We start from the raw sequence: 72,089 nt of genomic DNA, 5'->3' as shown, positions 1-72,089 counted from the left end.
TATCATTCCTTTTCTCCTCTCCCACCTTCTCATCCATACTGTCCTTGTGCAGCGAACACCACTATGACAATCACATTATGTCTCTTTTTCTCCGGGTTTGTGTGTGAATAATATTATATATATATATGTATATATATATATATATATGTATATATATATATGTATATATATATGTATATACACAAATATATAATATCCACATACAATTTACATATGTGCATGTATACATTTGTTTATATATACATACACACATAATTTTTTAGGTATACATTTACTTTTAAGGACTACCTTCTACATATTAGCGAAAACATGTAACATTTGTTCTTCTGAGCCACTTAAAGCATGAACATGAAAAAAGCATAATTTCATTCTTCATATTCCTGAGTATTATTGCATTTTGTATATATACCACACTTTTAAATTCATTCATTGCTTGCATGGCATCAGGTTTGTTTCTAAGCTTGGATATTGTGAACAGTGCTGCAATAAACGTATGTGTGCAAGTCGTCCTACCTTCTGGCTAACATTCCCTTGGATATATGCCTACAAGTGGGATCAATATGTCACATTTTTTAGCTTCTTGAGGAAATTCCATACAGCTTTACGTAGACTTTGCACTAATATTCATTCCCAGCAACCATGGAAAATGGTTCCTTTCTCCCCACACCGTAACAAGTTTATGTTGTTCTTTCTGTTATTGGTTACAGCCAATTTGCTTGGGATGTGTTAAAATACTATAAAACATAGTGCAACAGCTCACTTAGATATGGAGCCTAAAAAAGTCCACCTCAGTACAAAAGAAGGGTGGTTGCAAGGGACTGAGGTAGGGATGGGAGGATATAGAGTATTTTTCATAGAATTTCAGGTGTATAAGATTAATGGCTTCTGGAGATTTAGGGTACATTATGGTCACTGCAGGAACAGTGATATATATGTGAAATTTGGTAAGTCAACATATGTTAAGTTTCTTAAACCCTCTTGTAAAAGAGAAAAAACTGGTAATATCTATAATGTGATGAATATGTGCCCTAGATTGATTGGGGTTATCTAAAAATGTATCTTTATTCCAAACTCCAAGTTGAACACAACAATTACATTTGTGCTTTCTAAGTGAAATGTACATGAAAATTTCTGTGTGGTTGTTAGGAGGCAGTCTTTCTAGGACTCGTGTGCAGGACACTATTGCTATGTGGGTAAATGACAAAGAAATGGGAATAACAACCCAAACATCAGAGAAGCTGAGCATCATAGAATTCCCAGGAGAATGGGGGTAATCCTGAATTACAAGCAATTCTGAAGGCAATTCAGGAGTTCTGTGAAAAAAGAATGTGAGCCTTGGGAAGAGGCTGAGTGAGAGGGGCTCTTGGTGATCTCAAAGTTGACTCTGTGTGAAATTGTGTAGAGTGCAATACTGAACCCTGGGTATTTACAGGAATGGGGAGATGACTCCACAAAGTGTGGGCTAACAGAACACATTGTTTGTTGACAAAACAATCCCACAGCAAGTATCTTATAGGAGAGGAGGGGAGAACCTGTGTGAGAAACTGTGTGAGAATGAGACTCATGTGTACTGAGATTGAGAAAGTCTCTGACAGAAATATGTTCAGTGCACTTGGAGAATTTAAGAACCCATATTAGAACCAGTACATCTGTTAACCATAAAAGAACAAATCCAGGTCAGCTACTGCAATGTCTCTCTTATATGGGAACGAGAAGAATCTTAAATCAGATAATTGCATCTCTAACATTCCATTCCTTCTTAGCACAAACCACCTGAAAAAGATCCCCTCAAATCCTTTCACTGTTGAACTCTGCTGTCTAAACTCGGTCAAAAACAAAATAGTTCAGTGACTCTTTGGGGTCTTGTGGATAAATTTGGTCATGCCAGGAACACTGGCCCACAACCTTTCCACGATTCCCATATAACATGACCTGCAAAAAGTCTATATGTGGCACCTGATTCCTTTGACAAATTTTTATGTAAGGGGCAAAGTGAGTCAAATATTACTGCGAGAAAAACATTAGTCATTAATATATTCACTCAACTGAAATGTCAGTTATTATTGAGAATCCAAAGCCAAGAATAATCTGGAAGGACATTAAGTACAGAAACCTCGAGTTTGGTAGTTTTGCGAGTTTCTATTATGTGTGAGGAAAGAGAAAAGGATGTAGGGGAAATAGTCTTATATCAGTCAAACCCTTATTTTTGGAGTTTCTTGTGTTTTGAGTGATATAGTTGTAATATATAACAAATTATGAATGAGTAGAAAATTTTAACTAAAAATGTCGTTACATATGAAGTAAAACCATAGAGGTCCACCATTAGTTTCATGTTTTTATCTCTGTATAGCTTATCTCTGAAATCACATACTACACATTTTTTTATTTATAGTCTGGGGATTCATTCAAGGGGATGTTGCATCATGTGAACATATTTACCAATGAGCTATGTCCCCTGACCATCAGCAATAGTTAATAGTTTTATGCCTTTAACCACAACTCATTCTGTTTCACATATTGGGACAGTAGTAAGTGCTTACAGCAGAATTGGTAACAATCTCCTATTCTCATGCAAGTGGAGGGCAGGGATTCTGGTAGTTATAGGAAAGTGTAAATAGGTTATAGGGAAAGCCAGGAAGTTGACTGAAAAGTTTGGTTGTGAGAGATGATTGGTGATCAAGGGCTGACATTTGGATTTTGAGGCTTTCTGTGGTAAACTCTGCAGCTGAGGGTCCTACCATAGTGTAGAACTTCATGGCCAAACATCCAGAAACACCAGGCTGAGTGAAGGGAGAGGAGAGGGCTCATGGATGCTGTCTGTTGGAGGGTGGCATTTTCATCACAAGGGGTCCCTGGCATAAGCACGCCTACCTTCCTGAACCTGCATCAGTCATCATCACCACACTGGGGAGCCATGGGAACAGGTATGAGACAGGAAGCTGGCTTACTGTTCCAGAAGTAGACGTGGCCACTCCCACCCTCTGCTCCTGATTGGGTGGAACAGGCCTGAGGGAGGACCTGAGTGGGGGGCAGGAATGACAACTTCCGGTGCTCTTCTCTCCAGCTCTCTCTCTTCAGGACAGCATCGGCTTCTCAGCCAGGACTTCTGTGAGGTGGGGTCGCTTCAGACACCTCAGCCTGGTGAGTGGAGGTCTGGGGACATCTGCGGAGGGGCTGTCCTGTCAGTCGAGGAACTAAAAGACTCTTCCTCAGGATTCTGTCCTTTGATCACTGACTGACTAGATGGAGAGCGTCCTGGCCCAGGTCCTCCCTGAGGAGGAGGCGGCGTTTTTCCGCAGTGGACTCGGGGTTCAGGCCCAGCCTCAGAGGAGTCCAGGGCAGGTCTCGGTCACGTGAGTGACTCCTGGAGCCCAGGGGATCCACAGCCTTGTCACCATTTGACTTGAGAAGGTGACAAGAGTGACATCAAGTTCATGTCGGGACAAAATTTCTTGCTTTACTAACTAAAATTTTCAGCTCTACCTTTAGACATAAATATTTTGTCTCTTTTAAGAACCACAAGGTCTAAATATTGACCATTCTGTGACATGTTTTGAAAGTTAATAAGGAACCAATGCAAAAAATATACTAATGTACCCGAAGACCTTGACTAAATGAATGCTCAGGTCTAAAACACAAAATCATCTGGCAGAACACTAAAACTCTGCCTATTTTCATTCATTTAAAACGGTCCTCCAAATTTTCTCATGAAAAAAAATCTAATTAAGTCCAAATCTCAATCAGAAACCAAATCTTTAATACTATATTTATGACATTTGCATTACAGTTCCCAAGCCACTGCCCTCATATCCACCTTTTGTCCCTAAACTAAAATCAAATAACAAATAAAAACTTGTACAAAACTTTAAAATTGCTATATGGTCCATTCCTCTGCAGTTGCTGCTTCCCATATTTTGGCTCAAGCACCTTCAAACCATTCTCATTTTAGTGTTATTCTTAAAATACATTCTAAATTTCTCCAGATTCAAAGTCCCAATTTTGTTTATTATTAAATAAATATATCCAAGAAATTTAAAAACAACATGGCACACATAAACTATATTGCCTGAAGTGTATGAAAACCATGCCTATCTATTTAAATATACTATGAATAAAAATTACAAACTCTCTCTTAGTCAATAAACTTCACTCCAAAATGTAATTACTTAACGTATAACCCCACAAAGCAAAAATTAAAATAATTAACATGCTAAGACACAACTAATCAATATTACTAAATACAACTTTACAAAAATGGTCTATTAACAACACTATGTACTTCCTAAATGAAAGATAAAAATTTGGCATCAAAAAAGGTTAATCATGGCTCAAAACATACTTGATTTCAGTTTTAAAAGACATTAAAATCTCTGCAACAATCTAAGGTAAACACTAAGTCCATGAATACTTAAAAATATTATAAAACTAAAAATTATTATATCTAGTTAATTCCCACTGTAGATGAACTAAGTGAGAGTACCACTTTGCATTGAAAAGAACAAAATCACACTTACAATAAATAAAAAATATGCCACTAAATGACGTTAAACTATTTTCCAATAATTATACAATTGTATTAATACACAAGTGTAATTATTTGTAGGCCTCTAATAAGCACACACAATATATCTTTTTCATTTAACAGGTCTTTCATAATGTACATGAATCAAAGGGGACATATTGACTCTGGTGAATGCATACCTTTCCAAATGTACATTTGATGCATTCATCATGTTTTGCCTATTCTGCATACAACTGGTCAATACACATACACTTAATTCACATTCCTAAGCTAGAGTTAGACTTTATTGCATCCTTCCAGAGAGATACTGCCTGTTTACACCTATAGTACTGGAGACTTAAGCAGGGATCCTCGTAACTTTCATAATAACAATCCCTGTCATCTTAACTGAGGAAAATTTATAAGTACTCTCTCTGCAGAGTAACAGGTCTCATTAAAACCACTATCAGAGACATAGTCCATAATCGAGATGGCATTAATGGATCCTAAAATGATATGATGACCTTAAATATTACCACAAGCACATTTACCATCAGGAATGTTCCAAATCAGTTTGAAGTAGTGTCTCCTTCAGAGATAGACTAAAGCACCATAGCAAGCCAATGAAGATTTACATAGATAATGGTTGGTGCTCAGGACATGCTGATGTGGGCCTCAGTCACAACACAAAACTTCTGCCCCCCAATAATACAGGTAAGTGGTGATTGCGGACCTTCTTGTCACTGTATTTTGATTGTAGTGTCTGAGGTCTAATCTAAAATCTTCTTATGGAACGTTATTGTCTAATAATTTAAACATTTTATTGTTAAACGTGTGAATGTTGAGGGAAAATTATATCATGGTCCTTATCATTGCTGTGGTCCTCTCAGCCCAAAAGTAAGCACAAGGATTTTTTGCAGGTATCTAGACAAAGAAAAAAAGGTGCACTCTCATTGTGAAAACATCAATCCCAAATTAATCAAAGTGTCCAAGTAGCATTCAAATGCACTTAAAATTGGTTGTGGGATTGCAATGAGCAGATGTCTTAGCAGAGGAAGTGCTTCCTGAGACATGTTTGTGTGTGTGTTTTTTTCTGGTTGCCTACAAGAGAACTCAAAAACCTAGAAAAAATTCTTGATGGAAGCTTGCTTATTACTAGGTATGTGATAAATTCATCTTACTGTAACAGGCATAAATAGGTATAGGTTTCTTGACAACCAAAGAAAAGGCTTAATCTGGGGCTAGGATTTTAAAATTAAACATTGTAGATAATAAACTTTAGGAAAAAATCCACATGCATTCATTCAGCACACCCCTTTCCATTAATTTAATTATTCAGTAAAAGTCATCTAACGATTCTCTCACATGATCTATATTATTCATGTACCTTACACCAATCCTTTTGATTTAAACAATATCCATAATACAGAAAAACATAGAAACACAATCCACAAGGCCATAGTTTTGATCAGATCATGCTTGAGTAATTCGGATTCAGCATTTAAATTTCAACATGACTAAAAGTTGCAAGGTGGCTAACCCAAATAATCCATTCATATAAAAACGGTTAAAGCCCAACTCCCTAAACTAACTTAACTCATGGAAAGACTGTTGGTGGCAGAACTGCTCTTTGTCTCTAATTCCTATACACAAGTTGGGTTGGCATACTTTTTCTTCTTTTCCTACTGTTTCCACCCTTGTCTAAATTGTGTCATAAAATCTTTGCCAGGCTTCTACTTTGTAAATCATGTGAAAATTCCTTTCTCTGATGCATTCAAGACCATGAATACCATGAGCAATTATTTGAAGATGTTCCTATATCGAAAATTTCCTCCACCCATCTCTAGTGACAGAAGTTTGGCAAACCAGCCAGAAGGTTAAATTGCTCCTGCATCATCAGGGAAGATCAGCAGGTAGTAGGTAGGGCATTACTTTCAAATTAACTTGCTTTTCCTCTTTTCTCTGTTTATTCTTGTGTCTCTTTCCCACTGTATCTTATTTGGTCTTTTGATGCAATTTGAGATCTCTTAATCTTTATTTCTGGTTTGACAATTTGCCTTTTCAAAAAGAGAGAGTCACATTAAACCTCCAATTCTAAGTTCCCATTTAGATGGTAAAGATTTTGTGCTGGGTGAGATGGGATGAATGAAGACAGCTAGAACAGATGGTTGCTCAGGTCCCCAGTTGCTGATATTTCATGTAAAACTGAAAGATTTCCTTCTGAGAACCAGTGGGTCTGTAGCACTTGGTGTAATGCCCAGGAAACTTTGAATGAACCACCCTTATAGCATATGCCTCAAACCTAGGATGGGAAGAACACACCCAACTTGTCCAGAAAGTGTAAATAAATGAACGGGTTCATCATACCTGAGCCACTCTGCTCCCCGTGGTCTGAGATAATATGACACACATAAGGTGGGATATCTATTTTTTTGGAAAAATAAATCCCTAGGCAACAAACTTTATAGATGCCAAACATCAAACTCTTTGCTAGCTCTCCCATTATATGCCTTACACTTTTGCCACTATTCACAGTAAGATGTTAAATTGTAACACCTTCTTTATCTCCAACTTCCTCTTGTATTCTTATTTTGTTTGTTATCACTGGGGTTTCATCTCAGGCCTCATGCTTGCTAGTATGTCTCTTATGACTTGAGCCACTATGCCAGTTCTTTTCTCCTGATTGCTGTTTCAATATGGGGTCTTGATGATATGTGTCCAGGACTGACTTTTGCTTCCTGAGTAGCAAGAATTTCAGGGTAAGCCACCAGTGTCTGGCCCTCCCCTTATGTTCTGAGACCACATCACCAAATGTCAAGCTTTTAAGTCTAGCAATGTTTTGGCCACTCACTGCCTTTGTTCTTTTTACTACATGAGAGGATTCTTGAGTTCACTTTTTTGCCTTACTGTGTTCTTTTATTAGGATTACTAAGGAATATTATTGCCTTAGATTTTCTTAATTTAGGAAACACTGTAAAACATTTTTATTAGTATATGATAGGTATACAGAGCATTCCAGTGTGATATTTCCAAATATGCATTTATTATACTTCAATGTGTTTCATCCCTTCTGTTATTTCCCTCCTACTCCATTCTCCTTCTTTAAGTAACTTCAACACATTTCAAATTTGCATATTCACATTTTATAGAAAATATATGAACTATAGTCATCGGTCTTTACTTTCTTTTTTACCCTTACCAGAATTAGAACAGTACACTTAACATGACATGTTTTTCATTCCTCTCCTTGATTGTTTAAGTGTCTGTTCCTGGTTCATTGGGGATTTTGTCTGATTATACCTGTAAATAGATTTGGCTTAAATGAGACTAACCTCTGCACTACTCTTCCTCACACTTTTCCTCCCACCCTGTATTTTTCAATGGTTTTCCGTGTCTTTAGTTGTGTCTTGTTCTTGGGAAACACTTTTAACATGTTTTTTGTATCCCAAACTATAATTACTGGGTGTAACACGAGATTGTTGGCTCTTGGTATATTTATCTCCCTTCTGTTTTATCGCTTATAGTACGAGAGTGTTTATGTTCAAGCTAACTGTAAAAAATAACGCATCTAATGTATATGTGCACATGATTATATTATCATACATTTGTAAATGAAAACAATGCTTGAATTTTCCACAAAGACAAGTCAACTTACCTATGCATTCAGATTTCCCTTCTTATGTATCCTGTAATGAAGAATAGTATTCAGAAAGTTTTTTGCAAGAACTAGGTAAAACGAGAATGACTAAGTACACTGGAGGTTTTGCTCATGGATTATTCAAGAGCAGGGCATGAGGTGGACATGAGGCACATGTATAAGACAAAGGAGAAGATGAGGAATGAAATGTGAAGCAGAACCTTTGACTTATCAGGTAAAGGAAACCTAATCAGTATAAATTAGTCCATCTATAAAGGCATAAACACTGATTTTCATGTTGTCCTTCAGTGAACAAGCCCATGCCCCTTTCTGTGCATTCATGAGTTCAGGTAAATCAGTGTTGTCCTCTTAATAAATTTCAAGGTCTTTTCTTCCCTGAAGATCCACATATGAGGCTATAAGTTTGACCTTTTTAGATGATTTGTATTGAGTGAAATCAAAGGTTTGTAGAGGAATGGGTTTAATTTTTTGATAATACATTCTTATGATATTTTATAAGTAAAATTATATAGGAAACACTGAAATGCTAATATTTGAAAATAACTGCTACTAACCATGTACCTCTGTTCCCCTGTCTTTCTGTCCTACACTGTGTTTGTGTGCATTAGTGACATCAGGGGCAGCCCAACTCAAACTAGCCCAAATCAGTGTGATAGTTCGTCCTGGAGATCAGCATGAGGTGAGTGATGACACTCCCTAAGCAAGCTGTTCTGGAAATGGGCTAAAAAGTGTGTTTTGAGATACTTATCATGGTCTCTTGGGTGTTTGTGGTAATGAATTTGAGTAGTTCTATGACTTGACTTGAACATGTTAAATAAAATAAATATGAATTGATGTTTCTCTGCAATGATCAAGGACATACAAAGGACACCATTATTGGCAAATGTTCTCCTATACTGCTCCACCAGGTTACTCACAGCACTCTAATCTGTGAGCTGAACTCAATATTATGAGTTACATGAGATTTATGATAATGACTCAAAACCTTTGTTGATTAGTGTATCTATTTCTGACCAGTGTTTTGCGACCACTCAAAATGTACACACACTTTTGACCTTCTTAGGCTTTAATACTGTAAGTCATATTCATAGGTGCTGAATGTCTCTGCCATGGTAACTACTGATCACATGGCTGAATGATGAATACAAGTCGTTGACGCTCAGAGCATCAACCTTAAGTCCCATGCCTGGCTTCACCTTTACCTCTTGCAGAGTCAAGAACCTGGGTCATTTGTCTATGTAGCTTGTCTATGTAAGGAGTGGGATATATAAACCAATCTTCTGATTCCATTATTGTGGATTTTGAAGCAATTAATTTTTCTACTATGTACAAGGGTTGTAGATTTCTTTTGAAAATTGACACTTCTATTGCATAGTCAAGTGGGAACATGTTTTTTGAGGAAGTAGAAAAGACTTGTAGAATGACTATACATGAATGCACTGCCTGCCACCTCTTGCCTTTTATGCACACAAATGCACACCAGATAATGACACAGTAGCTTGCAGCAAGAGAAGTAGATGGTCCAAATTCTTCCTTGAATCACCAGGAATGCACAAGAAACCCCTTTCCTATTTTCTATTAGGAAACTGGAATTAGGTCAGATATCTTTTTTTTAAAAAGGCAGCAAATTCCAACCTTTCTTAGTCTCAAGTTTTTCCTTAGCTTTTGAATGACTTGGGAATATGTACTGTTTTCATGGGCTGTGGAGTCCACCTTCACATAGGGAAAGAAAGCCATATTTTGTGGATAATATTATGCTCAGTCCTGTTTATACAGTTCCATAAATTACATTGTTTGGCTTATAAACCTGGATGGCCAGATATGCTGACATACTCTAGTCATTTTGCTTCTATGGATGTCACTGTAGGAAGATGAAATTCTGAGCACAACAGGACAGAAGAAAGAGATGCGCATTAAAAAGCACTTAGTACAAAAGTGATTTGGATGTGGCTTATTCACTAAATATTTGTCTACCAAATATTTGGCCCTAAGGTCAAACTCCACTATAATCAGCATAATAAGAGAAGTATAAAGAGAGAAGCACATGGAATAGATTGATTTAGGCAGTGGCCCATAAGTAACCTAAAGTGCATTTGTGGAAAAGGCATACATTTTCCTTAAGGTCTCTCAAATGCATATGATTTGGCACATACAATATGCATATCATAGGAAGATAATTATGGCGCAGAGCTGAGGGATGCTTGGACACTGAGAATCTAAGCCTAACAATATCATAATCATATTTCAGATTCCTGGTAGTAAGTATATTCCTGGTAGTAAGTATCATGTAAATTAGCCTTTTTGTCAACTAAGATAGCGCCAACACTTAGGGTGCACATAGTGTTCAATGACAAACCATTAAATTAACTTTTCATAGCACATAACAGCATGCGAATCCCTGGTGATGGGACCTGAAGCAGCTGCTGCCCACCTGCTACAAGTGGATATATATTCCCCCCTTTCTTTTTCATTTTCCTTTGGAGGTTTTTTTTCCTTTACCAGAAATTCAAAACTGCTATAACAGGGAAATGCAGAATGAATCTTGCAAGCATCTGGGACTTCCAGGATCTGCCATACTTTATGTACAGGGAACCTGTGTTTCCTGCGTCTGCCATCTTAGAGCTGAGTGAAACTGCAACCCTGCCAGGTGAGTGTATCACATCATCTACTCAGGATGGAACCACATACTCCAGTGCATCTGGTCTGCAGATCGCACACCTTTCTCCTGACAAAACTGGTGTCCAAGTAACCTGAGGGAACATTTCACTTCTGCCTGGTGTGGAATTGGCAGAATGCTGAACTGATCTAGTTTGTGTAGGGGTGAGTGGCCCAGCCACAGAGAGTGAAAACAACATTCCTCCACCTTGGAAAAACCAATAGTGAGCTGAAACTGACAGTTTTTCAAGAGAAAAGCAGTGAACCAAAGCTCAATTCTAATTCCTACACTTGTCCTGCAGACTGTAGCAAATTGACTCTTCATGGGATCCAAACTCACAGAGCTGATCCCTTACCCAAAAGCTGTCTTACAAGGAGCTGAAACTTCCACTGCCACTCAGGCAAACATACAAACCTTAATAAGGGAGAGAGGCATAGAGAAAGCCCTTGTCAAAAGTCTCAGCAGCTGGAAGTGAAAACAGAAGAACAAGTCTAGAGCATTCATTGAACTGATATTTTAATTTAGTATTTTTTTAATTTTTGATTTTTATTTCTCTCATTTTTTCAATATATTTTTACCTATCTCCTTCTTCCATTCTGCCAATATACCAATTTCTTTAGCACTCTTTTGCTCTACTTTCATTTATCTTCCATATTTTTATTTTTATTTTATTTCTTCTCTTGTCATATTTTGTGTCTTTTGACTCTGTGTTTACCCTATTCCTTCTCACAATACACACCCCAGACATAGGTAGACTGATAGAGGGGGTAAGTCTAACTAATATACATAATAGCACATATGTAAATTTCACAATGCAAACACTCAGTACAAGTAATATATGCTTTAAAAATGACTTCACATAAGCTAGAAAAAAAGAGTGTGAAAATGAAAAAATGAGCCTTGTAGAAATTATTACAGGAACGGGGGAGGGGGCTAAAGGAGAATGGTGGAAGGGTTGTATTCAACTATAATATGGCATAAAAATTTGTTAAATTTCACAATACACCTACATTACACCAATTATATATATATATATATATATATATATATATATATATATATATATAAAGAAAATAACTAATGAAACATTTACACCCACTCACAATATCATTGGGTATTAGTGTCAGTCACATTGGAAGATCCTCCTAAAGATTTTCTGACTGAGATGTTTTGCTGTCCTGGTGTTAAAAAGTCACACCCAAAGTTGATATGTAACTACCTTGAAAATTGTCTCTTTAAGAGTCCTGAGACATGCATGCACTTGTGTCACAATTGTGCAATACAACATCAGAATGTGTTCCTAATTTCCTCCTCTTGCAACATGCTCACCAGTCTGTGCTATCTACTGTACCTCTCATACCTTCTCTGAGATCCACACTGAGGTTCCACCTAAGAGGGAGATCCTGCTTTATTTGTTCTGCAGCTGGCTTACATCACTCAAGAAAATTTCCTCCAGACTCATCCACACTGTTGCAATGGAAACAATTGTTCTCATCACGAGAAAAAAAGAACTGTTTTCCTGTTGAAAGTGGTTATCATGCCCAATGCATACTGAACTATAGCTTCATGTTGTACAGCAAATGAGTACAAATACTTTGTGTAAATAGAAACAGCTTTTGAGCTGTGAATAAATTATTACCTGTTAGCCTGTCATTTCTGCCAGTCAGAGGTCACCACCTTTATTTACTATAATACTGTTCCCAGGTTATGGACTGCCAGAAGAAATACCTCCTCTAAGGCCAAGAGCAAGTCCGTCCTGGCCCAGCAGTGTGGCAGAAGAATCCACTTCTGGCAACCAAACAATGGGAGCCTGCAGAAGAATCAAACAAAGGTACTGTGGAAAATTAACCCATCTTTAACAACAATTCTTCTTAGCTCAGTTTCTTGTATTGCACAGAAAACTATACCGTTTAAGCCATACACTCATATTCAATTGGGCCAACTTAAGTTCCTTCAGCTAACCTCTAGTGCTACAACCTATTAAGTTATATCCATTTACCTTGAACTTTAATCTCCAAAGATTCCTGGATTTCCAGTTCTCCCTCTCTGGTTTAGTTTAATTTCACAATATTTGGGACAGTAGTTTTATGATTTCTTTTCTGTTTTTATTTGACAGGACTGGGTTTTAAACTCTGGGTCTCAAACTTGCTAGGGAGGTGCTCTGCCAGTAGAGAGAGCCTTCTTTTTGTATTGGGTATTTTTGAGATAGGTTCTCATGAAACTTCAAATCACAGTCCTCCTGATCTCAGCTTCCTGAGTAGCTTGGGTTGCAAAAGATATACTCTGTTACTTTGGGTTCCTTTGAATTTATCCATTTTCCTTATGGTTTCTAATGTAATGAAGTGAACATGAGACCACTCTGGGGGACACAGAATGACTTGATTCTCACAGAAAGTCCTTTCTTGTAATTTTAGCTGGATACAACACAAACAACCAATGGAATAGTCTCTGGAATCAGATTCTTCTTTTTTTTTATTTTTTTATTTTTTTATTTTTTCATTTTTCTTTTATTATTCATATATGCATACAAGGCTTGGTCCATTTCTCGCCCCTGCCCCCACCCCCTCCCTTACCACCCGCTCCGCCCCCTCCCTCTCCCCCCCACTCAATACCCAGCAGAAACTATTTTGCCCTTATTTCTAATTTTGTTGTAGAGAGAGTATAAGCAGTAATAGGAAGGAACAAGGGTTTTTGCTGGTTGAGATAAGGATAGCTATACAGGGCATTGACTCACATTGATTTCCTTTGTGTGGGTGTTACCTTCTAGGTTAATTCTTTTTGATCTAACCTTTTCTCTAGTGCTTGTTCCCCTTTTCCTATTGGCCTCAGTTGCTTTAAGGTATGGAATCAGATTCTTCTGAATAACTTTGTGATGTTGAGGAGATTGAAAGAGTTATGTCACTTTTCTGGGAACCACAAACCTGATTGGAACATCCTAAAGTAAATGGGTTTTGGAGTAGGGTGGTAGAAATTGATTTTGCAGATAAAGACCAATGTCCATTTTCACTTTCTGGCAGCAACATTTCTCCTTATGTGAGGTGGGGTTGGGTACATGGTGTGTAGTGGGGTCAGTTATGAACTTGTATGTTGTGGTTCTGGGTATGACATGAGCCCATGTGTGACTTAATTTTTTATATTTCCCTATTTGACAGTGTCACCTTTCCCAATCAAACTACTATCACCATTTAGCCATGACTTATCAATATATGTAATTTAATCAAATTGTTAATACTATTAACAATTAGTTAATATTGTTATGTGCAATATTAGTGTGCAGGTTCTTGCATGCTAAGTACATCTCAAAGAACTGAAAAATATCCCTTATGAACCAACACTAGGTTTACAGGGTTGTAAAAAACATAAGGTATGTTTCACAATTTCTGTTATTGGCCAGTAACAATTTCCTTTGGCAGTAAACCTCAATTCTTACTAAATCTCAAAATATGCTCATCACATCTGATTGGTTGCCATTATACACTCTCTATGATTTTCTTATTCTCCCGCCTTTTTTATGAAAGGTCTCAGTATTCATCTCCCACAATCCATTTTTGCCATGGAGTTCTGGCCAAGGAAGCTCTTTGGAAGTGAGGCCCTGCTTTACCCACAGGCTGCACACAGATCTGTTTCCTCCACAGATTTTCCAGCACAATGTGCCCTCCATGCACCAGGGGTCCAATCACACTTTCTCATCTAGGTGCACTAGTGATTGAGATGCTGTCTTTAAACAAATGACCACTTCAGGCTGCAAACGTCTCTGGAAGGGCACACCAACAGAATGAGGTCCATGACACCTCTTCTTTGGTCTCTAGATCATTGCCATCCAAATAACTTTTACTCCAAGTAAATCTGCATTCATGTTTAAATTTACCTAAATGAAATTCAACCTCCTTATCCAAAACTAGCTACACTTCATGTTTCCAGGAGGCAAAAACTTCTAATGCAGAGGGCTCCATCACAACTCATTGTCAGCAGATATGAGCCTGAGAAATGCCATGGTAAGGAAGAAGCCTGAGGAATTCAATGAACTGATAAGTGTTTAGAACACATCCTCCTCTGTGCAGTTTCAGAAAATGACATGTAACCATTTTTGTGGGAATGCTTATTGTTGGGATAATTCCCTAACACTTGTACCCACTTCTGAAACGTTTACCCAACTCACAGAACTGCGATACAGCAGATATTCATATGGTATATGAATATCTGGGCTCGAACCACTTCTAAATTGTAATTCCCACTCACAACTTCCTCAATAGATGAAGAAGGAAAGGATGAGGCATTATCCGTATAAATTTCTTTCCAACAGTGTGTGTCCAGATTTTTTATGTGAACAACAGTGGGATTCCAGTAGTGATAGGAAAGAGTCTAAAGATACAGGAAACTTTTCAGATGAGAATGAAAGGAGAGCTGTAGGAAGGAATCATGCACACTTGCTGTTGTGGATAAAAAGGAATTTTAAGGACAACATGAATAAGAAATATGTGTTATTTGCATACTCTGGTGACATAGGAATAAGTTTAGTATCACCACTGGCATTGACCTTGTGGTCCCATTTACTTTCATAGTTAAAATCAGTGCTCTCCACAGCCCTGCATATCCTTGTCTGGTGTCTCCAAAACATCACAGCTTTTGATTTCAATGGCTTGACATTTTTGGGAACTCTATACAAGAGATTTGGATTTGGATTGATCTAACATAATAGGCCTTGCCCTCTATGTTACATAAACATGGAGACAGATTTATTACCACTGCCATGAGGTGTATGAGGTGTCAACTTCCCTTCTACATTTTCAGTCCTCAGAGCCACACTTTCTGTTCTGTCCTCCCTGTGCAGAACTGGTTGAAATCATACTGCCAGAGTGGGCAAATTATAGAGAACATTCCTAAGGTTTTCTTGCACACTTATAGGCCAGATTTGGTGGTGTTCTTAGAAAGATCATGATTATTAACAGAAAAAATGGTGCCACAGTCAGCTGTCAATGTTTAGCATGTTTGTTCACAAAGGATAAATTAGAGAATTGGGTGGAGAATCGTGGACATGGTTTCACACTGTGTCATTGAACATCCTGATCATAAGGGGAGCAAGTTTTTTGGCCTCACCCTCAGCATTACATGGTCCTTTTACTCTTCTATGGTCAGTGCCAAGGGAAGCCTATGGTTCTTGGCTCCTGGACAATAAGTATAGACACTCTCTGCCCACAGACATCATTCTCAACAGAGGGTCTCAGTCATCTTGATGTGCACCCTGGGCCTGAAACCTGTGGACATTAAGGCCAAAAGTGGTGGGACCTTTTGGTCTTGTACACCATCCACATTTAACCTCTCTTCTCTGGTCTTTGTGTTCCTATGAACTTTGCATCTATGTGGAATTAACAGATTCATCTGGGAAGACAGACACCTGCGGTCCTGGGGCTCAGGTCTGTCTCACTGCATATCTGTCCTTCTTCCATTGTAGAGAGTTGTACATCTTAAATTGCTTACATTGAGTTTGTGTTTTCAACATATTTCTTTTCTTTTTCATGTCAATATGTTCACTATATTTTACATTAAATAATAGTTTATTAATACCAGTTACCATTACATCCTTTTATAATATAAAACACGTCATAGGACAAACATCAAAATAGAGATAGAACTTCATGCATTACAAAGCCGTCACCCTCTTGACCCCCAATATCACTCATTCTCTCCTATATCTCTTAATTCATCTTCATTGAACATTGTCAGGTTGTTTTTAGCACTTGCCATTTGTTCTTACTTCAGTATCTCTCTATGTGGTAAATCCTTGTCTAGTATTAGTAGTCCATTGAGAAACAATCCCAAAGCATTGCTTTACTTCCAGAAAAAATTCTGAGTTGTAGATTTTATTGTTTTCTTTTTACCTTTGCTTTTCTTTCTGGAAACTCAAAGATTTGGCTTCAGACCTCCTCTGGGATAGACAACTTGCAGCTCTGGTGTCATCATGGGACAGCAGAGTGTCTATTCAGTACACACCAGATACCATTAGTTGATTTATAGGAGCAAATTATAGGAAATTTTGGGGTCCCTCCAAAAATGTCCAGAAAATGTAAAAATACTGGATCATTCTATTACATGGAGAATGAAAATGTGTCCCAGCCTGTTTTAGTGGAAGATCCACATCTTGTTTACCTTGGACTCCAGGGAGGTCTATCATAGGCTGAGTAGTATTGCACAGAAAAGTCACAACATATAAGTGTTATATTGTAGAAGGAAAATCTTTTGACGCCTGAATTCACAACTGTGTAGGATCTGATCCTCTGCACAGTCCCTGGTCCCATTTAGCTGGTTTCCATGTCAAAATCAGAAACTGTGGAGGAAGGCAAGCAAGGGACACCCAGGATATGAACTGCATAGTGAGATCTCTCAGTCACCAGTGAATCATGCTGTTCTATTCACCCAAACTGGATGCTTTTGAGTCCATGATATGATGAAGCTGTATCAACATCTAACATCTTATCCAAGGTTAAAAGAAACAAGCAAGTCACAGGTGACAATTATAGTCCTATTCTTTACTTCTACTTACAGAACAAAATTTCTCATTTTCTGACTTTCATTGTGTTTTACACTTTGAATCAGGAATTTCATGAAGCAATGTTTCTGGCCTTCTTGACCAGCTAAATTTGTAATAGACATATATTGTAAAAATGTGTGATGCTGAGTGACAGTAACAGTTTTTTCCTTCGGTCTTCCTTTGCTGTTCTTCTTTTTTTGTTTGCTTCTTTCCTTCCTTCTAACTTTTTAAGACATTCTCTATATGTATCAGAAACAGGCTTCTACCTACAATGCTCCTGGTGAGTGTCCTTACCTCTGGAATTACAAGCATGTGACTTCACCCATTTCACCATTCCTATTTTAAAGTGTGTCATCTGTTGAGGTCAGTGGACATTACTTCTATGGGGACTGCAGACCTCTAACACCATCACTGTGTTTCTCCCTTGTTGATAAGTAGTGAAAGCACATGACACTTAGGACAGTGCCAGGTAGAAATGTTAAATTAGTTCTCCTTTTGCATTTAATGATCCAAATCCAATGTTACCAAGGGAATGAAGCCACACTTCACTTTTCCATATTTATTATCACATTAATATTATTTTCAACCTCAACAGAAAATGGGGTGTATCTGCAGATCACATAAGGTAGCAGAGGTGCCATTACTGTACATTAAGCAGTCCAAGACAGAAGGATCTTGCCCTTGATGAAGAAAAAGCAAACAATAATGGATTCAACTTAGAGGACACAAAAGGTACTTAAATCTTGTTCTCATGTGACTAAGTACAGGGAATGAGGGCAACTATGAAGATAATGATCATTTTAAGGAACTGGGTATGGGGATGAAGGCATTAATACCAATTTTAATAGAAGAGGCAAAAGTAAATTGAAAGAGAAATCGAATATCCTGGAGAATTCTGAACATGAACTCTATAGACCTTATTCACCTGCAAGATGGATGAGATTGATCCCCAATGTCAGTTTTGTAGATTTAAACAAGATGTCTTATGTCTGATCTCTATCTGATCATGAAGTACTAGTTGAAATAAGTGGAATGGATTGGACAAGTAGGATCAGGAGCATTTGAAATTGACCAGGCCATGGGATCCAGTGTCCACATGCCATGTATTGGGCAGACATTGGTTGGTAGATGAGTAGATATAAAGGAATTTCAATATTATGTATAAGTTGAAGCAGCAGTGTCAGGACAGAAAATGAACCCCATAGATTACCTTATTTGTCCATACTAATCATAATCTCATTAATCCCATATAGATTCACTTTATAGTTATAGGGTGTGAGAATCTGTACAGATGTAAGACCTATGTAGGTACATAGACCAGGAGTCGATTGTTGGCAATTAACCTGACACCTAGAAGAAGAACCACCACCAGCTCTACCCCAAATTTTACAAACCTGTGATATGGTCATGTACCAAAATTACAGCTGGTGAGCAATGCATTTTAGAATTACCTGGTGTATGTTAACATTAGACTGCTGGACATCTCAGCCAGACAGATGTTCAGATCCACTGACTCTAAATATTTACTTTCCTGAATGTAGTCCCAAAGTAGCAAAAACATTAATTTTGAAAATTCCCAGGCCACAATCTGCTATCCAGCAAGATCGACTAGAGAGAGATCACTAAATTTTAAGAATCCCTTTTCTAAGCCATGACATACACATCACTATTTTGGGTTAAAAAGCACCAGGTCATTCTATATGCTGTTAGGACAGAACCATCCGTGCCAGAGGAACCTCACCATTTCAGGTGCCAAACCTAAGCATATCCCCATAAAGAAAGAGTCAGAGGCCCAGTTGATTTTTTATCTTGCTGTAGAGGCATAGAACAGGTTTTGCAGAAAGCTTACTTATCAACTTACATATTGTTGGTCTCAGCTCTCAAATGGAGCACCAGTTCCCTGAATTTCAAAACCATCTTCAAAAGTGCTGATGGAACCTGATATTCTTACAAACCACGTTCCGTAAGAAGCACCACACACTTTCCTGATAGACTTCCTATGAGGGAACTGATGTAGTTAAAGATGCATCCACAGTGTAAGTAAATTGGACTCAGATTGGCTTGGCATAGGGTCCCAGGAGGTTTCCATAACATAGACTATCTAGAAGATAATGTACATTGGAGAGAATTTTCATGATTGAATGACTATTACTTGTGACAGATGACAACTGTTAATTTATGTCATTGTTTCCAGTAACTCAGGATCAGTATAAACATACAGGAGTGATATTTCACATCAAGACTGGGACCACTTTTATATCACCATGTTAGCTTACTTCCTCTTTCACCCTGAAATTTTAATAATATAGCAAGATGTTTGGAGGCATATCCCTTTTTTCTAATTTAAGCTGATTACATAAATAGAAAATAGACATGTGTAGATTTAGAATCCACAGAAATACTCCCAATGGACACATTTTGATGGCAAAATTACTGGTATGGAGACCAGTACAGTAACACGCCATGTGTGGCAGGTGCTCACTCTGAACATTCTATGATGTCATGCTGCTGTGGTAATGTGTAGATTCAAATCTCACCTTCCATTCCAACTGTCACTCAGTGACCTGAGTGGTCATAGCAGACAGCAGTTGGGACATACTCAGATTGATCCAAATCGTTCACAGACATGGGTAACTTGATTTGCTGTGGCAGAGGTATGTTCATATTGATATTTTCAATGTCCCCTCTCCAAATAGACTTCTTCACTTTTATTCAATATATTACCCTAGTGTGTTGTCATTTCCTGAACTGTAAGTTCTCTACTGATTTTGAAATATTTCATAGTTTTGTTTTAGTAATTAATTTGTAAATTGATCAAACTAGTCACCTTACAGATTGTTATAAATTTAGAAAATATGTATTTTTAATGAAAATTTTGAACATAATATTTCACATATTAAATACAGGGGCGCAAACTCATACTGATGTTTTTAGATCATGAGACTCTTAAATTTAAGATATCAGTTACATTCCATGAAAGGAGAGTGACAGGCCAAACTCTTCTGAATGCCAATGCCAAAATCAAAGTCATTGAAAGACATGATAAGTTCTGGGAGTATTAATAAGGAAAAAAACTGTGTATGGGGGATGAGCTATCCATTGAGTTTCTGAAGACAGAATCCTCACTCTGTAGAGGATGTCAGGAGAGTGGTGACAAGGAAGATATTGATGATGGAAGTACAGAAGACCTAGGTGGCCCTTCTGGTGTGGACTGAGGCTGTGGCTACATCAGTTCACTCTAAAAAAGATAAGAATCTTCCCATTGAATCTCAGAAACTAGAAAATGGTGAGTGTAAATGCGGCAGAGTTTTGGTGTGGAAGATAAGGGTCGAGAAGAGCCCTCTTAGAGCAAGATTGTTTTCCAGATGGTCACATATTGATTCAGATCAGTCAGTCATTGATGTGGGTACTTATGAAATTCATGCACTGACATGTGAAGCACGAGGCCAGAGAGCCACTTGGATCAACGAAGCAGCAATAACTCTTCATCCAGACATGGTCAAGACAATGAGATTTAATTCTTATTTCATATCTTACCCCTGGAAATACACCTAAAGATCATCTCACTGAGGTGATTTGCTGTCCTAGTCTTGAAAAGTGACATCATAATTCATATAGTAATCACTTTCAAACTCCTGTTTTCTAAGTTTATTGAGACATGCATACAATTTTGTTAACTGTGGCACAGATTGTGCACAAGAACTTATTTCTCATGTGCTCTTGAGCTATGCTCAGCTGCTTCATGTTTCTACTCTTTTACTTTCATCTTCTTTAAGATCTCCATTAATATTCCTTCTGTGAGTAAGGTCCTGTAGTATTTTTTTTTATATTTGGCTTGTTTCATACATCATAATGTCCCCTGGTTCCATCCTTGTTGTTGCAACTGACATGAATATTCCAGTGAAAAAAGAACAGAATTGTTTGTGGCATTATAAATGCTATCCATGAACAATACATGCATGTTTGAAAACATCACATGGTACCTTTAAAATACAAACAACTACATGTGTCAATGAAAACAGTATTTGAACTGCAAATCCATTACTGTTAATTAGACTATCTCTCTGCCAGGAAGAAGTCAAAACCTTTATCTCCTGTCATGCATTCCCAGGTTGTTGCCTCACTGACAGCACACCACCTCGGAGGTCACGATGTATTCCAGACTGGCCTGAGTGGTATGGCCAAAGAATTCAACTGTGGCCACCCACCAGAGGGAAGCCTGAGGACCAGGCAAATGAAGGTACTGGGGAAATTTAGCCATAGAATTCATTATTCAGCAATGACTCTATTAACTGTCATATTTTGCAGAGAAAGCAGTAAATATGGAGGCCATACTCATATATATTGAAGGTTTCCAAATTTTAATTCATTCAGTCCTGCTTTAATACCATAAATACATCACACCTAATGGTTTTACATACTTTTTAGTGTAATATCTCAAGTGATTATTTACACATTAACTGAAGTGATGAACATTGGCAGAAACAGATGTACTCATGCAACTTTTTGTCATTTGTATCATTTTAATGCACTTTATTTGTGACAGATTTGAAAACCATCAATCTTGAAAGTATACTGTAGAACTCTTTCAAATTCCATCCCTTGTTCAAGTCCTTTTTAAAGAAGCATCTTAATTTAGAGTGGTGCAATACTTATGAAAACCTAATACATGTTATTATTAACTATAGTCCAAATTTGCATTAAATTACACTTATTGCTACCAGTTATATGGGGGTGTTCCTAAAATGGTTAATAACCAATGAAAAATAGTTTCCATATGCTAAACATTCCCTTAGCTTCATCCACTAATCCTTCTCTCCTATTCCCAGAACCTTGGCAACTTGTGCAATTAAACGCACTCCATAGTTTTCCTGTGCAAGAGTTTCAACCGTTTAGAGTCACCACGTACACTGTTTTTCTTCAGTTTGACTAAGTTAATGTATCTGTGCACATACAAGTTGTGCTTCCTATTTCTCCTTAGCTTGTCAGCTCAGTGTAGGTAAGTTTCATAGCATCTGTCTTGTAGAATTTGTCCATTTCCATCAGGTTATAATTTTATGTGCAGAATGTTTATGAAAGTATTTAGTTACCCTCAATTAAATGTCCATTGAATCAGTAATCATAATTCCTGTTTAATTGGTGGCAATGGTGCATCCTGTCCAGTACATTTCCTTTATAGGTATCCAGGCTAGAGCCTGGTAATTTTTTTCTTTTCAGAGAATTCATTATGTGTTTCTGGTTTTCTTCTTCAGATTTTACCACTTTCCAACACATTGGTTTCTGCAATAGCTGCTGTTTTTCTCCTTGCTGTTTTTAGTTACATTACATTGCTCCTATTTGACTAGCATCTTATTGAAGTTAGGTCTTTTGTTTTCTGTGATATTGCATGTAGTGTATAGATTTATGTTTCAGTAGTGCCTTGAAGTCATGTCACAGTTCTCACAGGTTTATATTCATTTTTATTTTTCATTGAAATCCTTTTTCAAAACATTGAAAAATTTCAATGAAATCTTGTGCTTTGGACCGTGTGCTTTGTGTGTGTGTGTGTGCTTTGGCATTTCTTGACTTTCCTGGATTGTAATAGTAGCACTGCACCAATTCCTTCCAGCTGCAAATGGCATTTTCTCACCTAGATCTGTCACTTTCCTTTATAAAAGAACAGGTGTCATGCTGGATAAGGGGGCACACCCTGAAACACTTTCAACTCTCCATACCTGATGGTATCTGCAATTGCCCCATCTCCACATGATGCAAAAATTGTGGAAAATGTTGTTCAGACTTCAGCATAACATGTAACTTAGGGGACCAACCTCAGAGCACTGTAGTTCTGCATCAGCCAGCTGTGTGTGCTTTGTGTGTGTGTGTGTCTGTGTGTGTGTGTGTGTGTGTGTGTGTGTGTGTGTGTGTACGCAACAGCAGTCTCCTTGCACTCGAGCCCCCTGTTCACACAATAATGCTTCTTTAGGTTTTTGGTATCAAAACCAACGTGCTGACAACATTGTGTTTCCTTCTAGAGTCACATAAGGTGATTATGGAGGTAGTTCCATGTGTGTGTGATGAGGAAGATGTGGAAAATGTCATGAAGATAAGGTTGCCCATCTTCATCTATGACACAAGTATTGTTTATTTGTCTTCATTTTTCAATCAGCTTTAGACACCCAACTGTTTCTAGGTACATTATACATGGTTTCTAAAATTTTCTTTGTGGAGAAATGTCAAGCAAATATATAACTACAGCAAATGTCTGCTTCAATCTGGCACTCATGCTTAACTGTCTCAATTTGCAAGTACAGGGGAGTAAATGTTTTCCTCACTCACCTTTTCCAGAATAATAATACCTTGATATGTGCTGTATAATATTAATTTGAAAAACATTCAAGGAAAAGTTTATGCCTTTTCCAAATGCACATTATGGTGATTCCCATGAAATAGTTCCTTTTTTTTTTTTCCTTTTTTTCATTTTTTGAATCTTGTTTTTCAGGACTGATATTTTAACTAACAGAATCACTTTACTAGGCAAATAAATCCAAAATAAATTTGTCTTTGGTTGTGTTCTAAGAGGATCTTTTATCTTTTTCCTGGGTATCTTCAAATGTTGTCCTCTGATCTCCACGACATTAAGATGTTAAAAATCACTAGCAGGAGCCAGTGACTTCACATCAAGTCATCTGATCTAATCATAGTGATCTACATAATTTTGTAAACAGGACTGGACATGACCTTGTTCTCATATATCTTCTTTTACCTTACAGGAGGACTCCACAGGCCACAAGAACTGTAAGTATTCCAAAATCTCACATAGTCCTAGGAAATACTTAGGGGCTCAGAAAGATTAGCATTATGGACTGCTTTTGTTAAAAGATATCCTCATTCCAGGCTTCTGCTGGAGAAGAAGACTGGGGGTGTTTTTGGAAAGGGATTGGTGATGGAGAAAAGATTTATAACCATTTTCTGTTCGTGGAAAAACCTATGTCATTTGTGTAAATGTTCTGTAAATGTTCAAAAAATTTCCACCACCATGTTACATACCACATAAACCAATTCCTTCAGTCCTTCCATAGCTGAACTAGAAGGTTAGATTAATATCCCAGCTCTTTGCAAGAGGAAGATGCAGAGACAAATGCCCAGGCTCTTCATGCTGAAGTAAAAGAGAGAAAGATCAAGTCAAGCATGAGGCACAATGTTGATGTTTTGAGTACAGATCTGACATCTTCATTCAGCCAAGGGATCCCTACTTTCAAATCAGGGACTTCCAGCTCATATGCTTATGCCTTAGAATATTAAGCTTACAGGATTCCCAAGTGCTGCCTAGATTTTGGGGTGTCCAATGTGGTCACAAAAATCAGGATGAGAAAAGGTCCAATAATCAGTAGAGATTCCTAATTATTGTTGTGAAACTCACATAGCGCACAAGGTTTTGGTCAGTGCCCAGATTATACTTCCAAGACCCCATGTAAACCACGGTAGGTAAACATTTGCCTGTGTTGCTGTCTTTTGTCAGACCTCGCTCCCAGAGACATATCAGTGAGTACTTTGTTGCATTTAACATTACCATCAGAATTCTTAGAAAAAATTAAATTCATTACCACCACCCCTGATAGAGTGACAGGAACCTCCAAGTACAATTTGGTTGTTAGCCTGGGCTCCATCAACCTCGCTGGCCACTTCCAAATCAGGTGTAAGTGAGAGTGTTGGGTTTCAATGATCCCCATGGTAAAAATTCACACTAATTTGGGCTAATGTGAGCTGGGCATTCGTGGCCACCATGGACACACAGAAACTCCGTGTAGAAAAGGAAGACAAGTAGGAACATAATCACAGGATTAGTAGCAGTTATTTGCAAACGTAACAAATTATTTCCTAATTTTTATTTATGAATGATCATTTAAATGGTATTAGTGAATAAATAGAACAGAATATCTTGTGTTCTATTGATCCTGTTCTAATACCAATGTTTGATTTTACACAATGAAAATCCTTAGAAAGACATATGTAGAGCAACCTATGGTGATCTTGTAATGAAAAGATCATTTAAAATGATATTAGCAGATAAATAGAACAGAATATCTTGTTTTCTGTTGACTTCCTCAGAAAGACCATATATAGAGCAAACAGTGTGGCTCTTGGAAAGAACAGAAATTGAATGTTGTTAAGAAGGTACTTGTAAATTCAGCTCTGGTTATGCATTGGATGGAGGAGGTGTGGACTTGGACATTAATCACACCCTGAAACTTAGTGTTCACCCGTTTGCTGATGGACTAATATGTAATGATTATTTCCTTTCATTGAGAAACCAGAAGCTCTCCATCTCATTTCTTTCTTTCTCTTTTCTTGTGCTTTATGTACCTACCCCATGTCTATATCACTTATTGCTCTTTAAAATCCACATGCAACACTACTTGCATAGTGACAGTCATTCTTTATATTCCTAGTTCCTGCCAAGATACTGCCAAATATTCTTCCTCATCACAAGACACATGAAGAGGAAGCATCAAATACCTTGGTAAGCAGACTTGCCTTTGTGCAAAATCAAAGCATTATTTTTGATTGTTAACTCTTTCAAATGTATTACAATGTGAATGTGTAACCATGTAAATATTTTGTGATCTCCACAAATTCCATGGTTTGGTATGTTTAAGGGAGACGTTTTATGCAACTGAGATATGATTTCAGGCTAAAAACTGGCTGCAGTGTCTACTTCACTCTCAGCAGAACAGTTTTTTTCCTTGGGAAAAACATTGTAACTGCCAAAAGATAGACATGTAGGCATGAATCAGGATGGCCACATATTAACAATCATTTCTTGATGCTGTTATAGATACAGACAATTGCAAAAGAAAGTGGAGGAGACTGTGATATCCATCACCAGAGTGTGGCGAATCAGGATGGTGAGTATGGTGGATATATCCTTAATTTGGTGTTGACAGACAGCCTGATTCAGGTACCAGGCTATGGATGAGGATTATGTGTCATCCTAGAAATTTGTATAACAGTTAAAGAACAATGTTCTTTAAGAACAACCATGGTATGATTGGGGTCTTGGTGGGTAATAGAACCAAGTATGAATCCATGTGTTGTAGGTCTGGATGTGCTTGTGCCCAACTTGTCTTGGATGTTGGCCAGAGTGAATTAGCATCCCAAACATCTGAGACAGTGCCTGGCTCTTGTGTATGTCCAGGAAGGATGTATAAGAGAGACATCAGATCACGGTGCAAGTCAATTATGTTCCCTGATGGACTCTAGATCATTGCTACTCATTTTGATATTCACTGCAGAAATCTGTGTTTCATGGTAAAGTTTATATAACCCTATAACATTGAAGATTGTGAACCATGGTCCTCTATGCACATTTCATGTCAGCAGGATATGAATATTTATAATGTGAGAGAATGATCCCATCCACCATGGACGGCAGTTGTGAGCCTGGCCTAGTTTAGATCTTCCATCCTATAGACTTTAATACACTACCATCAGAGTTGGGATTCCCACTTCATATGTTTCAAGGTGAAGCTGCAGTGGGTCAGTGGAAATGGTATCAAAAGTAGAACTTGTAAGGTCCTATATCTCACTTGATTACATGAAATTGCACGTAAAATGTTGTGAAGTCTCCAGGTACACACACTCCTGAGAAAAGCCTAGATTGGAAAGGACAGAGTGGTGTATAATGCACTGTGATGATGTGTGACACTGCTTCTGGTTTGTCACTTTTTAATGCATAGGTATATTAACTCACAGGTCTACCAATTAAGAGCATAGCATCAGCATATGCTTAGTTTGAGGATGACGTCTACTTGCTCATACCAATATTATGTCAGGGGAATTCAGAGATCTGATATGCACTTAGAAAACATACATTTCAAAAATCAAGACCCTAAGCAAACTACATAACCTCATCCTAGAGTGATGCCACATTGTTCTAGTTATCTTCCACTACGCCCCATATTTGAAAGTTTTCACAATATCTCAACATATGCTACATCATGCCTCTAGCACATGAAGGTATGGATTTAAACCAAGTGCAACTTGTACGCCATACTCACCATAAACTCAACTAATGTAGAATGAGTGTATGAAATTCTATAACAATTTCTTCCTATTGTTTTTGTCTCCAAAGGTTGGAATATATATTATGATTCCAGCAGTGATGAGGAAGATTCTGCAGGTAGGTGATCCACTCGAGGTAGGTTCTAAAAGGATGTTTCCCTGTGAGGAGCCTTGTACACAAATACTCTAGAGAAATAAGGAAGGACTATCAAATAAAAATGAACTATGTGTTCTTTGCATACTATAGTCATAAGAAATAAGTGTGGTATCTTTACTGGCATTGAGCCTATTGTTCCATTTGTTTGGATAGTTTAAAACAATGCCCTTGAGAAGCCCTGCTCTTCCTCATTCTGCCTCTGCCAAATGTCATAGAATTCTTGGTAGTTTTTGACATGTGTCAGGAATTGTTTACATGAGATTTCGAATTGATAGGAAACTATTAAAAGACCCTACTCTCTGATACTGCTTGAACTTGGAAGCAGAGGTTTTATGACCACTTACACAGTGTAGGAAAAAGCAAACACACTCCTCTCATTTAAAGGCTTTATAGTTGCACTTCCTCTTCTTCAACCACTATCCTCTCTTGGTTGGAAGGACACCACAGCAAGTTATAGAATATTCCTATGGAATTCGTGTACATGTGTGGGTCTTGTGGAGAAGATTGGTGAAATATCGGCCCTCAATACCGTTGCTCACCTCAACACTTCATCACTTCCAGCCTTCTCAGAGTAGGAGTATTCTGAATAGACTTCCTACAGAGATCTGTGTCCACCTGAACTTCAGGCCCACACTAGCAGGGAGAGACAATGAGGATGTATGAGATGGGGCTGCACACCTATTTCCTCACATTTTGAATAAACTGCTCACCTGGATAAACAGTCTAAGAAGGGTCTCTTATGGTAGCAAGTTGAAAGAGACCTATTCCTTTCAGTCGCAGTGACCAAGCCAGAAATTACTGCCTCCCTACTCTTCCCTATCATCAGAACTGTGAGGTGCCTCCAGTCTCACTCCTTCCATGACACTGTTTGAACCTTGCCATGTTCTCCCTACCTTAGGCATGGTAAATCAACCTTGTAAAGGATTAACTTGTGGAGAATATGGATGATTTCTTTTTCTTCTAACCTTGTGATCATCCTCTCCAGTCAGTTGTGGAATTGCGAAGATGCAATGTTTCTCATGTCCCTGCTCTTCACTGGCCATGAAACTCACTCAATATGTAGGTGGACTTTAATTCTCCCTCAAAGGATAGGGAAGAACTCCAGGTCCATGGCAGCTGCTCTTGGGATTGGTTTGAATGTTTATTTGAGTAATTCTGTAATGAGGAAATGTGACAATATATCCTTGATCTTTCCATCAATGTTCCCATTCTGGAGAAAACTATCAGGTTTACAGGTGATGAAGTAAAAGAAAATTGGAGAAAACAAGAGGAGGGAAAGTGACAGGTAGTAGGAGGAACAATGAAAGGGAGGAAATGAAGTATCAAACTGAGAAATTCATGGATATAGGGGCTGCCTCTTGGATGAAATGTAACCGATAGGAACCCTACCTCTTGGAATCATGGATAAACTCTGCTAGAGAAAAGCCATGGACACCCTAGATCCTTTCTTCATTGCGGTAGTGAGGAAGCTCATGCAGTGATGCAGGACCAGAGAGATGAGCAGTAATTGAGTTCCAGGTTGGGCTGTATGTTACTGAAAGTAAGAGAGATCCAGGTTTTCATGTAGACTTTTCTCTTTTTCAAGGCCACTCCATCACGGTCACTGCCCTGGTGCATGCAGAAGCGCCTACAGTGATGTCGAGGAGTTAGAGAAAGGGACCAAAAATCTGAATGTAATTTACTCCTTAATTCTTTCTGGTTTTTCTCTATTTCGCATCTATCAACTCGTTCTTTGTATTTCTTTTCTCTTCCTGTTTTCCCACATTTTATGAGTTTTCCTGAATGTCCATGTCTCATGTAGATACTTGAGGTCTAACCTTCTTCACTGTCTGCAAACTCTCATTGTCGATCTACTGAGTGTTTCTTATCCTCGCATTTGGTTACTTTCTTTTTCATTCATCCATGATGGAGAATGAACTCAAGGCCTCCTGTATGCATTTGCTCTGCTAGTGAAAGCCACATCTACTTGTAATGATTTTTTTTAATTGCAATGCAATGGGCAGATTCATTGGTTGTAGAGAAATAATTATTTCCTAGAACACAATGCCCTGGTTAAGTGTCTGTGTTTATCATGTATGTCTCAAATGGATGGTTTAGTTTAGAAAAGCATTAGAGATTTAGAGCTATGGTTTTACCCTTTGCCATCAGATAACCTGGCTTTCTTAGGTTTCATGTAAGTGGGTTTTGGCATCAGTATCCCATGATCCTAAAGCCCGCTTTTTTCTCCTCAGTGGTTACTCAGTGGACCTGATACTGAAGATCTCAGTTAAATCCAGAGTATTGGTTCATGGAGGATTTTAGGCTCAAAGTCACAACTCTAATAGAGAGGAGCCCACAGACTTGAGTGAACTCTTGTCCTGTTCTCTGTGGATGTCAGGGCAAAAGAACACTGCCCAAAGTTATGGGGTCTTCTGTAAGATCAGAACCTTTCCTGCAACCTTTTCTTCACTGATCTCTCTGTTTCCATACTGACATTGTATCTGTGTCTCTGTTGCAGATTTGTCTGGTACAATGGCCAGCTGCAGTCCTGGGCTCAGAGCTGCCTCACTGATTGTCCCCTCCCCCTTGTAAATAGTTTTCATTTTTAATATAGCTTATTTATAAATGTTTATTTTCTTTTCACTATAGTAGATGTGTTTATGTTTTTATATTAAATAATATCCTGTCTCTTTTCTGTACCTCTAATGTCATTTTTATTGAACACTACATCTAAAGTTATAGCATTTGCCAGACATACTTATGTCAGAGTATTGTGGACAGTATTCAGGGTGTGAAAGATTTCACAAACGTCAGGGTTAAAGCACAGAAAATTTTTATTTACTTTTCAAAGGAAGAAAGAGTCAGATACCATAGATACAGCCATGTGGTAGGAGAATCAATGGGAGGTTTTAAGGGCTGTATATTGAGGCTGGAGTGGGGAAGGAAATGGGTGGCTGTTGGTTCCTTTGATAGATGATGGGGTGTGTATCCTGATTAAATCAGCACATGGATCAGGGTGTAGTTTGGCCTAGAGACATACCTTCTTCTGAGTACTATGGTTTCTTAGAATAGAACAGAGAAGTTTCTAGCTGGGTGTGGCCTGAAATACATAAGCAAGGTTAGGTGTGAGCCTATACAAAATCAAGTTTAATTACAAAATACGGATTCTTAGGCCTATTTGTTGTGGGTTATACATCCCACCTCTGACAGAGGGATGAATATTTGGAAGATGAGGGCAAGCAACCTCACTCTAGGGTTGGTGAGGGAGGATGTTTGATCTTCTCTAGTTGGGTTGTGCTGAGAAGTGACTTAGACAGGTCATGAGGACTTATGGTTTGCTTTGGAGTAGAGGTTGAAATCAAATGGCTTGGTAGGGCATTTGCCCCTGGGGATTGTGTAAGTTTTAATTAATGAGATTATTTGGGCCTGAAGAAAGGACTTTATAAAGCAGAAAAAGGAAGTTAGGACTCAGTTTGGTTTAAAACGACACAAGGGGAATTGAGGGAGGATCTGAGATGCCAATGACCTGCAGTATATGATAGACAGCCCCAAGTTATTGAGCAGCAATTATGGTAGATGACTACTATCAGTAATAATATTATCTATATAATGAAGGAGATGGTCAGCAGGTAGAAAGGTAGAAAGGTAAGTTTTTGTAATTAAGCATAGGAAACCTACAGGAATGAGAATAATGAGACCAAGTGACGTGGTCCATAAAGTTGTGGGCCTCTGTGGGTGTCACCTGGATTGCATTTGAGGATCAGGCAAAGGTCTTCTGCAGTCTCACACAGGTATTTGGTATTGGGTGGGTTTTTGGAAGTAACAGAAGAGGTAGGTCTGATGGGTGAGTATCTGGTTGGTGGAGGGGGAGCAATCCTAAGCCCAGATAAATGAATACAGAAAGGCAAACCCAAGAGTTTTGCAGCTATGGAGTAGTTAGTTGACTTAAATGGGACCCTTTTAAGGAGGCTGATGCATTGTTGTTTGTCCTGGGAGGTCCTTTAGGAGGACCTGGTCTCTGGGTTATAAAGAGGGTATTTTAAAAGTAGAATCTACAGGCCACAGGAGGATATGCTCTGTATATTTTATCTGCAATCTGACCATTTTTAGCTTTAGTCTAAGCCTGAGAGTTAATTTTTGAATTTCGGCATTTTAATTACACCAGATAGGGATAAGAACTTTAGACATTTTGGAGCAGATTTTACATATTAACTATATAATAGCAGTTTAAAAACCATCATAAAGATGTTTATAAGTACACACACAAATGTTTCAGATAAGGCAAGCCAAAAATATTGTTAATTTATGCTTGAATAAAATGGAAAAAACCCTGAAATTTGCATGCAGTAATAGTCATTTGTTTTCTGGAAATCCAAAAGCAAAAGATGTTTTGTCCAATGTTTCATAGATTGATGCTTAAAAACCACTCATATAAACAATTATATTAATTAAGAGAACTCTTGGACCATTAAGCCATAAATATTATTTGCCCTAAGGGGTAATAAGGAATTGTGGGTTTTCCTATACGCTTATGTACATCAAAGATTTTCTGAAATTTTAAAATTTTTCTTTTCATAATTGCATGACCTGGAGGGTTTGAGCTAGGACCTTTGCCCTTTATTTTTCTTGTCCTTGCCTAAGGTCAAAAGGTGGTATAAAGAGTCGGCAGTGTGTCAGCTTTACCACCCCAAATGCAGATCCCATACTTGAGTTCCTGGAAGACTTGACACCTGCAGAAATGGTCTTTCCATAAGGACACTGGACACAGAGCAGAGCATTACTTTCCTCCTCCATGTTGTGGTTTTCACTGCCCTGGGAGGAGCAGAAGCCTGAAGCAGGAGAGGAAGTGTGGCCCACCTAAGCCAGGGTCATAGTGCTCCACCTAGTGACAGGAGCGTCAAGGCTCAGGGGTGTAATGTTCCAAGGCACTTGGACTCCCTCCCCAAGGGTCTTGCACCTCTCATCCATGCTATGTTCTCCTATCCTCCCTGAATGCTCTCCTTTTCCCTTCTAATCTTAACCCCTGTTTGGGAAAACCCCTAGGTCCTGGGACCTGTTCCTTCCTGTGATGAGGACCCTCTTTGTGGGGTCACCCCTGCAACTGAAGGGTCCTGGTTCCCTTTCTTCTCTCTCCTGCTGTGTCCTAGAGACCTCTGATGAGATCAGCACACTGGCTGACTTAGAGGCAGGAACTTGATGCTTTTCATTTTTCCCTGTGGGACTCACAAGATTTTTCCAAAGGCTTTCAGATGGAATAGAAAGACATTATACAAGACAAGCAGAATGGACAAAATGAACCAGCAGAATTTTCTTTTCTCTCTCTCGGCCCAAAAAGAGACATTTTGATTGCTGGGGAGTGTCACCCAACTGATAACTGGACAAAGGAATCAGTGTGGTCTGTAATCAGCATCACAGAAATGTCTCAGGAGGGGAGCAGAAGGTAGAATGGCAAAATCTAAAGCAGAAGAGGCACAGAATTTGAAAGAAAAGAGCAAGAAAGAGTCATTAGAGTGTTGCCCATAATGACAACTAAAAGGAGGAAGAGGGAAGGGAATTGGAATGGGGTATAAAATTTTACCTCAGAGCTCAGAGGGAGCATCCTCCATTCTCCCAAACCCCCCAAAGGACCTGGAGGAAATTCCCAGGGTTTCAGAATCTTGAAAGTCACTTGGTAAGTCCTGATCCAAAAGCAAAAAGGACTGGCAAGAGAAGGTGACAGACCCACTGTCAGGGATTTTAAATTCTAAAACAAGAAAATGGTCAACATGTCCTGAGAAACACCTGGCCCTTCATGTAGCCCAAAATCTGAACGAAAATGAAGTTACCAAATTCATGAGAGATTGGTCTCAGATAACAGGACAAGTAGAAACACCTTGCTGTAAGGAGACTCCATAAGGAATATCCCCGTATGGGGCTCCAGTACTGTTATGTCCCAGCAGTGTGTCTGGTGCTTGGGTGTAAAAGATTTCACAAAGTCCAAAGTGAAAGCATTGAAAAGTTTATTTACTTTTCAGAAGAGGAAAAGGTCAGATGCCATAAATGCATCAGCTCTGTAGGACAATTAATGTGATGTTTGAAGGGCTTTTTTGAGGCAGACTAGTAGGAACATGGATGGGCAGATTAGGATTGGAGGTGCTGGCTCCATTGACAGTGGGGTGTTTATCAGGATTAGGTCGGCACACTGAAGAATCTTCTGAGCATTATGATTTCTCAGACTCGAACAGAGGATTTGCTGTGCAAGTCTGGTCTGAAAAACAAGCAAAAATTGGCAGGACCCTATGGAAACTGAAGTTTAGCTACAAAATAGAGTTCCTTTTTTTATTGTTTTATTATTCATATGTGCATACAAGGCTTGGGTCTTTTCTCCCCCCTGCCCCTACCCCCTCCCTTACCACCCAACTCCACCCCCTCCCTCTCCCCACCACCCCAATACCCAGCAGAAGCTATTTTGCCCTTATCTCTAATTTTGTTGAAGAGAGAGTATAGGCAATAATAGAAAGGAACAAGTTTTTTGCTAGTTGAGATAAGGATAGCCAAACAGGAAGTTGACTCACATTAATTTCCTGTGCATGTGTGTTACCTTCTAGGTTAATTTTTTTATCTAACCTTTTCTCTAGTTCCTGGTCCCCTTCTCCTATTGGCCTCAGTTGCTTTTAAGGTATCTGCTTTAGTTTCTCTGCGTTAAGGGCAACAAATGCTAGCTAATTTTTTAGGAGTCTTACCTATCCTCATACCTCCCTTGTGTGCTCTCACTTTTATCATGTGCTCAAAGTCCAATCCCCTTGTTGTGTTTGCCCTTGAGCTAATGTCCGCATATGAGGGAGAACATACGATTTTTGGTCTTTTGGGCCAGGCTAACCTCACTCAGAATGATGTTCTCCAATTCTATCCAAAAAATAGTTTCTTATGCACATGTCTTGGGTTTATAATTCAAAACTGCATAACAGATACACCTTGAGGTACAAGGGCACCTATCCCTGTGACCATTATTTACAGACATTTCAAATATCCTGGATTCATGAATTACTACAGAGTTAACAGAATTTAACTTTTGTCCATTGTTTCTATTCTGTAAACAAGACAGTATCAAATGTGGAATCACCTCAGACCTGTAATGTAGCCATGAAAATAGCAGGCAACCAGCAGAAAACATGATGACACCAGGTTAGGTAAACCCTTCTTACCTACCTGCATTATGGAAGATGAGATGATCTGCAATGTGGTGTCACCAGTTTATCACTACACTGGGTATTAGCAAGCAACTGTCAAGAATGTTTTCTGCAATTTTTGTGGTCTTGTAAGAAACCTGAAAAAATGTGCACAAACATTTCTCAAGATACAATTGCTCTTCAAGGAAAAGTGCATAGTGATTTACACAAAGTCATTCTTACAGAGCACTTGAGCTCTGCCTTCATAGGAGGATCAACATGAAACTGATGGTATCTAGAGGAGGGGTGATAGCATTGCCTCTTTCCAGAATGGACGCTTGCTAAAAACTGTGTGCATATGGCTAGGCTGATACGACCGTCGCAATATCTAGGAAGCAACATAAAATCATTCCCTTAATATTCAGAAGCTCAAAATAATAAACTTTATGCTATTTCAATCCTTGATGACTACATTTACTAAAACAATGTCAGTTTTGATCTAAGCCACTACATAAATGATGGCTTACAGTTACTTTCATACTACTGATGTTTTTGATGAGCAGAAGTTCTGGGCTGTGACTTATTCTCACAATACTCTTTACACTTGTAAAAGTAGGTATCTTCTCATACATTACATGTTAGCAAAGATGCAATAACAGAAGGCTTAAAAGTGTTGTTATGGTACGTGATTGTTTCACCACATTATATAAAAAAGAGAGAGAATGTGATAGTGTCCCAAACATCAGATGAACATCTGGGAATTATCAGGTCTTAATGAATGAAGATGGCATCCTCCCCATCCTAGACGCATCCAATACCTCTCAATAATGTGCAAAAATAACAACATGACAGCACTGTGAGAATTACAACCTCCTCACCCAACTGGATATTAAACGTCAGATGGTCTGCATCATCTTATGTGCAGTTTGCCACTCATCTAGTAATTAACAAGGCTCCATCAACACTTCCTTAAAATTTGTTGTGCTCCTGTGAAGGGCATGTAAAAAAAGAAAGCACGCAAAACTGTGTTTCAGGAGACAGCTTGCTCTAACAGAACACCTGCCCCTTACCTTGCATACGACTATTATTATGGGGCATTAAAAGTTTACCTGCATTTATAAATTACTTCACAGTTCACAGAATTTTAGGAATGACCACAACTTCTAGATGGTGAACATGGAAATTACTAATCTTCCAACTATGTTGAAAGATCAACAACAATGACCATAAACAAGTATACAAGAAATCATGCAATGTGCACAGGATCAACACACTTTTACAGCCATAGAAAACTATATATAAAAATTGCTAGTTTCCATGAATTTGTACCTGTGCACAAGGAATAAAAGCACATTGAAAAAAGAGGTTAGGAACACCATCAACACTTACTTATGTAAATAAAGGTAAGGTTTCCTATTCCGTGGTTTAGGATCATATGATCACTTACATGTAGGAGAAATTTTGCTTTGATAGATCCCTGTGAGTCACTATGGGCCCTGACCTGCCTCTGGGAAACACATCCTGGAAAGTGCTTTTGCTATACTTGTCTCCTTCTGCCTGTACATATGAGATTTCCTGAAGTCACTGTGTTACTTTGGAATCCATCCATGCTATGTAGACACTCTCAGAGCTCTATGAACAGAGCCTTGTATGAGACCCTTAGGACTTGAGAAGATAACTGCAAGAATTCCACAGTCGATATCAAGGTCATGAAGAAAATGAATATTACCTGCATGTCTGCTTATGCCTCTATCCCTGTGAGATATAAATGTACATTATTTATCTGCAAAGACATACAAAAATCAAACTCTTGTCAGAAATGTGAGAAGGATATATTAAATTTTTTACCACATATGTACAAAATAGGGGGAAATGAAGAAGTGCACAGAGTAGTCATCAAATATGCATCTAAAACCCACTAGCAACATCAAATTAATGGAAACAATGACAATGACAGGAATCTCTCCTTATGCCTCTTCCATTACAAGCTTTAATGTTACACTGTTAGCAACCATACAATACAATTTTGTCTTTTTCTGAAATTTTTGTAAGTATTATGGTTTGAACAGCATACGTGCAAAGACATTTGGAAATAAAAGTGTCTCCTGATGAATTACAATTATCTGGAATTATGAACACCTATACTGACAGGATATGGCAGGATCTCATATTTTTGGTATAAATGATATCTTAGTGGGAAGCATAAGCTGAAAGAATGCATGTGTGGACAGTCTTAAAAGATTAGTTAGTACCATATTTGGTTTTTGTATTCTCACCTCCTTATTCTGGCTGTCTTTGGTTCCCATCACACCGCTGTCTCTATTTTAGCCTGCCCCATTTTCTCCCTTTGGTCCCTTAAACTTTAGAGTCCTAGAGGATGGATGGTCTCTCTTCCGTGGCTGTTTTCAGCTTAAAAGGAATGCCAGTCCTGCATTTAAGGACAGAAAATCACTGCCTATTTGGTGGCAAGATGACATTAAAAGTTACTCCTTGGACTGTCAGGAAAGGATGACACCAGTGGTACAGTATTGTTTTCTTCTGACAAAGAAGTTATGTGAGAGGACGGTGCAACAGAAAACAGAAAACGTATTACGTATGTAAACTTTAGAACAATTACTACAATTAGTTTTAATAGGAGTCAACAGAAAACCTTAGGTTATAATATTAATGCATGGTGTTCTATTAGACATAGCATTTACCGGAATCTGGACATCCTTCAGGACTCAGGAGACATTGATTTCTTTGTAATATAAACACAACAACAACTTTTACGAGACCACAAGGCTTCCCTGAGCAGCAATAAGAAGGGTTAAGTACATTTTATTTTGAAGAATGTTTTTTGTGTTATTTTTACTTTGAATTTAGGAGAGACATGACTGGGGTGCGTCACAGAAGGACTTGTGAGTATAGTTGGTGAGGTTTTTTTATTTTCATTGTTGTGGCTGGGGTCCATTGTAGCATTTACAAAGGTTGTTGCAATGTGTCATATATATTGTACTTGAATTCACTACCATCATTGCTCTCTTTCATCACCCCCCCGACTCCTGAAACAGTTTCAACAGCTATCATTATTTTTGCATTTATATACATGTGTATACATTGTTCACATCATATTCATCCCCCTGTCTCTTTCCCTGTCACCTCTCATCTCCCACTGTGGCCACCAGCCCCGCTCTCATTGGGCAGAACCTGTTCATCCCACCTGTTCTCTGATTTTGTAGAATAAAAATCATAAAAGATAAAAAGAGAAACATGATGTTTTTGCTAGTTTGAGATGAAGAAAGCTATAAAGGGAGATTTCTTGTGCTGCTTCTAGGCATATATATATATTCCAACTCGAATTGGTTCACTGTACAGGAATGAATATAGAAATGTTAAACTGGCTGGGACCACAAGGGAGGAGTGAAGAGGACTGGTAGAGATGAACCGAATGGTGAGGGTTTTTACATATTAGAATTTTATTGTTATTGAAAGAATGAAAATAGAGGCTAGTTGATCATATCACAAAAAGAGAGGTCTTGTTAATGATTAAATACTGAGAAGATTGTAGTGTTTGTAAGGTATTATTTTTCTATTTAGGAAAGTGTGATAGCACATTTGCCTATGCAATTAGCAAATAGGCAGGGCCATACTTTTTTGTAATATAACCATCAACTTTTGCTTGGACCTTTTCAGTGACGTTTTTGACAGTTTCTTTGTATTTAGTGAGTAGCATACCAATAAGTAATTTTCAGTATTAAAATGTTTTTTATAATTAGTGGGAAAGATTTAACCCAGTCTTTTGGTGACCTTTTATTTATTTATTATATAAATGAGTCTTCTGAACTAGTTGATTTATAGTGGGAATTAACTAGATACAGTCATTTTAAGGTTGATAATATTCTCAATGTATTTATAGTCGTTTTATTGTGTCTTAGGTTCTTCGGGAGATTTTAAGGCCATTTATTAGATACTGAATATATTTTGAAAACTGGTTTAGTTGTTGATGTGAGCCTGCATTGTGTGCTATATTTTGCTTAGTTGAGCCATTTGGCATATTATTATTTTAAATTGAAGTTCTATTTTGTGGGATTATAGATTAAGACATTATTTGTATATTGAATTAGTGTTTTTGGCTTAGTTATGGTTTGTGGTTTTTTTATTCATAGCCTTTTACAATATATGTGGACTGTTTTTTAAAGCTTTGAGGCAATATAATTTATTTGGACTGAGATGATTTTTGAATGTCTGGATATGTTTATTTAAAAGTAAACAAAATTCAGACTTTGGATGTTGAAGTGTGTAACTGACTGGTCTTTCTTAAATTAATAGCACTAACCAAGACCTTATTGTATGTCCTTGAGCCCAAACATTATAGAAACTAGGGACTGTTAGGTCAACAGGGGCTATATTTTTATTTAATTAGTGGAATATCAATGATTAGTTTTGAATATTAAAATGCTTTATATTCAGTAGGAGAGATTTAACCCAGTATTTAAGCATCATTTTATTATTATAGGTGTGATTTTGTTGTTTTCTAATATAAGGAGACTTTTGTCTTACTTGACCCCTATGGGAATTAGGTCGGCTGTGTAGGATGTTGGATAGTGTTGCTAATATGCCATTTTGTAAAGCAGCAGTTACGTTAGCTGTATGTTGATTAGTTGCATCATTTAGAATAGTCTTACTATTTTAATTTCATTTTTGTTAAAAAGTATTTATATATTTCATTAGGGCTTTGGGCCTAAGACTTATGGTTTGTATTTTATTATACTTAGTATACTTAAATAGCTGTAGACTGTTTAGAAATCCTTCAGACAATTCTCTATGGGTTTATTGTCTTGTTTTTAAAGTATACAGATATGTTTAGATAAAATAAACAAATGTTGATATTTTGGATCTAGGTAGAAATACCGGAATTTATTTTTAAAGTTATTGACATTATACCAAGAACTTTCATCTAAAATACAACAGGGACTACAGATGATGGGTTGAATAGGCACTACAGGTTTCTTGAAGTTTTGTAAAAGATTGTATTTGTTATTTCATTTTAACACATGGAGACTACGTGAGTTATAAAAGATAGGCAAGGCATCAATAATCTAAATAATATAAATTCACTAATTAAAATTATGGGGTCCATAGGATATTGTTTATCATGAGAGAAATGGTAGGAACTTTTAAGTGAATGACAATAGGCTGAGTATTATTGTTCTGTTTGTTAGTTGTTTTGTAGTTTAGATTTGAGTATTTATTTTTGGTAAGACCTTTTGAGGTGCATCATTTGTTTTATGTTGGAGGATTATTAGGGTTCTCAAGAATCAGATGCAATAGACAATATATGCAGGTAATGTTCCCCTTAGTGTAGTCAAAATTTCTTTGTGAAATAACGTAGTTGAATATTTTGATAAACAAAAACTTTTAGTGAGAAATTAAAAATTTTATGCATGTAGATTAGGAGATGAGTGAATCCTCTAAAACTTGAGCTTTTATAGACACTCCTTTTTTAAGCATAGCTCTTTTTAGAATGGGGTCTAGAGAATTACATTTTGGCAGAGAATATTAAAGTCTAATATTTAATAAAATTTATAATGAATTTTTTCACAGAAGAATACCTGAAGTTTTGTTTGTTTGTGGTTTTGCTTGAGGTACTGGGAGTTTTATGTCAGGGTTTCACACTTGCTAACTTATTCCTCTACTGCTTGAGCCCTGCTATTTTTGTTCTGGTTATTCTAGAAATAAGGTCTAGTCTGGTCTGTGATCCTCCTATTTTATACCTAAATTAATAGTGTTAGGTGTTTTATTGTCACAATTACTTAGTTGCGTTCAGTGTACAGTGCAGTGTGCTTTGAACAAGCAACCCTCTCCTCCTCTTTTTCAAACAGTATTTGGTGGGGTTCATTATACTATCTTCATGTGTATGTGCAGCACACATTGATTCTCTTCTCTTAGTACACTCTCCATTTCCCCTCCTTTAGTCTGATGCCACCAGTTAGTCCTTCTATACTTACCTCCAATTATTATTATTATTATTATTATTATTATTATTATTATCTGCATCATTACTGTAGGAGTACATTCCACATATGACCAGAAACATGATATTTTGTCTTATAAGGCTGGTTATCTCACTCAACATGTTGATCTCCAGGTTCATTCATTTTCCAGCAAACAATATAATTAACACAATTTTATTCTTCTTTATGGTTGAATACTTCTCCATTGTGTATATATACCATATGTTCTTTATCCATTCATCGGTTTTTGGGTACCTAGGCTGATTCAAGAGCTTGCTTGTTATGAATAGTCATATAATAAATGTGGGTATGCAAGTGTGTCTTTTCTATGTTGACTTACATTCCTTTACATCTATACCCAAGAGTGGTATAGCAGGATCTGAAGGTAGGTCCAATTTTACTGTGTCGATGAAACTCCATACTGATTTCCATAGCAATTGCACTTGCTTACTTACCTATCAACACTGTATACAGTTTCCTTTTGCTCCACATCCTGGCCAGATTTTCTTGTTGATTTTTTCTTGAATACTTCCATTCTGACAGGGATGAGATAAAATCTCAGTGAAGTTACGATGTGCACTTTCGTATGGCTGAGGACATTGAACATTTCCTCATTTATTTATCAGTCATTTGTATTTCTTCTGAGAATCATCTTTTCAATTCATTTTGCCATTTATTAATTGGAATGCTTGGCTTTTGGGTGGCCAATTTATTGAGCTCATTATATATTCTACATATTAATCATTTATCTCCTAAATAGCTGTGAAAGATTTTTTTCCAATTCTGTGGGTTATGTCTTGACTCTGATAACTATTTCCTTTGATGTACAGAAGGTTTTTAATTTGATGCAAATCCCTTTGTCATTTTTTATTCTAATTTCCTGGGCATTTGCAGTCATGTTCAGAAAATAATTCCTTATGTTTACATCTTCCATTGTTTTCCCGGACTTACCTCAAAGTTTCAGATCTTTCATTAAGATCTTTGATCGAGCTTGAATTCATTTCTGGAGGGTGAGAGATAGTGACCCACTTTCATTTTCTATGTATGTATAAGCAGTTTTGTGGGGAGTTATTTCATATGACCATATTTAAAACTTGTGACTTTTTTGTAAATATTTATGTTGTTTTGTAATTTTCCTGTTTAAACATTTCATTGGTTTTTTAAGTATATTTTTTATCATTGAAAATCCTAAATGGCAAATTGTTCACATTTAAATGGAGTTTTAGGTTTCATTGCCTCTTTGTGTAAATTGTGATCAGTATTTGGTACTGACTGGCTAATGAAGGACATTTTTAATATGTTTGTCTTTTTTTAAATTGGAGTTGATATTTTTGAATATTTTTGGTTCTTTGCCAGGATCAAAGTGGGATATTTATGTTTTAAGTATGAATCATTTTAAAATAATAATAATAGTATAATGTATTGATTTATTTCTGTTTTTAATTAGAGTTGATTATGAAAATTTTAAAGTTTACATTTGGATTTTTAAATTGATAATTTTGGATACAGGACAGAAGAACTGAGGCTGAGAAGCCATATGTGAAATGGGGGATAGAATGAGATGGAGAGCACTGTAATGCCCAGATTTTGTTGGTCAGAATAGTTGGCATTATTGAAATACTTGGAGACAATAGGCAGTAGGGCTTTTCTTTTCCTTTTTGATGTAGGGGTAGCTGTGGTAGAGGACATCATTATAGGGTGATCGATTTTTTTGTACTGGGGATTAAGCCCAGAGCCTTTCCATCTAGGCAAGCACTCTATCATTAGTGCCATGTCATCAACCCTTTAGCATTTTAAATTTTTTAGTTATTTTATTTATTATGTTTATTTTTGAGATAGGTCTCTCCTTCTTTGCCTGGATTGCTCTTCAATTCACAACTATGGTCTCCATATCCTGAGAGGTTGGAATTATAGCTTTGCATTACAAGCCCATGCTTTTGAAGGATTCAAAAAATTCAGCTTTTATTCAACATTAAATTGATGTTGGAGTGTAATATATTGTATTTTGTTTTATTTTTAGATTTTAGAGTATGGAATAATGTCATATATATATGTGTGTGTGTGTGTGTCAAAATAATCTAATTCGATAATAATCTTAGTAATCTTAACTTGCAATTCCCATTTAGTTTGAGGCTAAATAAGATATTCTTTTGCATGGGAAAAATAAGAGATTTTTAAGTGAATGAAAATATGCTGAGAAATTATTCTCTTGGTGTTTTTGCATTTTACACTTGAGGATTTATTATTGAGAAGACCATTTGGGGACTGATATTCCTTTTTTGTATGTGTGCAGGGGGTTACCATGATCTAGAGAATGGTATAGAATTGCCAGTATTTAGGAGTATTGCTGCCTTTAAAATAGTAAAAATATTTTTGCGTATTAATTGAGTAGAGTATTTTGGTAAAACAAGAAATTTTTGTGAGAAATTAAGATGGCTTAGGAAAAAAACCTCATTTTATTTGTAGATGAAGGTAAAATGTCCTGCCCTGTGATTTACTATCATTCGCCACTTACCTATGTAGGAGAAATTTTACTTTTGAAGATATCTCTGAGTCACTGTAAGGACTTTTCCTACAAGTCCTAAGAACACCATGTGAGATCAATTTGGTACATGTCTAAATTTAGAGGTACATGTTCATTTTTCAAAGTTCTTTGTATCAAATTTAGGATCTAGCTACATTACCTGGATACTTGCAGACATCCAAGGACACAGCCTTATAAGCAAACTTTTACTGTCTTCAAAGGAAACCTGTAAAAATCTCGCCACCGCTATCAAAGTGATATACACAATGAAAGAAATTACATGAAACACTTTTCTGCCACTGTGATTATAAGCATTAAATTTACATTCACAATGTCTCTCTCAAAAAGCATACAGAAATGTCATGCTTTCTAGAAATGCTAGGGACCTATTAGGGTATGAAGAGCATGCATCACAAAAATGTTGGGGAAATACAATAATCTCATAATGATTTATTAATTACATCTGAAAATAAGATGGTACACAATGACTGAATTTCTCATCACCTCATACCTATACTCTAGCCAAGATTATAACAGGCAACCTACAAAAAATAAACATGCTGACACCAAATTAGGCAAACCCCTCTTACCTACATGAAAGTTGAGGGTGAGACTCAACTGTGGCATCACCAGTTTATCACACATTTGGTTATTAGCCAGTTTCTGTCAAGAATCTTTTCTTGAATTCTTTTGTAGGGTAACTGAAAACATATGAATGCATGCAAATACAATTGATTTTCAAGTACTCCTGCCCAATGTTGGCCTCAAAATCATTGTTAAGAGACACTGAAACCTCAATTTGTATATCTGGACTAATTTGAGATTGATGATGTCAGCAATAGGGGCCATCCTTTCTTCTCTGGACATGTGCTTAAAATCATGTGCTTTTTGCTGTAATCCTCTCTCAATAGTCACAAGTTCATCACAAAATTTTCAATCACAACATATTAATACCCATTATCACTACAATTCCTAGGAATGCTACCATTTTTTTACCTCAAAAAGTATACCAAAATACCGTGACAGCAAGAGTTACAGCAATAGTCATCACTTCCCTGATGGTCAGAAGATCTGTGATGTGACTTAGTCCCACACAACCCTTTATTCCTCTGTAATTAGGTGTCCTCATTCACGTTGCCTATTAACAAGAACACAATAATAGGAATTCTTCATAGTGTTTTATAGTGTTATTATGGAAAAATGTGTCTTTTTCTCCCCACATCCAGCAAAATTGAGGGGGAAATGTGACTGATACTAAAACATTCCTTAGATGTATATATGAGGAAAGTCTGAATGATTGAATGCGATATCTTGTGAAACCTGTAAATTCCCTGAGACTTCGGTAGAATCTGAGGAAAAATGGAAACTCCAACAGTGGCTCAAAGTCCTAACCTACATGGATGTTCAACATCAGAAGGTCTCATCTGTCATATAGGCTCTGTCAATAATCCTGTAAGAGCAATATTATGAAAAACAAGCTATGCTAAGGGGAGGTCACATACAAAAGAGGGCAGAAAATAAGAAATTAAGAAGGCGAATGTGGTTGATGTACCTCCTATACAAGAATGAATGTACAGTTTGTAAACCTGTTGAATTAGCCATAATAAGGAGACTAAGGTAGAAATGAGAAAAATGGAGATGGCAAACCATTTCGGGATATAATACATATATATGTGGAAATGTCCAAATGAAACACCTGTATACCTATTTTAAACAAAGAAAAATTGCCATTTTTTTATGAAAGCAGAGAAAAGGAAGGCAAAATAGGTCCTGTCTGGAGGGGAGGTACAGGTGGGTGTGGGAGGAAATAAGAAGAAGGTATAGGAATGATACCTGTGGAAACTATTCCAGGAATGGGGGGAGGGACAATAAAGGAGAATGATAGAGGGGGTGAATTCAACTATAAAATATTGTAGAACTTTGTAAATATCCAATGTACCCTCAGTACAACAATAATAAAAATAAATTTAAATCCTGTAAGGCTCTTTGCACCCTTGTAAAGATGTGAAAAAGAAAGCGCTCAATACCGTTTCAGGATATAGCTTGCTCCTTCCTTCACCAGGGACCATTATTATAAGACATTTCATCTGTACCTGCATTCATGAATTACTGCAGAGTTCACAGAATTTCAGGACAGTCTACATTTTCTGGACTTCAATTGGAGAAAATTCTCAATCTTCCTCCCATTTTGGCAGCTCAACAACAATGAACCAGTATACCATAAATAACTCAGTATAAGAGGTTTGACTTAAATTTTCTTACATAGAAAAATTACAAACACACATTCCCTATAATTACAAAGGATTCCAGGGTTTCCTACCACACTATCTACAACAAAAGAATGTTGAAAAGGGATTAGGAACACCTTCATCACTTACCTATGTAGATGACAGGTCCTATTCTGTCATTTAGGATTCTGTGAGTTCTTATTTAGGAAAATTTTATACTTGAAGTGAATCACTGTCTGTTTTGATCTTTCTCTGAAAAACACATCCTGGAAATCACAATTGCTACATGTCTCATTCTACGTGTACATATGAAAATTCCTGAAGTCATTTATCACTTCAACATTCATCTGCACTACCTGGTATTTACACAGGTCCAAGTACCCAACCTTGTAAGGGAACTCTTACTTTATTGAGGACACCTGTAAGATTTCCACATTGACTGTCAAAGTAATAGACACGATGAATATACTTGGTTATCTGCTTATTCCTCTGCCTCTGCAAAAAGTAAACACAAGTTATTTGTCTACACAGCACACGGTAATCAAACTCTTGATAGAAACCTGAGAGAGGTATTCGTGTTTTACCACATATATGCCAAAAAGTGGGAAAATACAGGAGTACACAAAGCATTCATTAAATGTGCATCTGAAAATTGCACTGTCAATGTCAAATTCATGGAAACAATAAAAATTACATGTCTCTCTCCTTATGCTTCTACAATAGCAAGCTTACATGTCAAAGTTTTTGTTCAGCAAGCACACAATAACATTTCTTTTTGAGTAATAAAGGTAGCTATTATAGTTTGAAAGCATGCATGCAAAAAACATTAGGACTTATGTGTCTCCTAATTTTTTATTGCACATACCTGAAATTATGAAGATCTCTAATACCCGAATGTATCATCATTTCATATCTCTACACTAGGCAAGTTGCTAAGAGAAGGGCTGCATGAAAATTTGGCAGTATGAGTTTACACACCTTTGTCACCCACTTGGATATTGAATGTCAGATGAGTTGCACTGCAGTATTGTCAGGGAAGTGGGGATGAGAAGGTTTTCTATAGGGGCAAAACCTAAATTTATTACACATGGTTTTTCCTGTTGTTGAATATGTTGGACAAAAGAATTTAAAGATATTTATGAGGTAAAGGTGTGGCAAAGATTCTGTGAGGTAAGGAAGCTACCCCAGAAGACATATGGCTCAGGTAAACACATCCAGGTGGAGGGGATTTGGGGTGTTACAGGCACTACCAATAGTTCTTTCACTAGGACACTTTAAATGATTAAATGGATCTTGGGGAATTTAAGCAGACATGGAGTAGTGGTTTTTATTCAGTATCTGGTAACTGTTGATCATTTTGTTGTTGCATGTTTAGATGTTACTTTCCAAGGATGTAGGCTTTACATCTGGGGATAGCATGTATTGTGACATGTGTGTCTTTATATTGTGAATTTTATAGGCATATTTTTGCTCAAAAGTATTGCTGCAATAGGCATTCTTCATTCTTGGAAGACATTACTCACAAGAGACAAAGTCAGAGGAATTATAGACCAACTTTTTTAAAAAAATCATTTTAGTATATATTGTAACTTAATGGGTGGTCTGTGCTGGAAAGAAAGTCTGCCTGTGCTTTCTTTTTTTCTTTTTTTTTGAACTGATCAATTTTATTACTTCTTCCTTTATTGCTATGTTAGGTTGGGGTGTATTGTGGCATTTACACAGCCTCTTACAATGTATCAAATACATCATAGATGAATTCACCTCCTCTATCATACTCCTTTTTCCCTCCCTTCCCAATTCCTGGAGTATTTTTTACAGGCATCATTTTTGCATTGACATACATGTGCACACATTTTTGCACCATATTCACCCTCCTAACCCCTTTCCCCATAATGTCCCCTTTCCCACTGGTTCCAGTCCTACCCCTGATCACCAGGGCAGGACTTGTTTCACCTTCCAGTTCTCTGATTTTATAGAAGAAAAAAGACAGAATGGAAAATGTGACATTTTAGCTGGTTTGAGATAAAGGTAGCTACACAAGGAATTTTCTTTTGATATTTACCTGTGTATATGTGTTATAATGCCAATTCGTTTATCTCCTGTGATTTTCTTCATTCTACCTTAGTCTCTTTCTTTTGGTAGTTTCAGCCGGATTAAGAGTTCTATATTCATTCTTCTAGAGAGAGTATATTGTTCAACACTATTCAAGTTAATCTCCTGACCCATCCATGTGTGACCCCCCCCACTTAGTGTGGCCAGTGTTTCCTCATATTGCTGCATTTGTATTAGGTCTATATTCCACATTTGAGAAAGAGAATGTGGCTTTTGGCCTTCTCAGTCTGCTAGCTTCACTTAAGATGATGTTCACCAGTTCCATCTATGTACCTGTGAATAACAAAATTTCATTCTTCTTTGTGGCTGAGTAAAATTCCATTGTATATAAATACCACATTTTCTTAATCCTTTCATCAGTAGTGGGTTATCTTTGCTGTTTCCATAGCTTAGGCAATGACTTCCTTAGTAGAAATCAAGTAGCTCAGCAAGTAAAAGCAAGCATCAACAAATGGGACTACATGAAATTTAAAGCTTCTGAACAACAAAAGAAATGGTCAAAAATTATAAAGACCATCCACAGAATGGGAGAAAATCTTTTCCAGGTATACATCAGACAAGGGGTTGATAACTAGAATATGCATAGATCACAAAAAAACTAGATTCCCAAAAAAATCAATGACCCAAACAAGAAATACACAAATGAACTGAACAGACACTTCTCAAAGGAAGAAGTCCAAATAGCTAAAAACACATGAAAAAATGATCACCATCCCTGGCCATATTGGAAAGGCAAATTAAAACATTAAGATTCCATCTTACTCTTGCTATAATAGCTACCATCAAGAACACAAATGACAACAAATGTTGGTGAGGAAGCAGGACACAGGGGCGGGAAGATGCCCTCATACACTGCTAGTGGGAGTGTAAGCTAGTAAAACTACCATGGATATATGGAAGTTCCTTTAAAAACTTAAAAATACACATACTACACAATCTAGTAATACCACTACTAGGGTATACTCAAAGGATTGTGACTCAGCATATGACAAAGGCACCTGTACACCCATGTTTATTGCAGCACTATTCACAATAGCTAAGCTATGGAAACAGCCAAGCTGCCTGTGGTTTCTTACAGATTATTTAGTAAAATATTTTATTTTATAGTTCCAGCTACTTATTCTGGCTTTCTTATGTTCCCAGGCTATCTGCCCTAATTTCATCCTACCTCATTTACTCCATAAAGCACTTTGGTCCCTTAATCTTTATTAGTCATGGAGGGTTTATGGTCTATCTTTTATGGCTCTGTTTAGTTGAAAAGGGGCATCAATCCTGTCCCACAAGGGTTTGATAATTGCACCCTACTTGGTCAAGACATGACATAGAAAGTTTAGTTGTTAGACCATCAAGACAGGATAATGCCAGGAGTATGTCGTGATTTTGTACTGAGTAGTACAAAAGATTCCATAAGAGATTAGAGAAGACAATACACCATAAAAACAATATAAAGAGCAGCAGAGTAGTATTTCTGTAGACTTTAAATTAATTATTACAGTTTTTCTTAACAGGAGTTCCCAGAAAACCATGAGGTTAGAAGGTACTTAATGCTGAGCGTGCAATTAAGACATAACATCGATCTGGTTGTAAAGATTTTTCAGGACTGAGGAGATACTGAGTTATTTAAAATATAAACACATGAGGCCACAAGGGCTTTCCTGACTAGCAATAAGAAGGTTTAGAGATATTTTATTTTGAAGAAAGTTTTCATTATTTTTACTTTTGAATTTAGAAGAGAAATGCTTTGGGCTGTGTCATAGAAGGCCTTTTAAGTAAAGCTGGTAAGGAATTTTATGTTATATCATATTTCTAATGTTATTGAAGGAATGAAAACAGTGGCTAATACCAGTGGGAAATAGATGTTCTTTACTTACAATTGAGAAGGAAGTCAATTGCTTTTTGTACATCTTCTTTAGGTACTGTTTTTGTATTTAGGAGATGTGATAGTATATGTTCTGATCCAAACTAGGGATAGCAGAACCATAGTTTGTGGTCACATAACTATTACTTTTAGGAGATTTTCAGTGAGTTTTGGGGGTTTGTAATTTTAGGAAATTTTCAAAGAGTTTTTTTGCTATGTATGTTTTTGTATTTTATTAGTGGCATATCAGTTACCAGTTTTGAATATTAATATATTTCTATAAATAGTGGAGAGATTTAAACCTATCTATTGGTGATATATTTTATTTATCATGAAGGTTGCATTTTTTATTTATCATCTTTTTAACATAAAAGAGTTTTCTCACTTAGTTGCACTATGGTCAGAATTAACTAGCTATAAATGTCATTTTAAAGTTGATAACATTTTTAAAGTATTTATGGTTGTTCATTTTTATTTTAGGTGGAAGTGGAGATCTTCAGTTCCTTTTTACTTGAGATATATTTGAACGCTGGTAACTGGTTGTTGTGAGCCTGAATGGTTTGTTATGTTTAGAATGTTTTTAATAGGCCATTTTGTAAAGTTGTATTAGCATAATTTTGATTATTGTGTCTATTATGATATTAATTAGGTTAATTTTCAATTTTGTTTTGTAGGGCTATAGATTAACAAATTATTTACTGTATTAGAAATTTTTTACTAATATTTATAGCTAGTAAAGCTTTATTCATAGTATATTTAAATACACCTAGACCAAATTTAAACTCTAAAGACAAAATATTTTAGGTGAACTGGGTTCTTTTTAAAATATCTGGACATATTTAACAGTTTTGTACAATATCTTTTTGTTACTTGTTCTTAATATAGGGAGAATAAGTGAGTTGTAAGGAGATTTATAAAGCACCAATCAACTAAATTTCATAAATTTCATTAAAGATTTGTTTCTTCTTTAGATTTGGCCTAAAATGATACAGTTTTTCATGAGAGAAATGGGAGAAGTTTTAACTCTATGGCAGTAGGTTGAGTTATTATTGTTCTGTTGGGTGTTTTGTGTTTTAGACCAGATGATTTATTGTTAAGGTATTTTGGAGAACTTTATGATTTTTTATGTTGAGGGTTCACAGCTCTCAGAAATGACATTCAATGCATGATATTTAGTTATATTGTTGCCGTTAAAGTAGTCAGTATATTTTTATCTAATAATGAAATTTTAGTCAGATAGTAACATCTTTATACCTGCACGTTAGGAGATAAATGAATCCTGTGATCTTTGAGCTTTTGTTGATACATTCTTTGAGGCATAGCTCTTTTAAAGAAAGAAGTCTAAAGACCTTAATTAAGGCATATTATTAGACCTCAATATTTAAATATTTTTGTTAAATTGACTAATACCTGAGGGTTTTAAATAAGGTATTGAAAATGGACTGTTAGGGGCTGGAAGGAAGGAAGAAGCCATGGGCATCTTTAATCTTTATGGTGTGCCATCAAACAGGTGTATGACACACCCTTTCTCTAGAGAGACAAACATGTTCTAGTGTTTCTTTTTATATGACCCCATTGGTGCAATTAAACTTTTAGTGTCCCAGTTTTTCCTAATCAAAATATAGCATTGGGGGGGATTAGTCAACTTCTGTTTTGGAGGGTTTTGAGTGCCTTAACCTTTGTGGAAAATTTTTTGTAAAGTTTTTATTTTCACAACCAAGTGAGTTCAAATCATGATTTTTATTAGCTTACAATAATAGTACAAAGAGTTTTATTGTGACAATTCTTTAGTTACGTACATGCACCTTTATCAAGTTACCTCTTCTATTATATTCTCTTAACCTTTTTCAAACAGTATTTGGTGGGTTTCTTTATGCTATGTTCATGCATGCATTGGTTCTCTTCACCCACAAATCCTCTCCTTACCCCTCCCCATATCCAGCTGATGCGCCCATTCAGTTCCCCTTTTACAAGTGGTTATTATTATTATTATTATCTTCAACATCACTGTTATCTTAGACTCCACACATTACCAAAAGATGGGATATCTTGCTTTTGCATCTGGGCTTATCTCACTCAATATGATATCCCAAGTTCCTTGTATCTTCCTGCAAACAATATAATTTCACAGTTTTTATGGGTGAATAATACTCCATTGCATATTTTCATTATCCATTCACTGATTGTTGAGCATGTATACTGATTCCATGGATTGACTATTGAGACCAGTGCTGTAATAAACATGGGTTGGCAGATGTCTCTCTTGTATGCCAGTTTATCCTCCTTCACATCTGTGCCCAAGAGTGTTTGGCAACATCATAATTTAGGTTTACTTGTAGTTTTTGATGAATCTGCATACAGATATCCATCGTTGTAGCACTTGTTGTCATTCCTGCTACAGTGTGGAAGGGTTCCTTTTTCTCCACTTTCTCATCAGCATTTGCTGTTGTTTCTTATCATCATAGCCATTCTGACTGGATGAGATGGAGTTTCAGTGCAGTTTTTATTTGCATTTCCTTTATGACTAAGGATGCTGAATATCTCCTCATATATTTGTTAGCCATCTGTACTTCCCGGTAGTGTGTGTTCAATTCATTTTCCCATTTGTTAATAAGATTCGTTGTTCTTTATGTGTTTAAGTTTTGGAGTTTCTGGTATATTCTGGATATTAAGTCTTTATCCAACGAATACAACAAAGATTTCCTTCCATTCTATGGTTTGGCTCTTGACCCTGGTAATTAAGTTTTTGACTTGAAGAAGCTTTTTAATTTGATGTGTAATCTCTTTGGTAAATTCTTGTTCCCATTTCCTGGGCAACTGGAGTTGTGTTCAGAAAATAAATGTCTATGCCTATATCTTATATTGTGTTCCTTAGGTTTTACTGAAGTAGTTTCAGATTTTCAGAACTTACATTAATACGTAAGGTCCATTTTGAACTAATTTTTTAAGAGTGTGAGAGACAGAGATCTTGTTTCAATCTTCTATGTGTAAATAAACAGTTTGTGGAAAGTTACTTTTCACAACTTTTTGGGCTGTTTATTATACTTGGGCTTCTTGATGTTGTAATTTTCCTTTTTTTAAGAATCTTTTCTTTTTATTTTAAATTACATTGTGGTTGTTCAAATCCCTAAAGTACAGATTATTAACTTTTCATTGGTATTTCAGGAATCACTGCCTCTTTTTGAGATTTGTGATTGATATTTCATGTTCACATTCTCAGGAAGGACATTCATAAAGGTCATTAGTCTTTTGGTCGACAAGGTAGTATATGACACCAATAACCTAAATTTCTTAAACTTTGTATTTAAAGAATATGGTTCTCATTTTGTTTTAGCATTAATGTGAAATCATTTTATATGAGGAAAATGAGAGGAGCTTAGGCTGACTCATTATTGTTTTACTAGGTGTTTTTATGTTTTAAACCTGAGGATTTATTTTTGATAAGATCTTTCTGGGAATGTTATGATTTTTGGGGGAGGGGGTACTTATTAGGATTCTGACGAATGATAGAACAGCTGATATTTACACATATTGTGGTTATTAAAATACACAAAATTCTTTGGTCTAAAGTAGAATTAGACATTTTGGTTAAAACAAGAAACTTTTTAGAGAAATTGAAGTTTTTATATCTGTAGGATAGGAGAATTGTAAATCATTTGATCTTTCAGGTTTTGTAGATACACTTTTTAGAAATAAGTCTAGAGAATTTAGTTAAGGCAGAATACTAACCCCTAGTATTTAAATGCATTTTATCATGATTTTGGTTAACAGGTGAGCACCTGAGGCTTTTAAATGAGATGTTAAAAGTTGGCTGTTAGAGGCTGGATGGAGGGAAACTTTGGCATCTTTAGTCTATAAGGCCTGCCATCTTAGAGGAGGATATCACTCCCTTCATCTGAACACAGGACCTTTTTTATTGTCTTTTTCCATGGCAGGAGGAATGCACACTCAGTTTATATGGCCCTTCTGCTGTAATTAGACTTTTACTGTCTGTGTGCTTTGTTCTTATAATACTTTGTGGAGTTTCAGTTAAATACTTTTGTGGAAATTATTTTGGATCATTTTTTGAGGAGGCTTACCTGTTGTGGAAAGTTATTTTTTCTCATTTTATTTAAAACACAGTCTTGAAGGAAATGAAGACATTTTATTGGTACTCTATTTTAATTAGGAGCCCAAAACCATGGTATTTGAAAAAGATCTGTCTTTTAACATTTTAGTAAATTTTAACATGTTAGAAAATTCGAAAATGTTTAGTAAATTTGTTACAGTCTGGAAAGCTGGTATCCCTTCATTCTAGAAGTATGTCACACCAGGCATATTTTAGAACAATTTGAATTCCTTTTTGATCAAGAGTCTAGCAAAAAAAAAAAAGATGTTTAAAATATGGTTGTCATGGATGACCCTCATTTGCAGGCAATCTTGGTCATACCATCACAGTTGGGAGAGCTTCCCATCCCATGAGATGCTCTGTGTGTGATAAATATTGTTTGGATTTTGCTAAGAATTTGTACATAATTTTGTTGGATTCTTATGAGTTTAAATAGATACAAAATACGACATTTTAGCTAAGTCTGCTGCAATAACAAATGTAACCATTTGTTACATTATGTCAGACTTAAGAGACTGACATAAATGAGGGGAAATCTTTTCAAGCTATTCATCAGATAAGGGAATACTATCCAGAATCTACAAGGAACTCAGAAAAATCAACCCCTAAATAATCAACATCCCAATGAAGAAAAAGTCACATGAATTAAACAGGGAATTCTCAAAGGAAGATATACAAATGGCCAGTAAATACATGAAGAACTGTTCAACTTCCCTGGTGATAAAACAGATGTAAATCAAAACAACACTTAGATTTCATCTCATTCCAGTAAGAATGACCATATTCAAGGGCATTAACAACAAATGCATGAACCAATAAAGAAATGGGCAAGTGAACTAAACAGAACTTTCTCAAAAGAAGAAATTCAAATGGCCAAAAAACACATGAAAAAAATGCTCACCATCTCTAGCAATAAAGGAAATGCAAATTAAAACCACACTAAGATTCCACCTCACCCCTGTTAGAATAGCCATCATTAGCAACACCACCAACAACAGGTGTTAGTGAGGATGAGGGGATTAAGGAACCCTCTTACACTGTTGGTGGGAATGTAGACTAGTACAACCACTCTGGAAAAAAATTTGGAGGCTACTTAAAAAGCTAAACATTGATCTACCATTTGATCCAGCAATACCACTCTTGGGGATATACCCAAAAGACTGTGACACAGGTAACTCAAGAGGCACCTGCACACCCATGTTTATTGCAGCACTATTCACAATAGCCAAGTTATGGAAACAGCCAAGATGCCCCAGCACTGACGAATGGATTAAGAAAATGTGGTATCTATACACAATGGAATTTTATGCAGCCATGAAGAGGAACGAAATGTTATCATTCGCTGGTAAATGGATGGAAATGGAGAACATCATTCTGAGTGAGGTTAACCTGACCCAAATGACCAAAAATCGTATGTTCTCCCTCATATGCAGACATTAGATCAAGGGCAAACACAACAAGGGGATTGAACTTTGATCACATGATAAAAGCAAGAGCACACAAAGGAGGTGTGAAGATAGGTAAGACACCTAAAAAATTAGCTAGCATTTGTTGCCCTTAACGCAGAGAAACTAAAGCAGGTACCTTAAAAGCAACTGAGGCCAAGAGAAGAAGGGGATCAGGAACTAGAGAAAAGGTTAGATCAAAAAGAATCAACCTAGAAGGTAACACACACGCACAGGAAATCAATGTGAGTCAACTCCCTGTATAGCTATCCTTATCTCAACTAGCAAAAACCCTTGTTCCTTCCTATTATTACTTATACTCTCTCTTCAACAAAATTAGAGATAAGGGCAAAATAGTTTCTGCGGGGATCGAGGGGGTGAGGAGGATAGGGAGGGTGCAGAGTGCGTGGTAAGGGAGGGCGTGGGGGCATGGGGGAGAAATGACCCAAGCATTGTATGCACATATGAATAATAAAAATAAATAAATAAAAATTAAAAAATAATAATTAAATGGGTCACAATAAGCTTATTTAAAATGTGAAATAGAAATAAAACCCATAGAAGTAAAAAAAAAAAAAAAAACTGAATGGCAGAAATCACCACACACCTATCAATATTAACACTGAATGTCAATGGACTCAACTCCCTCATCAAAAGACACCATTTAGCTAACTGGATTAAAAAGGAAGATCTGACATTTTGATGTTTACAAGTGACCCACCTTATTGACAGAAACAAACACTGGCTTAGGGTAAAAGGCTGGAAGATTATTTACCAAGACAATGGCCCTCCAAAACATGCAGAAGTAGCAATACTTATATCAGACAAAGTAGAATTCAAGCTTACATGTGACAAACAAGGTAAAGAAAGACACTTCATACTAAGAAAAGGGGAAATAAACCAAAAGGAAATAACAATTATCAATCTATATATACCAATGTCAGTGTGCCCAATTTCATCAAACATACACTAAAAGATTTAAAAGCACATACAGACTCCAACACAGTGGTACTGGGAGACTTTAATGCCCCTCTATCACCAATAGATAGGTCGTTCAAACAAAAACTCAACAGAGAAATCCTAGACCTAAATTACACCAAAGGTAAAATGGACCTAACTGATGTCTACAGAATATTTCATCCAACATCAGAGCAATATACATTCTTCTCAGCAGCCCACAGTACTTTCTCCAAAACAGATCTATCTTAGGGCACAAAGCAACCCTCAGCATATACAAGAAAATAGAAATAACCCCCTGAATTCTATCTGATGACAATGCATTAAAACTAGAACTTGACAACAAAAACAACAGCAGAAAGTACACAAATGATTGGAGGCTGAAAAACACATTCCTCAACCATCAGTGTGTCATAGAAGAAATAAGAGAGGAAATCAAAAGGTTCCTAGAAGTTATTGAAAATGAAAACACCACCTATCAGAACCTATGGTATACAGCAAAGGCAGTCCTAAGAGGAAAGTTCATAGCCACAAATGCATACATTAAAAGGACCGAAAGATCTCAAATAAATCACCTAATGTTACATCTCAAAGTCCTAGAAGAACAAGAACAAGAAAAACCCATAACAAACAGAAAGAGAGAAATAATAAAAAATAAGGGCTGATAATAATGATATAGAGACCCAAAACACCACACAAAGAATCAATAAAAAAAAAAAAAAAGCTGGTTCCTCGAAAAAATAAACAAGACTGCCAAGTCCCTGACAAATTTGACTAAAATGAGGAGGGAAAAGATCCAAATTTTTAAAATCAGAAATGAAAAAGGGGAGATAACAACAAACACCAAGGAAATCCAGAGAATCATCACAGACTACTTTGAGAAACTTTATTGCAATTAATTGGAAGATCTTGAAGATCTTGGACAAATTTCTAGATGCTTATGCTTATGACTATCCAAAACTGAAGCAAGAGGATATTAACTACCTAAACAGATCTATAACACATAATGAAATTGAAGCAGCAATAAAGAGTCTCCCAAAAAAGAAAAGTCCAGGACCTGATGGATTGTCTGCTGAACTCTACCAGAACTTTAAAGAACTATCACCAAAGATCCTTAAATTTTTCCACAAAATAGAAAAGGAAAGAACACTGCCTAACTCATTCTATGAAGACAGTATTACACTCATCCTAAAATCAGACAAGGACACATCCAAAAAGAAGAACTACAGGCCAATCTGCTTAATGAAACTCAATGCAAAAATTCTCAATAAAATAAAGGCAACATATCAGATCCAACAACATATCAGAAAGATCATTCACCATGACCAAGTCATTCTTCATCCCAGGGATGCAGGGAAGGTTCAACATATGCAAATCAATAAACATAATACAGCACAACAATAGTAAAAAAGACAAAAACTCACAGACACCATAAACAGCTTCAGCAAGGTGGCAGGATATAAAATCAACTTAAAAAATCAGTAGCCTTTCTATACACCAACAATGAAAAAATTGAAAAAGAATAAGAGGAAACTATTTTATTTGAAATACCCTCAAAAAAAATCAAATACTAGGAATAAATTTAATGAAGGATGTAAAAGACCTCTGCAAAGAGAACTACAAATCACTGAAGAAAGAGACTGAGGAAGACTACAGAAGGTGGAAAGATCTCCAATCCTCATGGATTGGCAGAATCAACATAGTAATAATGGCTATATTACCAAAAGCAATCTACATGTTCAATACAATTCCCATCAAAATCCCAATGATATTCACCACGTAGATTGAAAACTATATCCTAAAGTTCACTGGGAAACACAAAAGACCACAAATAGCCAAGGCATTACTGAGCAAAAAGAGCAATGCTGGAAGTAGCAAAATACTCATGAGCCATAGCGATGGTAGTGGCAGAAAAATAGGTATGAAGACCAGTGGAACAGAATATTGGACCCAGATATGAATCCACCCAGCTATGCCAACCTTTTTTTTTTGGACAAAGTTGCCAAAAACATACGATCAAGAAAAGATAGCCTCTTCAACAAATGTTACTGGGAAAAGTGGTTATCTGCCTCCAAAAAACTGAGACTAGATATATGCCTATCAACTCAAAGTGGATTAGGACCTTAATATCAGACCTGAAACCTTGAAGTTAGTATAGGAAAGAGCAGGGAATATTCTGGAAGCAACAGGTATAGGCAAGGGCTTCCTCAGTAGAACTCGAGCAAGCCAGCAAATAAGAGAAAGGATGGACAAATGGGACCACATGAAATTAAAAACCTTCTGCACAACAAAAGAAATGGTCTCTAAATTGAAGAGACCACCCACACAGTGGGAAAAAATATTTGCTAACTATACATCAGATAAAGGACTAATACACAGGGAGCTCAAAAAACGAAACTCCCCAAAAGTCAATGAACCAATAAAACAGTGGTCAATTGAATTAAACCGAAATTTTTCAAAGAAAGAAGTCCAAATGGCCAAAAAATCCCTGGCCATAAAGGAAATGCAAATCAAAACCACACTAACATTCCACCTCACTCCTGTTAGAATAGCTATCACCAAGAACATCAACAACAACAAATTTTGGTGAGGATGCTGGAAAAAAAGGATCCCACATACACACCTAGTGGGAATGTAGGCTAGTACAACCACTCTGGAAAACAATATGGAGGCTTCTTAAAAAACTAAATATAGATCTGCATATGATCCAGCAATCCCACTCCTAGGGATATGCCTGAGGGAATGCTGCTCACATTATTACAAGGGCACCTGAACACCATGATTATTGAAGCACTATTCACAATAGCCAAGATATGAAAATAGCCAAGATGCCCCACTACAGATGAATGGATTAAGAAAATGTGGTATTTACACACACTGGAATTTTATTCAGCTACAAAGAAAAAATAAAATTTTGTCATTCACAAGAAATGGATGGAACTGGAGAACATCATATTCAGCGAAATTAGACTCAGAAGGCCAAAAATCTCATGTTCTCCTTCATATGCAGATTACAGATTCAAAACAACTGCAGTAATATAATTGGACATGGGTCACACCCTAAGGGTAGAATGCGTACAGGAGGAATAGGGAAAGGGAAGGAAACCTAAAACGTGAATGTGGTTGATGTGTTCATCACTGGAAGAGGCCACTGTGGGAAGGAGACCAGGAAGTAGTGAAGAGGTCTGGGAGAGATGAACCGATGTGGATTACAAAACACATGTGCATGGATGCAAAGCTAGGAATCTCTGTGTATAGCTATCTTTATCTCAAACTAGCAAAAATGCTATGTCTTTCTTTTATGTCTTATGCTTCCTCTTCAACAAAATTGGAGAACAAGAGGGTGGAACAGATTCTGCCTGGAAGCAGGCATGGAGGGAGGAGGTGGCCCAAACAATGCATGCACATGTGAGGAAAGGTAAAAACAATATAATAAAAAAATTCAGGAACCGCTCTTTTGTGTCAACCCATATGAGCATTAAATTCACATTGTCTCTCAGCAAGCATATAATAATATGTGATGCTTCCTAAGAATGCTAGGGAGCTATTAGGTATTAAGGCTTCTTTGGTAGAAAGGTTTGGGAAATAGAGGGTCTTGTAATGATTTGTTAAATATATCTGAAAATAGGAGCCTATCTATTGACTGAATGTAGCATCACCTTATACATGTTCATTATTAACTCACATGGTAACAGGCAACCTACAAAAAAACATGGTGACAGCAGGGTAGGCAAACCCAATTTTCCTAGCTGCATATAGAAGATGAGATGTCCTGCAGTGTGCTATCACAAGCTTATCCTTTGACTCATTTTTAGCTAGCTTCTATCAAGAATCCTCTCTAGGTTTTGATTCCTCTTGCAGGAAACCTGAAAATTCGCATGCATAAATATGCCTCAAGACACAATTGCTCTTCAAGGACTCCTACTCAGTGAAGTCCACAAAGTCCATTTTATGGGATACTAGAGCTCTACCTGGGTGCTGGGATTAATTTGAGATGATGGTATCAGTCAAATGGTCCTTCACCTGAAAGAAATCCTATGCTTATTGCTGTGCTGACAGGACCATAGCAATGACCAGTAAGCATGATATAAACATTACCTGAACATTCACAATTTCAAAATAAAACTTTTGTGACATAAATTCTTTAAATGTTTGGATACTACACTACAATTCCTACAGAGATTGTCAGTTTTGTCCTGAAGCACTACAAACAAAGCATGGTGACAAAAAGGGTTAAGGCCACAGTCATCACTTACCTGCGTTTTTCATGGGCAGAAGTTCTGTGCTATGTCTTAGCCCCCAACACTCTTTATGCTTCAAAAATAGGTGTCTCTACATGTATTGCCTGTTAGTAAGGACATAGCCATGAAGCTTAGTAATGTTGATATGGACACATGTGTATTTTTCACCACATCATGTGAAATGAGATGGAAATATGGTAGCTCTCAAAACATTCCTCAGACACTATCTGGAAATTAGAAGGTTTTAATTTTTGAATATACCATCCTTTCAAACCTATATACTGCCTGAGACCTTATTAGAATAAGCAATAAACAAAAACCAACCCAAACCAAACCAACAACAAAAAACTACCAAATATCACCACCAAAATAACAACCACTTCACTTACCTGTATATTTAACATCAGATGGACCACACTGTCTTATGTGCAATCTGTCATTTAAATAATTTGCTGTGGTCCATCAACATTCCTCTAAGGGTTGCTGGGCTCTTGTAAAAAGAATGTCAGCAAAGAAAGCATACAAAACTGTGTTTAGAATACAGGGTGCTCCACCAGGACCCCTGTCCCTTCCCTTTCTTGCAACCATTATTATGAGAACTTTCAACTCTACCTGCATTCATTGATTACTTCAGAGATAACCAAATTTCAGGATCATCCACCCTTTCTGGACTGCAAACATGGAAAATTCTTAATATTCCTGCTGTGTTGGCACATCAACAGCAATGACAAGGAACCAGTGTACTGTAAAACCCTAGGTGTATACAGCATAAGTGATCTTGCCATAGAAAAACTACAAAGACGTGCACAAGAATTGTTAAGGATTGTGTGGTTTCTTACCTCAGCACCTGCAACAAAAGCATGTTGAAAAGAGAGATGAGGGACACCCTCACCACTTAAGTATGCAGGTGTAAGTAATATGTGTAATACTGTGATTCATGATTATATGAGCGGAAATTTAACTATTAAAGATCTCTGTGAGTCACTGTGGGCCTCGACCTGTTCCTGAGAAACACATCCTGAAAAACATATTTGCTACTTGTCTCATTCTACCTGTACATATGAATATTCCGGAAATCCTTGTGTCACTTCAGGAATCATACATACTAACTGGATACCTGCAGAAGTCCAGGTATACAGCCTTGTACGAAAGTGAATTCCATAGTCACTGTCTCAGTGATTGAAACAATGATTATTACCTTTATGCCTGCTTCTGTCACAATCCCTGTGAGAAGTAAATATACGTTATTTGTCTTCAAGGACAAACAAGTTATCAAACTATTGATAGAAATATCAGGGAAATATCTGTGTTTTCACCAAGTACATGCCAAATAGGGGGACATGTAGGAGTTCATGAAACATTCATCAAATGTGCATCCGAACATTGAAATTCCACTTTCAATGTTCAATGAATGGAGACAAAACAAATTGCATGGATCTGTCCTTATGTCTCTAACTATTTGACATTAAAACTTATGGTGGTAGAGATTTAATTCATACCATTTTTCAGAAAGCATACAATAAAATTTTGCCTTTACTAGTAAACTCAGATAGCTATTATGGATTTAAAAGTATGCATGCAAAATATAAATGTCTCCCGATGATTTTTTTCAATATATCTGAAATTATGAAGACCTCTAATTCCTGACTGTGGCATCATCTAATATACCTACCCTTGCCAAGTCAGTAAAGAATACCTTCATGAAAATATGGCAATACCAGTTAAGGCACCCTCTTACCTACCTGGAATTGCATATGGATGGGCTTTCATATTGTCAGTGGAGTGGGCTGAAAGAAGGATTTCAATAGATGTAAAACCTTACCTTATTTCCCACGAGTTTTCTATTCTTGCGTGTGTTTCACAGAAGAATTTGAAGAGTACTTATGAGGTAAAAGTGAGGCAAATACTCTTTTCGCTAAGGAAGCAAAGTGGTGAGCTGTAAGGAAATAAGTAAACATATTCCAGTGGAGTAGAATTGGGACGTTATGGACAAAAGTAATAGTTCTACCACCAAGGCTCTTTATCTAATCTACTGTAGGTTAGGGGGTTTAATTTAAACCTATGTTGGAGTAGTCATTTTGTGTTAGGTACCTCGTAACTTTTGATCATTTTGTTCTGATGTGTTGATGATTATTATCCATACATGAAGGCATTGTGTCTAGGGAGATCTTACTAATCAAAGGGTCTTGGGACATGGGTGTCTGTATTTTGTAAACTTTATGTGCATATTTTTGCTCAAAGGGATTACTGCATTAGGCATTTGCTATTTCTGAGGACACAGTGCACACTCATTCAGTTCACAAAGGGCATCAATATTGCCTAACGATGGGCTGACAATCTCTCACTATTTGTCTGAGAGGTGACATGGTTAGATCATCTGCGAAATGTCAGGAAAGGATGATACCAGAAGTATGCTGTGATTTTGTAATGGAGAGGTAATTATGTGAGAGATTAGAGAGGAACGCAAACTGCAAAAGCACAGGATATGATAAAAATAATATAAAAGGTTGCAGAGAAGTATTCGTATCCATATTACACTGTTTTTAACCAGGTGTCCACAGAAAATCATGGGGTTGTAAGATCATTCATGCTGAATGTACAACGAGACATAGCATTGATGTGGCTGTGGAGATCCTTCTGGACTGAGGAGGCACTGATTGTTCAGAACATAAATCATTCAACTTCTATGAAGGCACAAATGCCTTCCTAGCAATGGAAAAAAGAGGGGGGGGTGTTAATTGTGAAGGTTTTTTAGTAATTATGATTTTTTTAATTTATGAGAGAACGTCTTGGATTATGGCATTAAAATCCTCTTAAATAATGTTGGTAAGGGATTTTATACATTATACCATATTTTTTAACTTTAAGAATGAACAGAGGATAACTGATCTTACCAGTGAAAGATCTAGCTTGTTTATTTATTATGAGTTGCTGCTAAGTTAGTAGGTTTCTGTAAGTTCTTTATCTATTGTTTAACATCTACATGAGTGTGATAGGACTTACTCCTGTGCAACCTAGCTGTGAGCAGGTCCATAAGTGGTGTCACACAACTATGACATTTGTTAAGAGCTTTTCAGTGAGATGTTGATGTATACATTCTTCTGTATTTATTTCCTGGCATCCCCATTAGTAGTTCTGAGTACTAGCATAATTAGTGGGAGACATTTAAAAGTCTTTTAGTGAAAATTTTAATTTATTGTGTGTGATTGCATTGCTTTCAACATAAAGGAGTCTTCTGACTTAAGTTGGCCCATAGTGAGAATTAAATAGAGACAGCCATTTTAAAGTTTATAATATTTTTAAAGTATTTATGGTTGTTATTTTTATTCTAGGTGATTGTGGACACTTTATGGCCTTTCTTATTTGAGAGTGCATATGTTTTCAAGCCTGATTAATACTTGTTACAATCCTGAATGATTAGGATGCTGGATAGAGCTGTTAATAGGTAATTTTGTAAAATTATATTTAGTGGTATTTTGGTTAGTGGTGTCTTGTACACTATTATTTCTTATTTTAATTTTAATTTTTGTTTTGTGTGGCAATAGATTTTTATATTGTATTATGGATTTTTGGGTAAAAGTTATTTGTAATTTTTATTCATTGTACATTTAATTGGATGTGGACAGTTGATAAACCATTGAGGCAATATAATTTATGTGCACTGGGTGGCTTTTAAAGTGTCTGGGTATGCTTATTTAAAATAAACAAAAGCCGATACTTTGGATCTACAATTATGAAGAAGAATATGTTTTTAATTTAAGAGCATTAAATCAAGAACTATATAAATGTATTTGAAAAAATATTAGAGGTATTAATGACTATGGGTGAATTGGCATTACAGTTTCTTTTTAAATTTGTGTACAGTTGAATCTTTATTTGGTTAACTACATTGAGAATAAGTGACTTACTGACACGGACAAAGAGAAAAAGTAAAAACTATGTTTTCTCTTTTTGCAATCCTTTAACTTTGAGTAAACAGTAGTAATTTTCTGTTATACTCAATGCAAATTTCCCAAAGGCAACACCACAGGAAACAAAAGACCTGTTAACTTCCTGAGAGCTGGTGGGCGTGTTTGTTGGGGGTGGGGTAGGGGTAGGGTGTAGAGGGAAAGTAACAAGGGGAATGGGTTAAAGTTGATCCAGTTCCAGTTTCTCCTTAGCCTGGGGGTCCTGGAGCCTCCAGTCATCCCGATCTTTCAGAGGTCTTTGGACTTTCCCATTTGAGAAGGTGTCCTTGGTTCTGAGTCCCCAGTTAATGAAATCCACATTTCTCGCCCTCTTTGCCCCAGCTTTGGCTGGGTGTGTGTGTGGGGGGGGGGGCGGTTTACATTGGAGCTCGGCGTAGGCATCTTGTTCCAGTGGATATCAAAGAAGTACAGATGATGACCCTCGCCGAAGAGGGTCCGATCTTCGGCGCCAAACCCTTAGCGCGCCCCCTCGCCCGCCCTCGCTCTCCCGCCAGCCGCCGCCCCCCCCCCTCCGACCTCCGGCAGGCGCGCTGGCAGGGAGCCCGGGAGCGGCGAGCGGCGGTGGCGGCGGCGCGGCTTGGGCTCGGCTCGGCTCGGGCTCCCGTGCGCCTGCAGTAGCCGGCGGCCGCCGCCGAGGCTCCCGCCGCCAGGGGGAGAAGCCAGTCGGGGCGGGCGCTGGGGAGGCGGGCCGCCCCTCCGGCCAGCCCGCGCCGCACCAGCTCCGGAGCTGCGGCGGGGTCGCCAGTGCGCCCTGGGCGCAGCGTGCCCGGCCCGAGGCGCCGCGGCTGGATGCGGGCCCCGGGCGGCTGCGGGCTCCCGCGGAGGGGCGCCCCGGACGCTGCGGGGGGCGCCCCGGCCGCTCCGGAGGCCTCCAGACTGCGGGCGCGGCGACCGCCGAGCCCAGAGCAGCTCCCGCCGCAAACTTTTTAATTGAATGACATTAGGCTGACTTGATATTGTTATATTAGATGTGTTTGTGTATTAGACCTGAGGATTTATTTTTGAAAAGATACTTTGGGGAACATTATAATTTTTAAAATCTTGGATGCTTGTAAGGGTTCTCAGGAATGACTTAAAATGGGTGATATTTAGATGTAATGCTGCCCTTGAAGTAGTTAAAATAATTTTAATAATGGAACGGAACATTTTTTAAATGACTAATTTTTGTAACAAATTAATTTTTTTACCTGTACGCTAGGAGAGAAGTGAAATGTTTGACCTTTGAGTTTTTGTTGATACCCTTTTTTTCATAGTCTTTTTAGAAAGGTGTTTAGAGAATTTAGTTAAGGCAGAATATTAAGTCCAAATAGTTAAGTGAATTTTACCATGATTTTGCTACACTGAGAAATATCTGAGCATTTTAAATAAGATATTGAAATCTGACTGTTTAGGAACCAATGCAGGGAAGTCTTGGACATCTTTAGTCTTTAAGATCGGCCATCTCTCATGGAGATAACCCTCCCTCACTTCACAGAGAGTGAAATTTTCAGGGTGCATTTCTCATGGCAGACGGTGTTGGTTTATGTGACCCCTTTTCTTTATAATGCCCCTGCCTTTTAATTTTTGTAATACTTTTAGAGGTGTCTGTTGATTTTGTTTTTTGAGTGTTTTGGGGGTTGTTTTAGAGGGCGCTTAACTTTTATGGGAAGTTACACGTTTTATCTAGGTTTTTATTTTGATAACCAGTTGAATTGAAATCATGTATTGTTTTATTAGTATACATCATCACTCTGAAGTACCCCCTACTTTCTGCTTCCACCGCTCCTGCTGATATCCACCAGTCTCCATTTTATATACATATCAATTGCTATTATTATCATCATCATCATCACCATTTAAGATACAGATTTCACATGTGATATTTACCTTTTTGATCTTGGCTTCTCTCTCTCAACATGATGATCTCCACTTCCACTCATTTGCATGCAAAAACAATTTAATTCTTCTTTAAGGTGAATACTACACTGTTTATATATACCACATTTTCATTATTCATTCATTGGTTATTATGTAGCTAGCTTCATTAATGTGACTATTGCTGCAATAAACATGTGTATGCATGTCTCTCTTGTATGTTGATTTACACTCCTTTGGACGTATATACCCAAGAGTAGTATTAGCTGGTCACATCTACTTTTTTGATAAATCTCCATACTGATGTCCATAGCACTTGCACCAATTACATTCCATCATATAGTGTATTAGGGTTTCTTTTTTCCCACATCTTAATCTATATTTTTGATGTTTGTCTTCTTGATTACCACTGTGACTGAGATAAAATGGAAACTCAGGATAGTGTTGACTTGCTTTTCCTTTAGGGCTAAAGATGTTAAACATTTCTTAATGTAGTTTTTAGACATTTGTGCTTCTTCTGACAACTGTTCAATACATTTACCCAATTATTTGTTTAGGTTGTCTGTTTTTTGTTTAATTTTAGAGCACCTTCCATACTGTGGCTATTAATCCTTTATTCATTGAATAGTTGCCAAATATTTTGTCCTATTCACTGTGCCATTTCTTGATTCTGGCAATTATTTCCTTTGATATGCAGACACTTTTTAATTTGGTGAGATCCTATGTATAAATTCTTGTTCTTATTTCCGGGGCAATTGCAGTTGTGTTCAGAAAATAATCACCTATGTTTGTGTCTTACATTTTCTCCTATATTTTCCTGTAGGAGTTACAAAGGTTCAGATCTGATGTGTAAGGTCTTTGATCCATTTTGTATTGGTTATTGTATAGCATGGGAGACAGGCGTCTACTCTCAAGTCTCTACAGATAAATAATAAATTTTGTGACGTTATTTTTTATATCTACACCTAAATTTGGGATTATTTATAAGTATTGGGGTTTCTTTTGTTGCAATTTTCTTTGAAACTTGTTATTTTTAAAATTATATCTTGAAGGCCTAATTTTCGTAATATCTGATCTCTATTTGGTGTTGACTAATGAAGGACATTTTAAGGGTGTTCATTGTTAAGTTATGACTAATGTTACTATATTTTAGGGTATTTATCAGTTGGTCTAGGATCAGGGTAAGATCTTCATGTTTTACGTGTACAACAATTTAATATATTTTATAGTAAAGAATCTTAGGAATTCATTGCTTTAGGTTTTAAATTATACAGGTGATAATATAACTTTAAGCTTATATTTTTACTTTTAAATAAATAGTTTTAAGTTGGATCAGTCCTGGGATCAGTAACTGTTTTTTATCGGTTTCTTTATCTTTGACCCAAATATCATCAGAGCACACTTGAATCACGGTCCATATTGTATGTTCTTTTTAGGAATATACTCAAGTAAAAGTATAGCATATGTCTAAATTAGATTAGACTAGATTGCATTATAAATAGAAAATATAGCTTTGAATACTTTTATAAATTTTTGTTTTCATTAGAAAATCATCTCAGCCTGGTCTTATATTGAGATAGCAGAAGAAACATGTATTTGTACTGTAATTTATTTATATTTGGTATTTTTATGGGACATGCTTTATTTGGTTTTGAATGGCATAAGGCTTTGTTATGGGCGGTTCTAGTAAGGAATAATTGCTTAAGGAAACATAATGGAACTGAGGATAATAAGTTGTATGTGAGGTGGATGATACTAGAGATGAGAAGGGAGGGTTCACATGGCCAGCACTGGATGAAGTGGTCTGAGACATTGGAGTAGTAGATGTGCTTTAAATGGAGGCACTGGTTGGTCAGTGAGGTTTTTTTTTTTCTTTTTTTTTTTTTTTTAGTTGTAAGGGGAACCTGTGGTCACGGAGGTCTCTTCGAGGCTCTTCCTTTTTCTTCTGTGGCATGGAGTATTCAAACTGGTGCCCTAATGTCCCGTCCAGCAGGACACATCAGCGTGGGTAGCGAACCTAGAAGGGGAAGAATGAAGGGACAAGAGACACGAAGGAGACAGCAAGACAGGAAATCTGATCAAGCTGCAAAATTTTATTGTTCACACAGGGGTATTTATGTGCTGAGGGAGTGAGGGGTATGACGAGGTGCAGGCTGGTTGGCTGGTTCTGCTACAGGACTTCTGATAGGGTGCACGTTCGCGCCGGCGGCAAGGTAAACTCCCGGAAGAGAAGCAGGGACGGCGCCATCTTGTGCTGGACATGGAGAAGTCGGGCGGGTGGTGCGATACCGCAGGGTATTTGCATGGACACAGGATGTTCGGAGAAATGCAAGATGTCCCAGGAAGACAAACACCGCAAAATGTTCCAGGGCAAGGTCAAGACAGAATGGCTCACAAAGGGAGCCTTGTCTCCGACATTTCCCCCTTATTCTTATACAAACATGACCAGAATATGTCGGCTTATTGAGAGGGGATGACAGAGGCCCAGTTCCTCAGGGTGGAGATCATTTTTGCTTTGTAAGCAAGCGTCCTTGCTAAGTTCTCAAGAGAATCTCCTCGGCATGTTTTTTGAGGAGGCGGATTTTTTAGGAGCATGCCAACCGCCATGCACCAGGGCATGTCATACAGAGGTCTTGGGTCTGGGGATCCTAGGATCCACCCTCCTGCAGTCTTACCTGCACCCTCGTTTAGAAAAGCCTTTATGATCACTCTCCCTGGGTGCTGCCTCCCCCAAGCAGAGGGGCCCAGTGGAGGAGGGCCCAATGGGCGATGAGTGGTCAAGAATGTTATATAAGAAGAGGGGGTGGCAGAGAGAAAATTTGGAAACCCAGATGGAGCATTTAGCGAGTTTCTATTGAAAGGAAGGTCTCAGGAGCACGGTCTTCCATATCCAGGCGATGATAATGGACCTGTATAGGCTTAGAGGCTAAGGTGTTAATTTGTTCTTTAATGAATTGTATCAGCCTGTTTATAATGCAGGGCCCTATGATCCCAATTAAAAGTAGACCTAGCAAGGGGCCTAATAGTGGAAGAAGGTAGGGTAGAATTCCATTAAGCCCAGTCCAGAGGGGGTTTTCAAATAGCTCCCTTCGTCTCTTTTCTAAATCTTCTTGAAGCTGTTTAATTTTGGTGCGTACTATGCCTGATTTATTGGCATAAAAGCAGCATCTTTCCCCTAAGGCCAAGCAGATACCTCCCTGGTTGGCTGTTAGCAGATCTAAGCCTCGCCTGTTCTGAAGGACCACTTCTGCCAGGGAGTCTATTTGGTCCTGTAAATCCTTAATGGTTCCAGATAGAGTTTGTACATCATCTATAAGTTGTTGAGATAGGCGACGGTAAGAGTGTATAGCCGTGCCTAAGCCAGCTGTACCTGTGCCTATAGCTGCTGTTATTCCAAGGCTGGCAAGGAGCGGTAAGGCTTGTATTGCCCGTTTATGTCTTTTAATTAAGGTGTCTAAGCTAGGAATGGGCAGAGGTTCATCTCCTGAGACAACAGTAATATCTGGGAGTAATAAGGCAACAACACAGCCACCAGTCCAATTTGCTGGAAGCCTGGGGAAGGCTGAGTTTCCTCCACACAAAAAAACTGTACCGCTGGGGGCACAAAGAGCTGGGGTGGGTGAGGAATAATTTAGAACTGATGAGCAATTTCCAAAAGAACTAACCCCAACGTCAATATCATAAGAATTATTTTGCATCCTGCCTTGAAGGCATACTGTAGGTGCATCCATAGGCTGTACTTTAAAGGGAAGTCCAGATTGGCAGGTATCCTGATTATTTATGGTGGAGTTAACCAGGTATTGCCATGGGCATTATTGCTCCTGTGGTCATGCAAAGCCAGCAATCCTTAGCAAGGGTGGGGTTGGAAGTGTTAAGCAAGGAGAAGGTACTTCCCAAAATATCTAATGTATTGGGATCTAAATCTGGAATCTGAGATTTAGGCAACATTAAGGGGTGATGTGTGAGTTCGGGGATTTGGGGTTTTAAAAGCTCGATTATTTGAAGATGTTTGACAGCATCCGTGGGTCCTCCACCATCAGAGACCCCTGTAGGAGGGCGGGAAGCCGTCTGCATAGCATTTTGCCCAATTTTAACAAGTTTTAAAGTACCATTATCAAAGGGTGCACTTTTGAGAATGCCATTAATCAAGTTCCAATAAGAAAAGGCGGTCACAGGGACCTTTTCGGGGCCAAAAGATTTATAATAGTCTTTTAAACAGTCTCCGACCCGGAGCCATCTTTTACCATCGATGGTTCCTTCAAGAGGAAACCAAGGACATAGGTCTCCTATGTAAGAAAAGAATAACTTTAAGTCCTTTTTCTTAACACGCGCCCCTCGCGTCTTGAGGGCCTCCTTGAGGCCTGACAGAAACAAATCATGTGATGACACTGCTTGTCCCATGGTGGGTCACTCACCGTTCGCCGTCCTCACTCTCCTCCTGGATCTGTCTCTCGGTTGCGTTTCGTTTGCCGAGGCGATCGCGAACTCCGCTTGGCGCCAAGTCTTCCCGGAGGACGGTGTTCACCCCGCAATCAAAGGAATAGCTACAGCCACGTTGACTCTGATGTCATCAAAAGATCTACATATGCAATTTTAGGCCATTGTATTGTTTTTAATTACAGAAATGAAAACAGTAGTAAATTTTGGCCATTAATAAGCCACATATATATAGTTTTTAAATTATATGGGGGGCATTTGTATTGCATTAAAAGATTCACTTTTTAAAATTTTTTAAATATTAATTTCTTAATATATCTTTTAAGAAAGAATTGTAAAAAATACTAATGAACTTATTCGTCTTCTTTAGTTTTGCTGCTTGTGTTTGGAGGAAAATACAAAAGGAAGGAAAGGAAGGAAATAGAAGACTTTCATTGGAACTCCTTTTAAATAGGCCCCCAAGGCCAATGTGATTAGAAAGGAGCATGTTTTCCTCATTTTAGAGCATACTGAGTAAATTTGTTAGAGTCTGGTGAGGAGATATCCCTTCCTTACAGAAATATGATACTGCAGGCCTATACTGAGATCACTGAAAGTCCATTTTGATCAGGAATCCTAGCAAAAGGGCATTTTATGACAAACTGGGAGAAAGATTATAAATTTATGACAAATGTCCCTTGCAATATTAAAACAGAAATTTTTATGACTTAATTTTAGAGGTTTTTCTTTTAAATCTCCAATCATAGTCTTCCTAGGGCTTCACCAATATTTTTATTTAGATAAACATTCTTAGAGATAATTGAGGGAGCCTACTGTTTAGGTGCAGATTTGGTATCTCATCTTCTCTCCAGGTAAAACAAGTATATGAAAAGTCTGCTTTATATGACAGTATTTATTTTTGTTCAAATCAGTAGTAAAGAACTGTCTATGGAGGAAAAGATAGAATGAATGTGTAACCTTTGAAAGGTTACTATTAAGGGGTGATAAATTTTTTTCACATTTTTTAGCAGTAGTATGGATGCAAGTCAAGGCCTCATTGCTTACTAGGCAGATGCTGTACATTAGCCAGTCTTCCAGCCCAGGAATATTTAATTTTTGTTAAATAAAATTCCAAAGGAAATAGCTTTTTTCATCATATTTATAAAAAAAAGAGAGAGCTGTCTGATAACAACGTTTGCCATTTATGCCCCTTACTTATAGGCGATTTTGGTCACGTCGTTGGACAGGAGCTGGGGAAGGGCTCCCATCCCCTTACCTCCACTGATTTGTTCAACATTGTTTGGATTATGCAGAGAACTTTTCTATACCTTTTTATGTCATGTAAGTTTTAGAACTACAGAATGTTGTATGTTAGCTAAGTCCTGTGACATTAACAATGCTTTAAGATAACTCTGAATGGCAAATCCATCTTACCAAAACCATGAAAGGAGAAATGAGAGAGAATATACCAAGACCCAGCAATCTTTACATGCTAACTTGCAATTGTAATTTATGATACAAAAGTCCTGTGTTCAAAAGATTTTCTTAAGTGAAGAAACTAAAGGCAAAAATATGACAAAATGTCATTAATAAAAAACAAAGTAAGGCAGTTTACAATTATAAAGTGTTTTTAAGTTGAACTGTTGACAGAACATGCAAGTAAACTCAAGCATTCTCATGAGTAGTGAAAAGAACAAAGGTGTAACTGGC

At 37.3% G+C, this 72,089-nt stretch overlaps 2 long non-coding RNA genes across 2 annotated transcripts; both read left to right on the top strand.

Annotated features, from left to right (window-relative positions):
• The first annotated feature begins 12,417 nt into the window (after positions 1-12,417).
• Positions 12,418-23,762, top strand: LOC141418890 (uncharacterized). Its single transcript, XR_012443557.1, has 4 exons — positions 12,418-12,646; positions 17,940-18,076; positions 21,456-21,584; positions 23,359-23,762. It is a non-coding gene; the product is annotated as an uncharacterized lncRNA (long non-coding RNA).
• Positions 23,763-25,255: 1,493 nt separating this feature from the next.
• LOC141418892 (uncharacterized) lies at positions 25,256-27,536 on the top strand. Its single transcript, XR_012443558.1, has 3 exons — positions 25,256-25,847; positions 26,163-26,232; positions 27,459-27,536. It is a non-coding gene; the product is annotated as an uncharacterized lncRNA (long non-coding RNA).
• The last annotated feature ends 44,553 nt before the right edge of the window (positions 27,537-72,089 follow it).

This window comes from Castor canadensis, chromosome 18 (genome assembly GCF_047511655.1).
Source record: "Castor canadensis chromosome 18, mCasCan1.hap1v2, whole genome shotgun sequence".
Classification (NCBI taxonomy): Eukaryota; Metazoa; Chordata; class Mammalia; order Rodentia; family Castoridae; genus Castor; species Castor canadensis.
The sequence above is the reverse complement of the archived record's forward strand: the minus strand, read 5'-3'. Positions and strand labels throughout refer to the sequence as shown.